The sequence below is a fragment of the Lactuca virosa genome, chromosome 7, assembly GCF_052849685.1.
Source record: "Lactuca virosa cultivar CGN04683 chromosome 7, Lactuca_virosa_CGN04683_v6, whole genome shotgun sequence".
Classification (NCBI taxonomy): domain Eukaryota; kingdom Viridiplantae; phylum Streptophyta; class Magnoliopsida; order Asterales; family Asteraceae; genus Lactuca; species Lactuca virosa.
The window spans coordinates 245141406-245213494 of record NC_136432.1 but is presented as its reverse complement, the minus strand read 5'-3'; the positions used below and the strand labels follow the sequence as shown (position 1 = coordinate 245213494).

The 72089-nt window shown below is 36.4% G+C and overlaps 1 protein-coding gene across 1 annotated transcript; it reads right to left on the bottom strand.

Moving 5' to 3' along the window:
- Window positions 1–24692: 24692 nt before the first annotated feature.
- On the bottom strand, window positions 24693–25921 carry LOC145127680 (protein FAR1-RELATED SEQUENCE 5-like). Its single transcript, XM_079062830.1, has 3 exons — window positions 25901–25921; window positions 25214–25722; window positions 24693–24873 (listed from the first exon to the last, which is right to left on the bottom strand). Exons 1-3 carry the CDS (start codon window positions 25919–25921, stop codon window positions 24693–24695), a joined length of 711 nt encoding a protein of 236 aa, XP_078918956.1.
- Between the last annotated feature and the right edge of the window lie 46168 nt (window positions 25922–72089).

The following is a 72089-nucleotide window of genomic DNA, read 5'->3' as shown; positions in this document are numbered from 1 at the left end:
CCTGAGTCATATAGTGAGTTCATTAAGGACTACTATGTGACAGACCACGACATGACCCTTGTTGATCTTACCTATTTTCTTGTTGTTGCTGAATCAGCAATGATGTTGCGCACCGGAATAGCAAATTTGATGGGAAGATCTACTCCCCAAACTTCCATGGACATTGACAATGGAAACATTGGAAGTCCAGAAAAGATTTGTCTTTCCAAGGGAAAGAGAAAGGCTAAGTCTGAGATTGTCCCGTGTACCATTCCCAAAGAGTCTATATGTTTCTATTGCCAAGAGAAGGGGCATTGGTTGCGAAGCTGCCCTGACTACCTGAAAGATCTGAGAAAAGGTAGAATAAAATTTTTTGACTCTGCTTCCGGTAAGTCTACTATCCAACTCTATTAAGTTCCTAATTGTTGATTCTTAATACATGATGTGACTAGGTCGCATCTTGATGTTTTATAGAATCGAAGCAAAGAGAAGGAAGCTTAAAGGATGAGTATGTTGAATCTGTTCGCGAAGATGGATTTCAATCGCATGGTTCGATGATCGGATTTTTGAGCTGCTTCTTAGGAGTTATGATAGATTGCTAGGAAATATGTAATAACATAGTTTTCATTTGTAATTGCATTGTAAGGAAAAGTTTTTTCCGCATTTTCTAAATAAATATTATTTTGTTTTATTTTATAATATCTCCTTGCAATGACATTAGTGAAAATTGATGTTTGTGTATTTCTATGTTAGCAATATGAATTTGATTCTTTCGTTTGTGGTAATGTCGAGTATTTTCCAAATAAGGAAAGATTCTCATCACCCAAGTTTCAATTAGACAGAAACTTGGAATCATGCAAGTTGTATTGTATGATGAATGAGAATTTTCATCTTTGGTACTAATTCCTTGTTCACATGTACATGTGAGTCAAGTGAAGGACTAGGGGATCGGGTACACTGGGTGTGCGCTGATCAAGATCCACCACAAAGAACGATAAGACTATTCGTCATGATTTACTAAAGTTTAGTAAATATGGTTAAGCTTACAAGTTTAAGAATAATTCTGAACATTGGAAAAGTTTCAATGTATGGTAGGACGAATAAGAAGAATCAAATTAGGTAGAAAGATAAAAGTTTCTCCAATCTGAAAAGATGGGAGAATACTTTAGTATCGTGTTTTATGATCATCTTAATGATTATGGAAAACCATATCACAATTGATCCTCTAAAGACATCTTAGTGCATTTGTATGGCTAAGAAGAGGAATCGTGAATTGTTGAAATAGTTTAAATCAAGAAGATGAGTCATACTTCGTTCCCAAACCAAGTCTTCGAGTCATACTCCAAGATTGTAACCCTGAGTGACATAATCTTAAGAAAGGTTTAAAACACTTTTCAAATGTAGAGCAAAATTTTTCTACTCTTGTACATTTGAAATTGGTAAGTTGTGATGTTTTGGATGAAACAAAGACCAACTAAGACCAATTGTGTGAAGTGTTTATCTTGATAAGAGTCTGCACTGACTCTTGAATATTTGATTTGTCAAGGAATGATTCATGACAAGAGAATCTTATATGTCAAGAGGGCGGTGGAAGTCTTAAAGATCTTGGAAAAGCATCAAGAACTAGTCAAGAATAAAACCTATTATTTATCACTAGCACACGACTTGAGGTTTATAACCTATCGTGTTGACATATTCTTGTTTCTGTGCCCATTTCAGTTAAAGTTAACTATGCATGTGAGTTCTATGAGTTCTCAGTTGTTTGCATAACTACTTGGAAGCAATGGTAGGCCCTTGTGCTGCTAGGTGGCAAGAAATTAAGATTGAACAAGTTCAGTCCATATGAGTTTGGATTTGTCACTAACCTTGTCTTGTGATTATGGTTATGACAAATTCACATGGATAGGAACACATACACCATAAAATCTAAGTGTCATATGGTTTCTCTTCGATTCATGAAAATGATGGTGAGGAAACGCTTTCACTAAGTAGATTTTAAGGAGATAGCAGTTGTGGTATTTGCATTCTTAAATTTGATTATGATTACGACATCCCTTTTTATAATTCGAATTGTGAGAAATGGCAAAAAAGGTCTAAACATTTTATACTTATTGTTGTAAGTTCTTAAATTGTTTAGACATACATGTGAACTGTCTAAGGAAATGTGTATGAGTTTGAGAAGCCTAGATAAAGTCTTATCGAAGCATCTCATATCAAAAATTTGAACATTGTGTTGGATTAGTGTCTAAGCCCGTAACTATATTTGGTAAGTACTTGACCCGGTTGTGCATGGTCCTTTTGGATTGCCTTCACCATAGCAACTTGACAGGGTGATTTATGAAGAGAGAGAGAATATTATGATTTATTAATATATTATGAGAATAATATATTAAAGGAATAATCATATTATTTAATTAATATTGGTCATAGATTAATTAAGAATTAATTTGGTGACTAAAAGAGATTAATTGAATAAAGGGGCTTAAACTGTCAAATGTGTGATAGTTGTATTTTGGGCTAAGAAACCCCCATGGATAAGGGGTGGACGAAATTGTGGGAAGGATCCCATCAAGATTTCGTCCAAGGCCTTACTCCAGAAGGTTCCATGGGCTGCTTGGTGATTAAGTTGTCCATTAGGGTTTTGGCTGAAACCTAGAAGCTCATAGTATAAATAGATCCCTTGGGTTTTAGAAATCGGCTACACTTGATTCCTTGGAACCCTAGGGCCGATTTCTATACCTCTCTCCTCTCTCCAAATCATCCTCTTGCTAGTTGGTGTTTGTAAGCCATTAGAGGAGTGACAATTGTGACTCTAAGCTCCAAGAACAAGAAAAATCAAGCAAGCTACAAGAGGTAATCATCTAGATCTAAATTTCTTATATCAAATTTGAATTGTATACACTAGATCTAGGATTTGCAAGACTTGGATAAATTACATGTTCAATTAGAGAAACCTAGATCCAAGCATTAGGGTTTGCATGTGCATATAGGAAAGTTCTTATGGCTCAAACCCATCAGTGGTATCAGAGCTTTGATTGATTTCTATTGAATTGATGCCTTGTTTATTTGTTCATGCTTTGGAAAAATCGTTTTTCTGCCCCGTGACTGACAGACTCGGCGAGTCCCATTGTGGACTCGACGAGTAGGATGAACTCGACGAGTCCATAAGGGGACTCGGCGAGTCGAAGCGTCTGTCAGAGTGATTTTCGGGATTTCTTGCTGTTTTGCTTGAGGATACTTACCTAAATCGTTTTGGTTCAATAAAATCCAAATTTTATCATCTTTTTGTCAATATCCTCAACAAAACAAAAGATATTTTCCAATTGGTTAAATAATAATTTCCTTATTTGATAATAATTGATTATTTGAATTAATTGTTGAATTATCTTGCAAGTAATATTGACTAGGTCAAATTTAGATAATCATTAAATTAATTGGTTAATTTATATTATTTGCTATTTGATCCTTTATGTTTTGAAAAAGTTCAAAACTTGTCCTCAAGTTTTGAAATTTAAGTTTTGTGATTAAAATTTTTAATTTGAACTATTTAAATTTCAAACCTTAGAATTTTACAAGTTTTAAAATTCAACCTTATACTTATAATATTATAAGATTAATATATATATGTATAACTTAAATGTTAGTCTTACCGTTAGTAGGCCTCATTCACGAAGCCGATCTATAAGGGGGGTATAAGGTTATGGCCTATAAAATGGCCGTTTAATGGGTGTCCATTCTCACCCACCGCTTCCTTGATTGGTGGAGGGTTGTTAGCCGAACGGGTAGGATAGGGCAAACTTTCCTCATTTAAAAGTATAATGAATCCATATAAAGTAACTAAATGCTTTTACAAAATTCCCAATCTTAGTTACTTTAGGCAAAAGTGAATTTGATGCAATTCCATGAAATTACACTTTCAACCCTTGCTAAGACGTTAATGGAGCGTGTGTGGTTAACCGACACATTAATTGGGTTCTAAGCAAAGGTGGCAAAGGGTGACTCATTGTTTGTCATAGTTCGATGGAGCGTGTGTGGTTAACCGGCACATCGAATAGGTGACTGTAACAATGAGGGCACCATGTACATTTGCATGGTTATTCACACCCGCTTTGTGATCCTCGGCATCCCAGTCACAAACTAGAGGGGTATATCGAGATTTAAACATGCCATTGAAAATTTCAATGAATCTCAAAAGATCTAGGAGTTTTTCAATACATTTAAAACTTAATCTCTTTTTCGTTTTTCATGGTGGAGAATTAGTGAATCGACATTCACTTGCCTTCAAATTGTTTACTTGTTAGATTACGGCATCCCTTTTCTAATTTGTGAATAATGTTGTTGGTTCCTAGCCCTAGTTTTTCATTTGGGTGATTAATTGGGGAAATTCGTTTCTAATCAACTTTGTTCTTTTTCTTTTTCAGATGTCGAACGCAAACAACAACGCTTCTGGTTCAAACTCCTCTGGTTCGTTCTCATTCATGAACTTGTGTGGGAAAGTGATCTTTGATGGGACCAATTTCAGCAATTGGATCCACAACATTTACATGGTCACTCGCTACGAGGACAAAGAATATGTCCTCGATGAGAAGCTAAAGGAGATTGACATCGACACTACCACCGCTGAAGAGATCGCGGCCTATGAGGCCCACGAGCGTGATGCCACGAAAGTCCATTGTATCATGCTAGCGACTATGACTGCAGAACTCCAAAACTCCTATGAGGACAAGTACCCCTATGAGATGCATCAAGATCTGCTGGAACGCTACCACCAGAGCGCTAGGCAAGAAAGGTATGAGATCATCACTTCGATGATCACTACCAAAATGGGTAATGGAGAGTCCCTTACCGATCATCTGCAAAAGATGCAGAGATATGTCGATCGCCTGCTGAAGTTGAATGTGAACTTCGATGAAGAGCTGGCAATTGACATCATCCTTCACACATTGCCTTCCTGCTATAGCCAGTTCCGCATGACCTACCACATGAATAAGGAAGAGGTCTCCTTGAGCAAGCTTCAGGGCTTGTTGAGGACTGCTGAGAGCAACCTCAAGGATAAATCTGTTGCATCAACTCCAACTCCTGCTGCTCCCCCTGTCTTGGCAATAGGGCAAGGGAAGGGTAAGAAGAGGAAGGCTCCCTCAAGGGGCCACCACAAGGTAAAGTCCCAAGATGGCACATCTTCTAGTGGAACCAAAGTTGGTTCTGCTAAACCCAACTCTAACCCTAAGGAGGCAGAGTGCCACTACTGCCACAAGATAGGGCATTGGAAGAGAAGCTGCCCAGAATATCTGCAGGCCATCAAGGATGGGAAGATCAAGCCATCTTTTGCAGGTATTTACACAATTAAATCTCATGGTTTATCACATGCTACTTCTTGGGTTCTTGATACAGGATGGGGTTTTCACATTTGTTCTAATTTGTAGGGACTAAGAAGAAATAGGGATGTGGAGCATGGAAGGATGAATCTGATCAAGGGAAACAGAAGAATGTCATCTGTCACCAAGATTGGAGTATACTCCTTAGTGCTTACTAATGGATTAGATTTAGAATTGAATAATTGTTGCTATTCGCCAGATATGGCTAGAAACATCATTTCATTTCATGGTTTATATAGACAAGGTTTTAGATATTCATTTGATAATGAAAAGGGTTCTATTTATGCTTATCTTAATAATGTTTTATATTTTGAAGCATTGCCTTGTAATGGAATATATGAAACTATGATGGTTGTAGATAACTTAGGAAATGATGTGTTGTGTGTGGATTCTTCCAATAGTATGGATAAAGCATGCTTGTGGAATTGTCGTCTTGGACATGTCAACAAGAAACGCATAGCCCAACTCCAAAAGGATGGAGTGTTGGAGTCATTCGACCTTAGGGACGATGACGTGTGTGAGTCTTGTTTACTTGGAAAGATGTCCAAGTCACCCTTCACTTGCACTTGTGCGAGGGGTGAGGGTTTATTGGATCTCATACATACAGATGTATGTGGACCCTTTAGATCCACCACAAGGGATGCAAATCGCTTCTATGTGACTTTCACAGACGATTATAGCAGATATGGGTATATCTACTTAATCAAGCACAAGTTAGAAACCTTTAAAAAGTTCAAAGAGTTTAAACAAGAAGTGGAGAATCAGTTGGGCAGGAAAATAAAGATGCTTCGATCTGATCGAGGTGGAGAATTCCTAAGTCTTGAATTCCACGACTATCTCAAGGAATGCGGAATTGTTTCGCAATTGACGCCACCTAAAACACCATAGTTGAATGGTGTCGCTGAGAGGCGTAATCGAACCTTGCTAGACATGGTTCGTTCCATGATGAATCGTGCTTCACTACCTATCTCATTCTGGGGGTATGCCTTAGAGACTGCCGCCCATATCCTTAACTTAGTCCCTACGAAGAAGGTTGTCAAAACACCTCACGAAATGTGGACAGGGAAGGCTCCCTCATTGGCACATATCAAGGTTTGGGGTTGCGAGGTTTTTGTAAGACGAGAGACTCACGACAAGCTCGAACCTCGTAGTGAGCGATGTATTTTCATCGGCTACCCGCATAAATCCTTTGGATATCTCTTCTACAGACCGAGTGACAATGTTGTCTTCGTTGCGAGGATAGGGGTTTTCCGAGAGCGAGAACTCATAAGCCAAGGAGACAGTGGGAGGCAAATCGATCTTGAAGAGCTTCAAGAGTCGAGCAATGAAGGAACCACTAACACTGGCACTCAACCCGAGGAGGAAACTCCGGTTGAACCGATTGACGAGTTCTTACCTCTTAGACATTCCGAAAGGGTTAGTGTTCCACCCCAGTTTTATGGTTTTCATATTACTACAGAAGGGGATACGTTCATTAGTGATAGTACACTAGTGAATCTGGATGAACCTAACAGCTATAAGGAAGCCATGGCAGGCCCGGAGTCTGCGAAATGGAAAAAGGCTATGGACAACGAGATTCAGTCCATGTATGACAACCAAGTTTGGAATTTGGTTGACAATGTACCAGGTCGTAAGACGGTCGGGTGCAAGTGGATCTTCAAGAAGAAGACTGGCGTGGATGGGAATGCGCACACTTATAAAGCATGATTGGTTGCGAAGGGTTTTACTCAAACTCCTGGAGTTGACTACGACGAAACCTTCTCACCAGTTGCGAAGATAAAGTCTATCAGGGTGATGCTGGCCATTGCTGCATATCATGACTATGAAATATGGCAGATGGATGTCAAAACCGCTTTCCTTAATGGGAAGTTGGCTGAGGATGTTTACATGGCTCAGCCAGAGGGTTTTGTCAATGCGAAGCATCCTAATAGAGTGTGTAAGCTTGAGAAGTCCATTTATGGACTTAAGCAAGCGTCTCGCAGGTGGAATCTTTGTTTTGATGAGAAGGTCAAAGAGTTTGGTTTTCTGCGAAGCGAGGATGAATCATGTGTATATGTCAAAGCCAGTGGGAGTATAGTAAGCTTCCTCATATTATATGTCGACGACATACTGCTCATAGGAAACGACGTCCCGACACTGCAGGAGGTTAAGTCCTGGCTCGGGAAGTGCTTCGCTATGAAGGACCTCGGAGAGGCTTCCTATATTTTGGGAATAAGGATAGTGAGAAACAGAAGTAAGAGACTAATAGGACTTAGTCAGAACACTTACTTGGACAAAGTACTAAAATGTTTTAGTATGGAGAATTCAAAGAAAGGGGAGTTACCAATCCAAAGTAATGCCAAATTGAGTAAGACTCAAAGTCCGAGTACTGAAGTCGAGATAGCAGAGATGAGCCGAGTACCTTACGTTTCCGCAGTCGGCTCGATCATGTATGCTATGACTTGTACTCGCCCTGATGTGGCCTTCGCTTTGAGCATGGTCAGCAGATATCAAGGGAACCCTGGCAGAGCGCATTGGATCGCAGTCAAGAATATTCTTAAGTACCTTCGGAGGACCAAGGAATGGTTTCTAGTCTTCGGTGGGAGTGATGAATTAAAGGTGCGAGGGTACAGTGATGCCAGTTTTCAGACCGACAGGGACAACTAACGTTCGCAGTAGGGCTGGGTCTTTACCCTTAATGGAGGAGCAGTGACTTGGAAAAGTTCGAAACAAGAAACCGTAGCTGATTCAACGTGCGAATCAGAGTATATAGCGGCAAGCGAAGCATCAAAGGAGGCAATATGGTTGAAGAACTTCATTGGAGACCTTGGAGTTGTGTCGGCCATACAAGAGCCTATGGAAATTTTATGTGATAATGAAGGAGCGGTTGCCTTGACCAAGGAACCAAGGGATCACGGTAGATCTTGACATATCGACAGAAAATATCACTTTATTCGACATCGGGTGGAAGAAGGGCTCCTCGTAGTGAAGAGGGTATCGTCAGAGGATAACCCAGCAGATCCGCTTACGAAGGTACTGAGCAGGGTTAAGCACTTGCAGCACGCTAGGAGCATCAGGCTGAAGGACGATATTAGTTTAGATTAGATAATTTAGAAACGTGTAATAGATAAATTTTAATTAACATTCGATGATTAAATAAAAGAGTATTATTTATTAGTAATGTTACTGTCTTATGTTAATCATTTACCTATTGTTTCATTTTGCATGTTTTGACTTCCTGAATAATTGAATTATTTGATAATGATCAAATTATTCGAACGGTCCACAGTCGTTCATATGTTGGAAGTAGATATGAATGAAGACTATCATGAATTGGTGTGTAGAATGTCTAAAATGTATTAGACATAGCAAAGGTTTGCTACAACGTTCATGAGTGCTTATGAACTTGATTTGAGCATTGGAATAAACCCACGCTTGCTGGAATCGCTTCATGGAATTCATCACGAGCGATCGCAAGATGGTAATATCATATGGTCTTAAAACCTAGATATATGGTTTGTTGTTTGCTAATTGGTTGTGCATTGATAATGTGTAAACGCATCAGTAACTTGATGTTATAAAACGCATTGTTGTGTATGATTTGATTAGTGGCTAATAAATGCATATAAGTCGAAGTTTATCTGTTCCTTTTATCCTAAGAGGGTAAAAGCGATATCAGGGCCCCTCGATGATTTGATTTGACTTATGTGCCAGGCCCGGTCAGGACTGAATTGATGTGTTCAATTAAGTTCTATGTCAAATGAATCTGAGATCGAGAAACTACTGATGGACAATAAGTATGACTATGTTCCATGTAATTGTCCACATGATATCTAGAACAAAGGATTATATGATCCCTTATCTAAAGGACAGGTTACTGATGAGATCAGAGTTCGACAGCGTCTTTGAGAGCTACGATTGCTAATCGGATTGTGCTTGCATTTGTAGTTACTAGACTTATCCAAGTGGGAGACTTTTGGATTAGTGTCTAAGTCCGTAACTATATTTGGTAAGTACTTGACCCGGTTGTGCATGGTCCTTTTGGATTGCCTTCACCATAGCAACTTGACAGGGTGATTTATGAAGAGAGAGAGAATATTATGATTTATTAATATATTATGAGAATAATATATTAAAGGAATAATCATATTATTTAATTAATATTGGTCATAGATTAATTAAGAATTAATTTGGTGACTAAAAGAGATTAATTGAATAAAGGGGCTTAAACTGTCAAATGTGTGATAGTTGTATTTTGGGCTAGGAAACCCTCATGGATCAGGGGTGGACGAAATTTTGGGAAGGATCCCATCAAGATTTCGTCCAAGGCCTTACTCCAGAAGGTTCCATGGGTTGCTTGGTGATTAAGTTGTCCATTAGAGTTTTGGCTGAAACCTAGAAGCTCATAGTATAAATAGATCCCTTGGGTTGTAGAAATCGGCTACACTTGATTCCTTGGAACCCTAGGGCCGATTTCTATACCTCTCTCCTCTCTCCAAATCATCCTCTTGCTAATTGGTGTTTGTAAGCCATTAGAGGAGTGACAATTGTGACTCTAAGCTCCAAGAACAAGAAGAATCAAGCAAGCTACAAGAGGTAATCATCTAGATCTGAATTTCTTATATCAAATTTGAATTGTATACACTAGATCTAGGATTTGCAAGACTTGGATAAATTGCATGTTCAATTAGAGAAACCTGGATCCAAGCATTTGGGTTTTCATGTGCACATAAGAAAGTTCTTATGGCTCAAACCCATCACTTTGGTAATGAAAGTCAATAAGGATTGATTTCTAGAAGTCCAGCTGATTTCCGAATACATGCCAAAGCTAGTGGGAGTATAAGTGTTATGCTCATAAGCATGTAATTATTTTGCTAGTGGGAGCATAATCAATTATGGTAAGTGTTACAAGTTAGCAATGTTAATTATAGAAAACAAAAGTTTCAATTCGCAAAGTCGTGGGTTTGAAAAGTTGTTTTGCTATAATTAAGGGAGAGGAAATTAAACTTCATTTCAATTTTAAAAGCTTAGATTGAGACTTTAATCACATTTAGTCAAATATATATATATGAATGTTATGTTGGAATGGTTCAACATAAGGAAATTCTATGTATGAAACTGTTAATTGCATTCTCAAAATTTGGTTATGATTACGGCATCCCTCTTCATAATCTAAATTATGAGAACATGGCAAACAGAAATATTATAGCAGAAGGCTGATCAAGTATCATGTCTTTATGTTAGACATTATGAATTGCATCCCATATGCTTTGGGTATAGGATCGATTGCATATGCTATAATATTCCCGTGTTCTAATTTTTCAAAAGCCTAGGGCATTTAGAAGGAAAAGTATAGAACCGAATATGACTAAAGTAGTTAAACAACTGTTAAGGACAATCTAAGGTTCGTCAATGATTGGTCGCTTAAGGACAGTTGGAAGTATAGTAATGGAAGGACCATATTGACGTTATTATAGACAAGAGTCTATTAATAATGAGTTGTCGTATGGCAAATATGGAATGTTTCCATATTGGGAGTTGAAGAATAGATGGAAAAGTTAGAAACTTTTATGCAAAAAAGATGTTCAAAGGAATGTACTTTGAATTTGAGACTTCATTTCCATGGAATTGTCCTGTAACAATCTCCAAAGGAATATTTTGTAATATCATTGGTCAAGTCTCTATGACTTTTGGCACCTAGACATTACAAAAGAATCATTGCAAGATAGTTTAGAATCTAACACTTTCTAGCAGTGACAAGAATTTGGAATTCTTACACTTGCAATAAGGATTTGGAATTTTGAAATGAGCATCATTGAAATGTTTTTCAATTGATTTATTTTTACAAAGTAAGGACCATAGACAAACATAGTGTGCATGCTGGGTGCATGGCATAACTATCGTTTAGAAAACATAGTGTGCATGCTTTGAGCATGGGAAAATTATTTTTTTAATTCAAGTATTCAGTTGATTATTTGAAGCATTATACAATGAATAATGAGTAATCAATATGACTCAAAACTTTTTGGGCCATATAGGATTAGTATTATTCTTGTGTTTCACTTTGCATGTTTTGACTTCCCGAATAACTAGGTTATTCAAATCATCCACAGTCAATCATACTTTGGAAGTAGGTATTGAGGCAAGACTGTCATGAATGGGTTTGTAGTTTGTCTAGGACAAGGTGGCTGCAGTGTTCATGAGTACTACTGGAATAAGATTCGAGTATTGGATTCAACCCACGCTCATCTAAATCGCTTCATGGATTTTATCACGAGTGATCATGAGACGATCATATCTTATATTCTTCAAACGGAGACGTATGAGTTGTAGTTGCGAGTCGGTTTCACATTGACATATGTAAACGCACGAGTAACTTGGATATTATAAAACATATCGTTGTGTGTAATTTTATGAGTGAGTACAAGCGAGCATGTGGGTCGAAGTTTATCCGTTCCTTTTACCCCATGTGGATAAAAGCGATATCTGTGGGCCCCTCGATCATTTAGTGATGACATCAGGCCTGGACTGATTTGATTTGTTCAATTAGTCGGTCGTCATAAATCGAAAATCGGGAAACAACAGATGGACAGAGAGAATGATTATAATCCATGTCTCAGTCCATATGATATTTAGAATGGAGGAATATATGATCCCTTATCTAATGGACACGTCATTGACTAGGTCAGAGTTCAACAACGGCTTTTAAGAGCTACGATTGCTAGTTGGGTTGGAGTCATACTTGCAATAATAGTTATTAGACTTATCCAAGTGGGAGACTGTTGGATTAGGTGTCTAAGCCCATAACTATTATTGGTATGTACTTGACCCAAGAGTAGCATGGTCCATTTGGGTTGCATGGCATCGGAACAATTTGGATACACTTTTGTGAGAAGAGGATATTTATGATTTATTAATATATTATAGGTTCTAATATATTAATATGAAATCATGTTATTTAATTAGTATTGATCAAGAATTAGTTTGGAATTAATTTTGTGATCAAAAGAGACTAATTAAATAAATAGGGATTGATTTGGTAAATCATTCATTCTTATAAAGTGGGCTTATGATCCATAATTCTTCATGTTGGGCTAAACCCATGTGGTGACCCATGGATACTCCATGGAGGTTAAAACCCATGGATCATGAGGAATGTGGAAAGTCATGAGTTACATGGTGTAACCCTAATGTGCACACTATATAAGAAGCCTCATAGCTCTTGAAATGACACCTTTAAGTGACAAGAAGTGAGGGGTAGCTAATTTGTGAAGCAAGTGTTCTTCTCTCAAGTTATTCCAATTGTTGGTGGTGTTGTGTGATTCCATTTGAGGTACAACACTTGGGGCACTAAGTTCTTAAAGGTACAAGGCTTCCAACTATAACAAAATGTATGTCTTCTAACTTGTATTCCATGTTGTTTATACTCCATTGTATGCTAGTTAGGGTAATAACTTGGAAAGTTCAAGTTTGCATGTATAATAGAGAAAACATAGATCCAAGGTATTTAGGGTTGCATGCACACTTTAGGAGTGTTAGAATGCTCAAAACCCAACACAATAGACATAAACATAGCGATCGCTCAATCCTCACTCCTAGAGGAATGCTAAATATCTCATAACTGGCCTCCCGACCTCTCACAACCCATCCATGAAACTTCCACCAACCCTGCAGCACTCATGTATGCTAGCCATACATAACGCTGGACTCTATAGACTTTCGAATACCTGATCCTACCCTAAGCCCTTCATCAAACAAGAACAGGAAATAAGGCCAAACCAAACATTCTCTAGCTATAAGATCTTAATTATGTACAACTATGATGCATACACTAAGCAACTACAATAATGATGTCAATTTAATATATGGAAAAACCCTAGGCTATCAGGCATCATATAATCAGGCAATTCTATCATGCAACTCCTGAAGATCCCTAGGCTAGTACTAGCATGCTGTTCTAACATATCACATAAATCAAATAATCCGTAAGGTATTTTGGGGTCTATCCGCAAGCACTGGCTGATCGTACACTTGCATCCTCCTTAAAATTCAAAGTTAAGTCAAGGTCCACGTTCCCAATCCCAAGCCAACAATCAAACAAGAACATGACAAGAGATCGAGCCCATGTCCTTAACCCAACTCTTTTATTATAATTTCTTTTTCAAAAACATTTTGCAAAAACTCTCAGATCCTAGTTTGAGACTAGATTCACACAAGTGTTTATCCAATTCACTCAAACCAGGGCTCTGATACCAATTTGTAACATCCCAAAAAAATTCAAGCAAATTTAAAACAATTTAAAACATTTAAAACCATTAAGTTATTACAATTTGTTTTCAAAATAGTTTAAGCATCAAAGTATCCCCAGAATCAAATCATGAAAATATAAGGAGGTGCACTATCACGCTATCGACTTCCCGCGATCATCAGAAGTACCTGAAACATAATCAACAACTGTAAGCCCGAAGCTTAGTTAGTCCCCCCCCCCCCCACAAAAAAAATTAAAGCCATACCAATATAACCATATCATATAACAAATACCATACAACATGCATATAGAGTCTACAGTAAGACTGAATTGCCCCTACCGGGCCGTAGTATCACTGGCCCACTCTCAGAACCTTCAACATGTCTGGTCCGTCCACCCGGGCATTCAGTCCGTCTGGACCGTTCTCCAGGCCTTCGGCCTGACTAATATGCCCCTAGGGCCTGCAGTCTATCCGGTCCGCCCTGGGTATGTTGGCCTTCAGCACAAAGCAGGACCGCCTCAACCCAACCAAACACAATATGTCGACATATAACACAATCATGATCAAGTAGGCACATAATACAGGCAACAACAATCATACAACTCACTACTGCCTACTAATCCTCAAACCATATACAGTCCCGCTACCAGCTAACCCCCATAAAATGTGTAACCATAAGTAACCAGAGGTGAGATAGCCACCCGAACAGATAGTCCTACTCTAGAGCCACGATCAAACAAGGAACATGCAAGAGAGCCTAGACCACGAGTTCTTAGGCTATCCTACGTGACCACCGACAGTCCGTAAGGGCACTCCATGGATGCTAACCATCAAGCACAGATAACATATAGATCCAAAGATCACTAACATAGCAACCATCCTATAACCAGGATACTGATCTAACCGATCTATAACATAGAAACCATCCTATAACCAATCACTAGCATAGCAACCATCTTATAACCAGGATACATATCATAAAGCATAACGTGCAATGAACTCGGATACAAATCCGAAAAGGGCCGGCATTGGTGCCTTCGACCCTATTAGTATAGTGAGGATAACTCACCTGGCACTGCTGAAGTCCCACGGATGAAACTCCAGCTGCTGGCTGACAGATTCCCGAACTGCCAAAATCAAACAATACCCAATTAATAATTGGGTTCCAAGCCCAGGGTCCAACTCACACTCCAAAGGCCCAATAGTCAAGTAATGGGCCAAAGCCCAACATATGGCCAAATTTTCCAAATTGGGCCCAGACCTCTACATGGACTTTCCTTAAGGCCCATTCATTATTTCTACTCCAAACTATTGGTATACCAATGTCCTAATATCTCATAATCATCAAGGCCAAGTTATGGCCCATCTATGGCCCAAATTTCCAAATTGGGCCCAAGTCCTTCACATGGGCCTTATCCTAAAGCCCATCGAATTATTTTAGTCCATTTACTTGTTCTTGGATAGCCCATCAATAACCCAATCACCAAGGCCCAAAAGAAAGGCCCAACTCAAGGCCCAAGTGATATTAGGGTTTTCACATGAAATGACGATTAGGGTTAAGTGTTCCTACTTAACCCATTAAGGACTTAATCCATTAAGTCCAATATTGCCTTAGGTTAATTTGCCAATGATTATTAATGAATATTTTAAGTTTATTAAATAATTCTAGTGCGTGTCCCGATCAATCCCCAAAATTAGGGTTTCATGACATTAGGGTTATCCAAACCCTAATTAGGGTTTCCAACCCACATACTAGCCCATTAGTCAAATGGTTGTGCTTTAAGTCAATTAGGGCTTCATTGGGCCCATTAGGGTTTCATTAAGCCCACTAGGGTTTCATTTGTCGGGCACCACCCATTACCACCTCAGGTAGTGGTGGTCAATGGCGGCTCACGGCGGCGGCCACCACCTCGTGGTGGTGGTTAGGGGTCTCGTCCAATCATGTCCAAGCATTCCAAAAGCAATCCAAACACATGCAAAGCACACCGCCACCCAACACGGCGGCCGGTGGCGGCAGCCACCACCCTACGGTGGTGGTTTTTGAGTTTTCCTTGATTATTCCTACCCTATTACAGTTTTACAATGCAAATCTCAAATAAAACACACACACACACACACTAAGAGAAATACACACACACAACTACCTTGTGGTGGTCGACGGTGGTAGATGGTGGCAGCCACCACCTCACGGTGGTGGTGGTGGCCTTCTTGGTTTTCCAGCCACACAAAACACCATACACGATGTTGGTTGGAACACACCCAAAGATACACACACGAGCCCGAAACAGTAACACCACCACCCACCTAGTTGTTCATGGTGACGACAGCAGCAACTCTAGCGGCAAAACGATGCCTAATGGCGGTGTTGAAGGCAACAACCACCATGACTGGCTGCCATGGTGGTTCTTCACGACTTTACTTGACAGAAAACCCATGTACACGAGCCTCCGCATCACAAACCACGAACGATGCCACCATCTTGTTGGAACAATCCAGCAACGCCAGCACAGCGGCATTATGACCGACAGTCTTTGTCTTCAACTGTGGTGATCGCACCTCCACCAGAAAAACGACCACAACGGCTATTTCCTGGTTCGCCCGTTATTCCTCGTTGGTCTTCAGTATCTCCGATCATGGAGGTTGTCGTCAGCAGTCTTGGTTGGTCGGATAAGCAAGGGAGTCGAGTGGTGGTGTTTGGACGATGGAGGAAAGAGAAGAGCGGCGAACTTCCAGGTGGTTTCCGGCTTTAACAGCGGTGGCGGAGGGAGGTTGGCATAAGGTAGCGGCGCCGGAGGCTTGGAGGTATAAGGGTGGCAGCTGATATCTCACTTAGGGTTAGGGTTTCAGGGTGAACAACTATATACCCGACTCCCATACAAACATTGTTCTATAATGACATTTTTAGTCATTCCTTCTCCTTTTTCTGTCAAATTAAATCCCAAAAGTTACCATTCAGCCCTCGTCTTCTAAAATCTTTACAATCCAGCTCCAGATGTTACCCCTTTAGCCCTTGCCTTCAAAAATCCTTTCATAATAAGTCCGTATTTTACCAAACACACCCCGACTTCTGAAATCCTTTTCAAAATAAATCTCGAAATTATACTTTAACCCCCGGAGATTCAAATATCGTCATTTGGCTTCCCGAAACCAACACCCCACTAATTATCATTTGATTTTGGACTATAATAACATAAAAAAATAATAAAAATTACTTCTCGGGGTTTCGGGTTTATTATTTAATTATTCTATTTAAAAGGGATGTTACAAAGGAAATGATGGAGATGGAGATAAACAAAGATAAGTTGAGAAAGGAAATGCACATGATAGAGGTAAATGGTTGATTCACTAATAAATGAATATAATAAGATTGATTATTCTCAAATTAATAAGACAATATAAGAATAAATAAAAAATATACTATTAGTTATTCATAAGTAATGATATGCATTACTTATTCATAAACTAAATATATTACTTATTCACAAGTGAATAAGACAATGTAAGTAATGCTTACATTGATTTTTGAATAACACACTTTTAATTTATTAATAAGTAAAATATAGAATTACTTATTCATAAGTATGTAGTGGTGTTAATTATGATGATAAATGCGGAATATGAAAGATCTAGTGAATCATCATACGAATCATGAACACATGGAGTAGATAAATCTGGGTTTAAGCTCTGATATAAAGAGTACAAATGAGTGCTATTTCTCCCTCTAAAACTAAAACTCCAAAATGATCATTACATAAATGAGTGTCACTCACTTCCTATTTATAGGAAAGGAAACTCATTACACAATACAATAGGGTAATCACAAAATACATCCAAGTGTGACTTTACACCCTAACATTCTCCCCCTTAAAGTTAGGAATGGATGTCTCGGCTTCAATATCCAACGAGCTCGCGCGATCAAGACCAACTCCCCTTCGAAATGATATTAGTCTTCAAATCCGCAAATGAATACCCGAAGCTTCGAATACCCACTCTTCATTCTCCCCCTTTTTATAATCAAAAAATGATTATAAAACCCATTAAGGGTGAGAAGCACCTGAGGAATAATCATCACATAACTCCCCCTTGACATGTGCCAAAAATGAAACAGCAAAAAACTTGCATGGAAAAACAATCATGAAAAAGTTATGAAAAATTTCCAATTTTGTGAAAATTTTCAACTTTTAGGTGAGAGTTGCAAAAATTTCCAAAATCCGGTTAAAAACTGCCATTTCAGAATTCTGCAGGGCCCGTTGCGCCAAAAACAGTCTAAGATGCGAAACACTCCCCCAATTGCGAAATTGGGTATAAAGCGTTAAGTGGCATTAACTGCAGGGGATGAACTGTTAATTTCTTCAATTTCTTGTTAGTCCAATTTCAAGGTGGGGTATTTTCTGCCAAGTCTACGAAACAGCAGGGACTAAATGAGAAGTTGGACCATTTTTGCCAAATCTGTAAAAGAAGAGGGACCAAACCGAAAATAATTGTTTTCTTCCCCAATTCACTTCGTTACCAGTCAACTGTTCGCTTTTCCTCTATATCCCTCAATAACGAAGCACGATTGATCAACCCAAAATTCAATCCTTCCCTTTTCAATTAACCCTTCATTAACGAATCGTGTTTGGTCATCGATAACGAAGTATATCCGGTTTCTCGATAACGAACCACCGACCATTGACCTCTCGTTAACGAACTACCCATACAACCTATTCGTCATCAGAAAAGTGAAGTCTTCAAAATCGAACAACCAAGTTAGTTGCAAATAGTCGAACTCTTCCATTCGATTGCCAATCCAATAACCCATTTCATTTTCAACCAAACAATCATCGACATCAACCATCATCAATCGAACCATGTTCGTCCCCAAGTCCCCAACCATCGACCATTTAATCCAAGTCTTCGTCAACGAATCCTTGGATATCAATCATCAACATCAGTCGATCTTTCCCAACCAAACCATTCCAAATCGACATTAACTCCAAGTCGACTCCAACTCCTTTATTAACGAAGCATAAATGACCCTTCAAAAACAACTTGCTATCAGCGACATCAAAGACCATCTACTAGGGGTGTCAATTTCTGACACGACACGAAACAAAATCGGGACGAAATCAAAATTCGAATTCGTTTTCGTGTCGTGTTCGTGTCAAGTTTAAAAAACACGATGTCGTGTCGTATCGAGTTCGTGTTTACAAATCCACACAAAATTGACACGATTGAGCATGTGTTTATCGTGTTTGTCGTTTTTATCGTGTTATATATGATTAAATATGAATTAAATAAAATAATAGTGATGTAATATTATCTTTGTCGTGTCGTGTTGTCGTTTTTTAATTTGTTCGTTTTCGTGTTTGTGAAAAAAACACGACATCGTGTCATGTCGTGTTCGTGTTACAAAAAACTTTGTCGTGTCGTGTCGTGTCAGATAAAAACACGACACGATGACCCGATTTGACAGGCCTACCATCTACCATCTATAGCTCTTCCCAGTTCGTTCCCAAATCGACATAAACACTGCCCAAAACAAATCAAAATAATTTTGACTTGGACTCCACCATGACCACTGTCGAAATCAAGAGACTCGACTCATCAGATCGATACCAAATCATCGACCTTCGAAATCAAAATCAATTTCCCAGTCGATATCGAAAACAAAACTCACAAACACAGTCGATGGGAAACTCGACCCCAAACCAATGATTTTCGACTAAAATCAAATTCACAAAGCTGATTTTAGTTGCAATCTACTCCAATCAAACAAACAAGATCGATTTTAAACATCAAACATCAGTCTAAATCGAAATACTTTGGATTCAGACTTGAAATTAATTTCGACCACAATCAATTCAATTCGACTCCAAGACTTCAATATCTCAAGTCGTTCGATTCGAAATACATTCACTATCTGATTTCGACTCAAACTCTACAATCTACAACAATTTCGATTCCAAAACAACTCAAATTGACATTTGATTCGATCAATTTTGACTTTTTCACAGTTTGACTTTTCGTTTGAATCTGAATCCCATTCAATCATCGAAATTACTTTCGCTTTGGTTCATTTTCATCACTTCGATAGTCAGATACTCAGATGCTATCGTGATTCAGATACAAGTACAAAGTGGAACCAATGTGAATATTGAATTCAATATGAAGATATGAACGTGAAGTACGACCTGGATAGAAATCTTGGGTTCAATAAATGGATTATGAATAGGAGTGGATCTAATGTTTAAGATTGGGCTTAAAGAGATGGATCGATGAACAAACAAAGTTTCGAAGTATGGGCTTAATGAACAGTGGAGTAATTTGGAATTTTGGGCTTCGAAAGCAAAATTCGGATGAACAATGACAAATCAAAAATAATATTTGATTTTAATTTTGATGCTGATCTAAAAAAAATAATTGGATCAATCGATGCGGTAGAAACGGATTTGATCCAATGAGACAAATCAATCAAAAATGAAAAACGCAAAATACGAATCGACATCATGGACGTCTTGGAATCCATTTGAGAATTCGTGATACCTTTTTGACGATCCGAGTTCCATTTGCAACCAACGAATCAAATTTTGAAGATCTTGGTTCTTTTGTTGGAACGACAAAATCTCCAATTTGAACACTGTACCACCCACAATGTGTGTTGTACAACTCGTTCTTCGTGTTCTTCAACGATCTAAAAACATCTTGATAAGAACCATCAACACTTTTGGGTTTTGACTTCAAATTCAATGCAACATTTGGAGATTGTTGCTTTGGAACCCAAATTTGCTTCATGGATTTCGGCTTCACAACAACATTTAACGATTTTTGTGAATAAATCCGCTTGTTTTTACGTTTGATATTCTTCTTCTTTTTCGTTTTCATCTTCTCAGAACTTGAAGATTTGAATTCATGAACAAACCCATTTTCCACAACTTCAACTTGACAACTTTGATTCAAATTTTTTGGAGTTTGATATTTGTGAATTTCTTGGATTAACGGCTTTCCATAAGGAATCATTTCTTCAAACGAATCACAAGAACACAAAATATCATCGGTTTGAACTCCAATTGAGCAAAAAACTTTTTCATCTTCATGAGAATCAACTTGAATCTTCTTGTCATGAACTTCAAGAACATCACATTGAACTCCATAGTCTTGAACTTCAACATACTTAAGAGCATGAAGATCACTTGGCTTTCAATAAAAGAAATGTATTTCTTATTAAACAAATCTATTTCTTCTCCTTCCTTTTGATTTTCACTCCAAGATACCGTAATCAAGGAGATTTCAACCAAGCATCCAATCTTCGAAGTGGTTGAAAAATCAATCTTCTATTATCATCCTTCAAACGTCCATAAGAAACCATAGTAACCCATGAAATCAACCCACCTTTCAACAATAATCCATAGAATTGATTTTTGTTGACTTTGTATTTGACATCTTTAATGATCACATCCCAAGAATCATAAGCCAAATACAACATGATCACAAAAACTTGAAAATTTTCTAGAGAGAGAAAGTGATACAAACAAGTATTTTAGAGAGAGAAAATCGAATTATGGATCAAATCAAGGATAAATTCAATTTCTAGAACACATACTAAGATCAATAAGAGCATGAAGAATCGCCAAATCTATAATGTCATCATGGATCAATTTTTGATCAAATCAAGAACACTCGCTCTGATACCAATTGTAGTTGTGTTGATTATGATGACAAATGCGGAATATGAAAGATCTAGTGAATCATCATACAAATCATGAACACATGGAGTAAATAAATCTGGGTTCAAGCTCTCATTAGTTTTTGATAGAAAGAGTACAAATGGGTTTGCTATTTCTCTCTCTAAAACTAATACTCCTAAATGATCATTACATAAATGAGTGTCACTCACTTCCTATTTATAGGAAAGACAACTCATTACACAATACAAGAGGTTAAGCACAAAATACATCCAAGCGTGATTTTGCACCCTAACAAAGTAATGCTATGCATTACTTATTCATAAATTAACATATTAAAATATTTATATTCATTTATGAATAAGTAATGTAATATTTTGAATATAGATAAAATATTCATATATGTTGTATATCTTTCAGGCAAGGGAAAGTCTAAAAATGAAAATAAAAAAGGAGGAGAAGCTGACAAGACAAAAGGAAATGAAGGAGGTAACAATTTAGAAAAGCATTTCAAAAATCATATATGATTGGAATGATTAATAATCACATATGAATAAAATATAAAACAAATAATATAACTAACATATACTTATTTATATGATAAATCTTCTGGCAGGTAAAAAACCAGAAAATGAAGATAGTACTCATCCAAGCTTTAGTCTAGGTCTCAGTCAAGATTCAGATCAAACTTCAAGTAAAAAATACAATGAATATTCACCAATAAAAACACTTACAAAGAAACAAATCAAAGAAGACCATCAGAGGGTTGTGATCAGATTAGTAAACAAAAATGTTCTTAATCCAAATCCAATCTCTGTAGCAATTCCTACATAAGTAGGACCATCAAAGCATGATTTGGGTGAATCAAGAGAGAAGAAGCCTGCTGATGTTTTCAAATCACCTTACAAATGCAGGAAAATAGACAAAAAACCTAAGCCAACACATCAGGAGAGTATTGTCTGTGAGTGGTTGTTCAAGTTGCAAGGGAATACATCGTAGGTAACTTTATTTTATAGACATATTCATATATGATTATTATATAAATAATAATGTATGACAATTTGATTATATATTTGCAGAGATGTGGTTGTCCAGACAAAATATTGTCAGGTAACAGAAAGATCAATTATGGAAACACAGAGATTTTTGTAGAAGTTTTACACACTTGGGGTGATTTACTTAACACCAAGAACTGGGAAGAGATGTTGGAAATTCACCATACAGACTTTTCTTGAAAGTTGAAGTGTCTGTAAGTTCGTGTTCTTTATTGATAAATGAATATACAAATATTATGTATTCATTTATGAATATTATATTTATTTACTATCATTTAAGATAATTATGTATAAGCAACTGAAATTTACATATGATTGTAACAAAATGATGTATTCATTTATGAATATAAAACTCAAAAATAAATATATTTAGTATTCACTTATGATTAATATACCAACATGATGTATTCATTTATGATTAAAAACTTACTAATCCTTTAAAATTATTTTGGTTATAGAATGTTTATGTATCTTCAACATTGTCTGATGAAAGAAAGTATGAAAATTCAAGGAGAACTTTCATGACAACACTGATGGGTACAAAAAAAAATCTTGAACATAAAAGATATTGACATGACATGTTAATTAAACTTGTTATATATATATATATATATATATATATATATATATATATATATATATATATATATATATAATCAACAAAATACTTACCATTATATACATAAAAACAAGTAGTCTTTCCAGTTGTTAGAATTGCTCACATTTTGTGATTGTCTTCAAATTAAAGAAACCATCAATTGCAATTCTGGACAACAATGCATTGAGGGGGATTATGAAGGGAAATATGGACCACTATTAAAACTTTTGGTAAGTACCCAATTCACAATAACGTATAAGAACCACTTTATTACATATCTAACTTTTATTTTTTTTTAATGATCATAAAAATTTGTTTGTGAGATACTTTAAAGAAATAAACCATCCAAGAGCCAATGCCATCTCAAAAGAAAGTATCATACTCCAACGACTTGAAATGCCATGGAGAACAGTTAAAAACAAAGTTGATTATGGGGTCTTTGTAATGAGACATATGGAGATCTATATGGGACAACCAATCTCAAAGTGGAAACCAGGTCTACATAAATAAAGCGCAATTCAACAAACTACTTTAGAGAATCTCAGGCAAAGGTATGCGCACCAAATGCTAACTTATGAAATTAACATGTTGAAGGCTAAGGTGTTGGATCTTGCCGAAAAATATCAAAATGTGGAATTCAAAGTGTGTACCACTCATGCATACAAGGATATGCAAACAATTCAAAAAAGGTTAAACGAATATTGGTGATTGTTTGTGATGAAGTGTGATGGTATAGGAGAACAGTTTGTGTTAAAGTTGAATGCCTTTGGAGGACATGTAAGATGGTTTTGTGAAAAAAGTTTGTGAACTAGTTTTAGATGGTTTGTTAAGTGTTATTGAACATCGTTTAAATAGTTTGTGAAATGCTTGTAAACAGGTTTTATTATATTGTGTTGAATGATTGTATAATAGAAACAAGTTTGCTTATTTCTGCTAGTTTTTTATATTCAAATATTTTCAAAATTTATGATAATGATTTATGAACAAGTGTGATTGTTTTTGATAGTTTTCGATTTTGTTTCTGTTTATTCATAAATGAATACCAATATGATATATTCATTTACATTTAATATGTACATAATAACGTCTTCAATCATAAATGAATACAAATATGATGTATTCATTTATGATTAAGTCAGATATATATTAGTAAATTAATAAACAAATATCATGAATACATTATATTTGTATACATTTATGATGTATTCATTTTTGCTAGTTTTCAATTTTATTTATGTTTATTCATAAATGAATACCAATATGATATATTCAATTACCTTTAATATGTAAATAATAACGTCTTCAATCATAAATGAATACAAATTCGATGTATTCATTTATGAATAATTTAGAATAATATGTGTATTTCACATATCAATTTACCATATCTGTATAACTTATTTATTAGTAAATTAAAAAACAAATATGATATATTCATTTATAATTAACATGTATTTCACATATCAATTTACCATATCCACATAAATGTGTTAAGTAGTAGCTTCTGATAAATCCATAATGACCCAATAATATTGTATTATTCATACATGAATATTATTATTTATGATTATTATCTACATATATTCATAAATGAATTGAACCAAAAAACATTAAAAAAAACCCTAAATGTTTTTTGTTGATTGAGCAGCTGCAATTCTTACTGGACATGCACGTAAATTGTGAGGAAACCATTCTCCACATCCTGAGCACATTCTATGTTCTTTTTTAGAATTAACATATGATGTTTCACCTGCACTTGGAATTCTTTTCTTGATTCCAAAACCTTTATTGTTTTAAACTTGAGGAACATGAATATTAATCTCTTTTGGAATAGGAATAGAAACACCTATAAGCTTGCATACGACTTCACCATCCGTCTTGTTTTTCAATCCACCAGATGTATAATCACTCTCAAATTCCTTCAACAACATCTGTTGTTTCTCAACAAACAAAGCCAATTTCTTTTTGTTATCTCTTACAATATCCAAACATGAATACTCATATATAAACAACCATATATGAACAACCATATATAATTATTCATATAGCTAATCATATACAATAATTCATATTCATATATGAATAATCATATATAAATATTCATATATGAATAATAACATTGTAAATATTCATATAAGAAATTAAATTCATATATGAACATGTTCTCATTTTAAAATGATCAGAATATTGATATATGAATATTCTCATATTCATATATAAACATTAAATTATTCATAAAAAACTATTAAATTACCTTAAATTCATTTTTAATTCGCTTTTACTGTTGTTGCGTTGTACAATGTAAACTTCTCACCCATCTTCAATACCAACATATGAGTATGTACAGAAAAAACTTGTTTTATATATTTCCTTTTGCACCTCAAAAAATAATGAACTTGTATAAAATTTTGATGATTGTAGTTCTATTTCTCGAGGTGTTTCCGTTTTATATGATGCTTTCTTTGATGCCTTATCAAGCTCTCGTTGAGTATTCCTTTGCTTTTGAACAACAGTGTCGTAATTCATCATGAAATTCAAAAGTAAGTTACCACTTTCTAAGTAGGTATTAAAGAATGAATTCATACTCTCTGACCTCGATGTAGTCTTCATCAACCCACACATTAGAATATCATCAATATATCTAGGTATCCATGAATCACATTTTGTAAACATGTCGTTAAACCATCTTGTGTCTTTAATATTGAATTCCTTCATAAGCAAACCCCACATCACCTCAAATACATCAGGGTTCATATTCATGTCCCAAACAATCTTCGAGAATCTTTTTCTAAAGTCTGTGTTCCTAAATAAATCATCTGATATCTGTATTAAGACAAAAATAAAATAAACTTCTATATTTATTCAAAAATGAATAAACATAAATAAGTAAAATAATAATAAATATTCATAAATGAATATACTAATATTTGAAAAAAAATACTATATTCATCTATGAATAACTAATACTATGTAACATATTTGAAATATATTAAAATAATACCTTGTTTTTCAACTTCTTCATTATATGCCACATAGATAATCGGTGCTTTGTATTAGGAAACACATTCTCAATAGCTTATTTTATTGCAGCATCTTGATCGGTTAAAACAAGTGTTGGTTCTTTCCCATGAGTTTAAGAAACGCCTTAAGCAACCAAGAGTAGGACTCAATGCTTTCATTTCTTAGCAACCCCGCTCCAACAGTAGCTGATTTTTTATGATGATCAATAGCAGTAAATGGAACAAAAACCATTCGATACTTATAACACAAAAAAAAGTGTTCAATAAAGTCAGTTTTTTAGGTATTCATAAGTGAATATAAAAATATTCATGCATGAATACAATTATAGTATATTATTAAAATAATTTCAATATTAAAAACTGAACATTAAACATACAGTTAAAATATCCATATATGAATAAGCTATAAAAAATAGATAGAATAACTTACTTGTTTGTTCGGAAAGTCGCACCAAATGAGATAACATCACCAAATTCACCATAATATTCCTTCTCCATTTCATCAGCCCAAAACATAGGGTCCAAAACATCATCTTGACAATTAAACTCAAATGAGTAATTTGGATAGTGAGCTTGACGGTCATTCATTGTGTTTACTATCATTTGGGCATCTTTATAACCTATAACCATGTTGATATCTCTCCTCAAATTTTTATAGTCAACTACTTTGGGCTTTACAAACTCATACTGAAACATCCCAAAAATACGGTCCAAAAATTTCGTTTTAAATCATTTAAGAAAAACCATATTTGTCAAACATCATAATAACAAAACCACGAGTATCAAAATGTAATAAATCGTGTATCTCAAAAATCTCATATCATCTATCAATGCATCAAAATCATATGTCAAATATCAGAGTGAATCCTCCCAGGCTAATAGCTATGGTGTGTGCCATGCAGTCATCCCGAGCTCTTCCCATTGCTAGTGGAAGTACCTGAAACCAAAATTGAAAACTGTAAGCACGAAGCTTAGTGAGTCTCCCCAACTACCACATACCATACACTTATCACATAAACATATATTGGGCCCCACCCCTGCTACATCGAGTTAGGCTCGGCATCGGCTTTCCCGGCATCGGCCCCGCCCGGCATCGAACCCTATTCGGCATCGGGCCCGGCCGACATCGAGCCTCGCCCAACATCGAGCACATCTCGGAATACATGTGAACACAATCAAATAATACACATAACCTAAGAATATACCATTAACATTTAAACATTCCTTGGGCCCCGCCCGACATCAATCTGTAGTCCGGAAACATACTAACATTCCTCGGGACCGCCCCATCATCGAACCGAAGTCTGGAAACATACAAGTACAAACACATGAAAGAATCACAAAGACATCAAGCATATAAACATTCCTCGGGACCGCCCCGACATCGGATCGAAATCTGGAAAAGCATATAAACCTACATCGGGCCCCGCCCGACATCAGACCGTAGTCCGGAACTACTACTAAGTAAACGGGCCGGCCTTGGTGCCTTAGACCCGTTCCTACTGGAGGAAACTCACCTCGTATGCTAGCTGTGAAATCTCATGTGAGGAATCCCCGACGGCTGCTCCAACGACTCCCCGACTATCAATTTCACAATAACACTTAATCAAAATATGATAATCCTTCTAAGGGTAAAATGTGCATTTTACCCTTGGTCAAAGTCAACGTCATGGTCAAAGTCAAAGTCAAGGTCAACTCCCGGTCGACTCAACTCGTCGAGTTACCTCCTGACTCGATGAGTTCCTATACTATTCAGACTCGTGATCAACCGAGTCAACTCGTCAAGTCCCTTTATAGACTCGTCGAGTTCTACCTGACATAGAATCGGGACAACCCGACTCAACTCGTCGAGTCCCTTTCTGGCTCGCCGAGTTCCCCTATCTGTTTAGGCTATCTTAATGGATTAAGCCCCTACACTTCAGATCCAAGCTTCACACCTTAGAAAAACCCTTTCAATGCCCTTTTAAGGGTAAAGTTTCTAACTTTACCCATTAGTACCTCTTCTTAAAGGGTTTAGCTCAAACCCTAATTCCTTGGGACCTAGAACTTGGTCCTTATGCCATCCTTACACCCAAATAAAGCTTACAACCTCAGATCTACACTCCTAACACTAAATGGACACGTAAAGTTACCACATTTTCCACATGCATGGCCTTTTGGGGCTAAAAAGGCCAATATGACACTCTAAGGCTTGCATGGGGGCTCCAATGGCATAAAGTTTGCACCTTTATGTCATATCAGTCCCTCTAGGTCCTAGATCTGGAAGAATACTGACTTGGGTCGATCAATCTCCAAAAGCTATAAATCTTGGATCAAAAACCCTCATAAAGATGGACATAAAGAGATCTAATGAACTAATAGCCAAGATAGAAAATTGATTACCATAAAATGTAGTAAATGGCGTGTAGTTTTTGGATCTACTCTTCTCTTCTTGAGCCCTCTATCTTCTTCTTCTTCCACAAGCTTCAAAAGTACACAAAGATCACTAAAAATGGCTCACACTCTCAAATAACACTCTAGGGTTTCATGGATTAGGGTTTGGGATAGAGAGGCTGGAAATGAGGCCAAGAGGTAGGGGTTAAGGAGCTTAAATATTATGCAAAACCCAGAAATTAGGGTTTCACTCTGGCCGATCTACTCGCCGAGTCGAGGGCTCTTGACTCGTTGAGTAGGTGGCTTAAACCCCGCGTACAATCTGTCCTCTACTCGACGAGTTAGTTCCATCAACTCATGGAGTTCTTCTTTCAAAATAATTACATTAAAGAGTTAAATGCATACCAGAAACCAGGCGTTACACATACCCACCTCTCATACTTGCCCTCAACTTATGAGCCATAGTTGGGTCTATTTTTGGTGTGGAAGCACACACTATAAACTCTTTTTCTGAATATGACATTTACCTCGTTTTTTTAAATCACTTCTCTTCTCAAGTGGATGGTTGTGAAGTTCATCAAACTGAAAAACTTTATAATCTGGAGTTCCATACACAGATTCAAATATAATCTTTTCTTGACAACCAATAACTCTTGAATTTGAATTTCGTTTCCTCCTAACGCCACTTGTATCCAATGTTTCACAAGATTTCTTTTTTTGTTTGCCACCACGATTACATATAACATGTTTTTTTTATAATCTTATTATCAAACCTTGACTATGTGCTCAGTCTCACATCAAAACCACTAATTTCAGCATACTCATAATACATTTTTTGATGGCTAACTTTAATGATTTGAAGATTAAACCTTTAAATGGAATAAATTGAACATGTAGATCTGGCTTATAGACATGTTCTCCAATTACATTACTACAATATTGCGCATCATATACTGAACTCGAAGATTCACCTGATAAAAAATTATAAAATCTAAATTAATCTATTAATGCATGAATAAAACAATCATATATGAATAAAACAATCATATATAAATAAAATAATCAAATATGAATACATGAAATTCATATGAATAAATCGAAAAACAATGTTTATTAATGAATGAATAAAACATTCATATATGAATACATGAAATTCATTTGATTCAAAAAATATAAAATAAAACAGTACTTATTCATATATGAATAAAACGAAAATAATAATAAATTTGAAATTACAATTATCACATGTTTATTCATATATGAATAAGACAATAATTTATTCAGATTTACAGATTCATACGTAAATACATGATCATCAACAAAATTAAAAACATCATAATAATTCAATAAGTGATACCTTCAAAAAATAAGTTCTCAACATCTTCTTCTTCACTCTCACACATCGAAGAATACACATCACCATCAATAACAGTAGAATATGACATAATAAACCAATTGATCTATAATAAACAACAAAAACAATCTTAATATCGATGAAAATCATGATAAAATAAAATAGAAACTGAACGACAACAAAATTAACACAAAAAACACAAAAAAAGTCATAAATATGAAAACCTGATTAATTTCGAATATATCTCACCTCAGAGCGTACAAACGACCTGAAAGAAAATTAAATCAACTCCGATCAGATGATCCAGTTGCAATAAAGATCATATGAAAACCTGATCAATTTGCAATTTCTCTCACTTGAGAGTGTAAAAATGATTTGATTGAAAATTAAATGAGCTCCGATTAGATGATGCAATTGAAATAGAGATCTCAAACTACAGAACAAAAATCAAATGAAACAACTGCAATACAGATGCGAAACTTCACGATAAACGGAAAGAATATGTGTAATTCCTAACGAATTATATAAAGAAAGAATCTTGATAATGAATTCCGATATATCTGATTCAAACGAGATAAAGATCTGATGAAATCGGAAACTAAATACGAAGAAGAAAACTTCAATACAGATGCGAAACTTCATGATAAATGGGAAAAATACATGTAATTGCTAAAGAATTATATAAAGAAAAGAATCTTCATAATGAATTCCTCTATATCCGATTCAAATGAGATAAAGATATCATGAAATCGGAAACTGAAGATGAAGAACAAAGAAGTAAATCTAAAAAGTGGCTAGTTTACAAAGATACCCTTAACGAAAAATGATACGCATGTTTTTTAAGGTTTACATGTTAGATAAATGATTCACTGCGAATGGTTCTCCCATTCTCAACCTTTTTATTTTCTCAATTGAACTTATATATATATATATATATATATATATATATATATATATATATATATATATATATATATATATATATATATATATATATATATATATATATATATATATATCAGATTCAATACGAGAAAGGGTTGAGATCCAAACTAACTGAAGCAGAGAAGAAGGAGACAGAGATTACTGAAAATTCCCAAAAAGTTAAGGCTGCTTACCTTGGTTTAATCAAGGAGAAGAAATCACTTGAAAGAAAGGTGGATTCAGTCCTAAAAGAAAAAGGTTTGGTTGAAATGAATTTGGTTGAATCAAATCGTTTAGTTGATGTTTTGAAGATAGATATTGAAAAGATAATGAAAGAGAAGATGGAGATTGATGACGATAGAGATGTTCAAGAGAAAAAGAAAAATGAGCTACATGTTTTAGTTTATAAGCTGAATGAATTAGTCTATAAGCTTAAAAAGGGGGAAGAACAATTGCTTATGAAAGTTGTTGGTTTGGAGAACAAACATGCCATGGATTCTGAAAAGGAAGCCAAAATGAATATGGAGATCAATATCCTGGTGCAAGAAAAAACAAGAATTGGAGGCAAGTATTCAAAAACTAACTCAAGAAAAGTGTTTGGTTTCCAAAAATTTGCAGGAGGCTTTGAAGATGATAGAACACCAGAAACTTATAATCAACCAAATGTTAGAATAGAAAGCAAGGATCGAAGAATAGTATCACAAATTCAAGAACACAATCACAACACTTGACAACTCCAACAAGATGCAAATCGATAAAATCTAGAAACTAGAGTCTGAAATCAACAACCACAAAGCTGCATTCGATCGAGCCACAACATAATCGAAAAATACTCGAGCCAAGCTTGATGAAGAAAAACTCAAACTAAAGAATTCAAATGAAAAGATTTCCAAAATGGAAAAGGGTATCAAAGAAACACGCAAAAAACTTTCAAAGATAACAACAGAAACTGAAAAACTTGTTGCAGAAAAGAACGAGTTAGTAGAATCGCTTGCCAAAACCCAAAAGGAACATGATGATACAAAAGCCAAACTAAAACTATCCGAAAGTAAAAAAGAATCAAATCTTGAAGATCTTGAAAACCACCAATGTGATTCGTAGCTCAAAGGAAGATGACAACATAGGTATTGATCAAGCAATCAAGAATCATGTAACAAAAACTGAACCAATGAAGAAAACATTCAAGGACAAACAGACTAATGTGGAAGAATTGAAGAAGCAACTGGAATTGGTTAACAAGGGGAAGAGTTTCCAGACAATTGTGTCATCTGCAATCACTGTTCTAGCTGCCATTTCTTTAGCTTATGTTGCTCGAAGCTGTAGATCTGCCATTTCTCTCTCGTGTGTGTGTGTGTATATATATATATATATATATATATATATATATATATATATATATATATATATATATATATATATATATAGAAAGAGAGAGAGAGAGAGAGAGAGAGAGAGAGAGAAAGAGGGATGGAGGTAGGACCCACTGTATATTAAAATAATTATTTTTTCTTTTTTCTTTTTTTTAAATAACAAAAAACTCATAAATAGTCCCTGTAGTAGTGAAATGACAGAAATACCCTTCACTTAACGGACAAAACTTGACGGAGTTGGCAATAAGGACCTTTTGTTAAAAGTTTTGAAACCACAGGGACCATTCGCGAGGTTGTTTAAAGTTAGGGACAAAACTTTAGATTTTATGAAACCACAAGGACTATTTATGAACTTTTGTCTTTAATATTAATAACTCTTATTAAAAAGGTTTTTAGTACATAAAAAATCGTTGTGTATGTGTAGATTAATAATAAAACTATGATTTACTGAAAGTAAATATATAATTTAATAAAGTTCCAAATTTATCTACTCTAATCAATGAATGTTTTTTTTTGCACATGTTACACTTTCATTCAATTTGCCAAATGTTATTTTGTGGTTATTTTGAATTTTTTTTTTCACATGTCATTTTATGGGTTTTCCTATTTTATTAAATTCCACATATTATTTTAATGTAATACTTACAATAATTATTGTAATAAATGGATATCAATTTCATTAATGGACTTACCTTCTAATTTTAAAATTCATTAATTAAAGTTCATTAGTTTTTTTGTTTATTTATTTAAATTATTTTTTTTAATTTAAAAAATAAAAAAAATATTTCAATTTTAATAATGCATTATTTTTCTTAACTTTTTATAAATCTAAAGTTCTCAAATAGTTAGACCTTCATATTTATTTATTTTTTAAATTAACTTATATAATACATAAGTCTTACAACTAATAAACAATAAATACCGAATACATAAATGTGTGGGAGACATGTATCAATCAAAATTATGTATGTCTTATTGTTAAAAATCATGTAAAAGTATTAAAAAAATAGTATTTTTTTTTTGTTTTACACAAACATAAAAAACCAAATTAAAACAATACAATATTTATCAAACGTTGTAAGATTGCAAGTACAATTTTCTCTATGTGTAATAATGCGTTCCATAATTATCCTTGTTTTCTACGAAATTAAAGAAACATGACTGTATAATTTGCAAAAATTTTATAATTGAAGATATACCCACAATTAAATACATAGCAAAACAACAAATAAAATAAACCTAAACAATTGTAACACTTGAATATAAAATATAAATCGGGCGTTATAAAAATTTTGTTGGGTATTTATAAATTTTTACATTTAAATCCGTGAAGTTGAAAATATAAATTATAATGATAGGGATATTCATTAAACATTCTAACATATTTGATATTATTTATTATATATTAAACATAATAAATTAATACACAATCAAATTTATACATTCTATACATTCAATAAAAGAATGGAAAAGGAAGTGAAGTAAATACTATAAGACGATACATTCATAATCAGTGAAGGTTAAACCTTATATAAATATAAATAGGAACACATAAGTGGCCTAACTTAAACCTTAAAAGGCTTGGACCTAAACCCTAATCACTAACACCCCCTGCAGTTTGATCTGGATGAGATGATTAAACTGCAGTTTGCTCTGGATGAGATGATTAAACTGGAAAAAAGACTTAAGAACAAAAAACATAGATGTTAACAGCGGCAGCTGCGATGACAGCTAAAGCGGCTACTCATCAGAGAATAAGAGAGATGAAGCGATGCCTAGAGGCGGTTCTATTTTAGAAGAAGAAAAGAAACGGAGGCGGCGACTAGGGAATCCGGAGAAAGGCAGCGGGAAGAAAGAGAGCTCGAGCTGCGGTGGGCAGAACCAATGTCGGCAACTACAATGTTGATAGAGAAAGAAATAGAGATGATTACAGATCAGAGACTGCCCAACTAGAAAATGTAACACCCATAAAATTCAAGCCAATTTAAAACATTTTAACCCATTCAAAAACCATTAAGTTATTACAACTTGTTTTCAAAATAGTTTAAACATCAGAGTATCCCCAGAACCGAATCACAAAATCATGAAATATGATGAGCGGTACGATCACGCCTTTGCCTTGCCACGATCACCTGCTGTACCTGAAACAATAAACTGAAACCGTAAGCTCGAAATCTTAGTGAGTTTCCCCCAAAATACCCGTACACACATAACCATACAAATGCAGCAATGAACAGCATACTATGGGTCCAATCAACCGTCAGGTTGGAATACCCCAGGCCCTCAACCACCGGGTTGGAATGCCAACATACTACGAGTCCAATCATCCTCGGGATGGAATACTCTCGGCCCACAACCATCGGGTTGGAATGCCCACACACTTATACATACAATAACTACTATGGTTCCAATCATCCCTCGGGATGGAATACCCCAGGCCCTCAACCATCAGGTTGGAATGCCCACCTACTATGAGTCCAATCATCCTATCGGGATGGAATACTCCTGGCCCTCAACCATCAGGTTGGAATGCCCACCTACTATGAGTCCAATCATCCTACCGGGATGGAATACTCCTTGCCCACAAACATCGGGTTGGAATGCCCACATACTAGCAAATATGTGCACCTATCAAATAACCATATAACAGTCTATAAGACAAAATACTAGGGCCCTATCATCCTACCAGGATGGAATACCCTGTACTACTGCTCAACGCGTGCACATATAACAGGTAATCTCCTACCAGCATACAAACAGTCAGACCAACTACAGGTCACTAAGCGTAGCCACATCCAATCTACCAGAATACTGATCTAATAGAGCATACCATCATATAGCCATCCTATCTACCAGGATACTGATCTAACAGAGCATACCATCATATAGCCATCCTATCTACCATGATACTGATCTAACAGAGCATACCATCATATAGCCATCCTATCTACCAGGATGCCAACTAACATATCACAGCAGTAACTATCACAAATAACAATCAAAGGGCCGACCTTGGTGCCTTAGACTCTTGGGTATAGTGAGGATAACTAACCTAGCAACTGCCGAACCGAACCACGAAAGCACAATCCCGAAGCACTGCCCCAAACTCCAACACCTATAGCCATAAATGATCCATTGACATGAATATCCAAATTACCATAATACCCTTGAAGGTCAAACTGGTCAAAGTCAAAGTCCTGGCCAAAGTCAACCTTCCTGATTGACCCTACTCGCCGAGTCAACCCACTGACTCGCCGAGTTCCTAAACTCAGAAAACTCCCATATCACGACTCGACTCGCCGAGTCACCCCATGACTCGTCGAGTTCAACAATCTCTGAGTCCTATCATGACCAACTCACTGAGTCACCGCTCAACTCACTGATCTGAGTCTTAACCAGAAGAGGTTGGGGTTTTGCGTCCTAACTCGCTGCGTCCACGACAATCTTCAACAGACTCGCCGAGTTGTTCTTCCAACTCGTCGAGTTCATGCCTATCTTCATATGACTCGCCGAGTCCACCCAAGTGACTCGTCGAGTCTCTTCAGTCCTTTATTCATACAGAGGCTTTTCGAGTCATGTAGGGGCTCCAAAGTGTAGATCCACTCTTCTAGGGCATGACTCTCACGTAAAGTTGCAAACTTTACGTGGAAACAAAGAGCTATAGGCCCAAATCAATCTAGGGCTAAGGTTTAAGACAAGGATGCTTCACCAACAAACCAAGGGATGATACTTTGTGAGTTTCTGGACCAAGACAAGTCTAGATCTGAAGTAGCAACCTCAGATCTTGACCCTTAACCCGAAATAGATCCTTAACATGCCAAAATGGCCCCAAATCTCATACTTGAATAGATATAAATGCAATAGAGTCAAGGTAACAGCTTGTTACCTCCAAAATGTGCCCAAGCTGAAGTAGATTCTGGATCTACACCAATCCCTTGATGCTAGCCTCTTGATCTTCAAGCTCCCTTCTCAATATTCCTCCTCCAAAGCTCAAATCTCTTTAACAATGGAAGCTTACACGATTTTAGGGTTACTGACTCTCAGGGGCAATAAGGAGGCTGAAGGGAGGACATATGGTCCTTTAAATAGGGTGCAACCCTTAAGCTTAGGATTTTCTCTTTTCAGCACCAACTCGTCGAGTCCAGCTGCCGACTCGGCGAGTCGGTCACATAACTCGCGACCAGAACCCGCTCCGACTCGATGAGTAAGCATACCTACTCGTCGAGTACCTTCTTCAATTTACACTTAAGTCCTTCAATCATACTTCTAAATTTTGGGATGTTACAACTCTCCCCCACTTGAATTAGGCTTCGTCCTCGAAGCCTACTGCAGTATACTATTCTGAATATACCTCTTGCACTGTAGACTCCGATTTCCCAATCAACTCAGGTCCTTCCAGACCCTACCACTGTACCCCTTTTAAAATAACTTCTTCTTCTATGGTATCGTTGCCAATACTCCCGGCCGACCACCGGCATTTTCCACTTAAATGTCAGAACACATCAATCCAGTATCACTCGATTATACTGCCACCTTCCTGACATGATCACACCTTCGAGAATTGCAAAAGTTAAACACCACAATAATCCACTGAGCTCTGTTGTAATACTAATCCAGCTTTCCTCCGCCCAAAATCGGCGATAACCCGGATAACCTGCAATAGGGAACGAATCTTGTTCCCATCCCAAATCTATCCCCTTTTACAATGACAGGATACTGCATCCTTCAGCTTCTAGCAACTCCCATGAATCAACCAGCTATATCACATAACCATTCGTACCTAGCTCAATCAGCCTCGGGCTGGAATACCAGGTACACCTATAACGGGTGCAGTCATCCCAAGGATGGTATACCCTCACATTCTCACGCATGTTTGGCCCAATCAACCCTTGGGTTGGAATACCAAACACACCAGGTCCAATCAATCATAGGGTCCGGTCATCCTCATGATGGAATACCCTAGATTGGAATACCACTACTCACATAACCCATGTCTACAACCATACTTGAAGCCCAAGGATCCAACCTTGCAGCTCCCTCAATCTACCATGATTCGACACAACCGAGTGTAACTCACCCAAATCTCGACGTCAAGTCTACTCCAAAGTACCATGATAGGGAACATTACTCTCGTGATCTCTAGGTCCACGACCTACGATTGGAATATCCTCACACGGTTCTCAGCGTCGGTCTAGACCGCTCCCGAGTCTATCAACTCCGCTATCTCTAGCTTCTCTGGCCAAATCTCCAATCTGGAGCTACTCACCTTCTACTCTTCCAAGGGGACCTGAACCATGGCTTCGCATCATCAGTCGGTGCCGAAATGTCAGAACCTCACTCTACATCGTCCACTTGTGGAGCACGTCGCTATCCCATAACATGTATATATACTCAGAAACTAATTGCATAATCTACAATCCATAAAGAGTCTTCCGCATGCCCCTCAACATTTTCGACACTTGGGAACAACCCCATTGATTGTCGTAGCATAGCAGTATCCTCACTGCTCGCTCAAAGATCCACCATACATACAAGGTTCTTACCATAACTGGAATGCCTCATCGCACCACTTCCCGTAACCGACATCCAAACTGCGTCAGGCGACTTCCTCCCAAACCACGCCCCATCCAAGAATTTCCAATTCTCCCTCACTTAGAGCACTAACTACTGTCTACCGGCGGCGAAGCTGGTACGCGACTCAATCGTCCCAATCCGAGACAACGAACTTCAAGGGATCCGAGTTCCCGCTGATGGTTCTGAATTTCTGGATCATGTCCTTCCTCTCTCTTGGATGCATCACCAGATACTATCCCTCTATAATTCTAAATAATAACTTCTCGCTATCATCTATTATGCTCTAATAACTTATGCAGGAAACAAACAACTCATAATAACATGAACAAGATATAAAAGAAAACACATACCGGCTGTCACCTCTGGCGCTGTCCCGATCTCCTCGGCCATAAGCTGATAAGCACGCCCTGGAGCCTTTGGAGGCTCTGCTCGACCCTGACCCCCGTCAGTAAGTCTTAAAGTGGCTGGTGCTGGGACCTGCACTGGCCTGGCAGTCAAGAGAGGACACTGGGCCTTCATATGGCCCACCTGATCACAATGATAACAAAGTCGGACTCCGGCAGCTGGAGCCTGCTGCCTGCAATCCCTGGCTATGTGGCCCTCCTTGCCACACTTGTGGCACCCAGAAGAAGATCGACAAACTCCATCATGTACCTTACCGCACTTCCCACAAGTGCGACTCCTCTGACTTTCCTGACGATAATCAGTGGCCCTCATCCATTTCGGCGCAGGCTGCGACTGCACCGGGGCCTGCCTCTGCTCCCTCAGCTAGAGCTCAATATCTAACTCGCGCCGCCTGGCCGCCTCCTGCAACTCCAACAAAGTATCACATCTCTGTGTGGACAGAAACTGTCTAATGTCCCTCTTGAGCATGCTCAGATACCGGGGACCAACTCCCTTCTAAACCCTAGGGGTTGTGACTTCCTTGCTATGCGTCTGGGTCATGTGCTTTCAGTAGTACGGGCCCATACTACCTTCCACACCTACCCATATTTGTCTCAAGTATCATCACAACGCCCTAACAATATACATAAACATAGCGAACACTCAATCCTTACTCCTAGAGAAATGCTAAATATCTCTTAACTGGCCTCCCGGCCTCACACAACCCACCCATCCATGAAACTTCCACCAACCCTGCAGCACTAGTGTATGCTAGCCATACATAACGCTGGACCCCATAGACTTTTGAATATTCGATCCTACCCTAAGCCTTAATCAATAAGAATAGAACATAAGACCAAATCAAACATTCTCAGGCTATAAGATCTTAATTATATACAGCCGTCATGCATACACAAGTAACTACAGTAATGATGTCAATCTCATATAAGGAAAACCCTAGGCTAGCTGGCATCATGTAATCAGACAATTCTATCATGCAATTGCTGAAGATCCTTAGCCTAGTACTAGCATGATGTTCTAACATATCACATAATCAAATAACTGTATGGTATTTTAGGGTCTACTTACTGGCTCCAACTGATCGTACACCCTGCATCCTCCTTTACTTATTATCAAAACCATTTTAGAAATCATTTTGAAAACCTTTCCTTGATTTGAGACTGGATTCACACGAATGTTCCTCTAGTTCACTCAAACCAAGGCTCTGATACCAACTTGTAACACCCATAAAATTCAAGCCAATTTAAAACATTTTAACCCATTCAAAAACCATTAAGTTATTACAACTTGTTTTCAAAATAGTTTAAACATCAGAGTATCCCCAGAACCGAATCACAAAATCATGAAATATGAGGAGCGGTACGATCACGCCTTTGCCTTGCCACAATCACCTGATGTACCTGAAACAATAAACTGAAACCGTAAGCTCGAAAGCTTAGTGAGTTTCCCCCAAAATACCCGTACACACATAACCATACAAATGCAGCAATGAACAACATACTATGGGTCCAATCAACCGTCAGGTTGGAATACCCCAGGCCCTCAACCACCGGGTTGGAATGCCAACATACTACGAGTCCAATCATCCTCGGGATGGAATACTCTCGGCCCACAACCATCGGGTTGGAATGCCCACACACTTATACATACAATAACTACTATGGTTCCAATCATCCCTCGGGATGGAATACCCCAGGCCCTCAACCATCAGGTTGGAATGCCCACCTACTATGAGTCCAATCATCCTACCAGGATGGAATACTCTTGGCCCTCAACCATCAGGTTGGAATGCCCACCTACTATGAGTCCAATCATCCTACCGGGATGGAATACTCCTTGCCCACAAACATCGGGTTGGAATGCCCACATACTAGCAAACATGTGCACCTATCAAATAACCATATAACAGTCTATAAGACAAAATACTAGGGCCCTATCATCCTACCAGGATGGAATACCCTGTACTACTGCTCAACGCGTGCACATATAACAGGTAATCTCCTACCAGCATACAAACAGTCAGACCAACTACAGGTCACTAAGCGTAGCCACATCCAATCTACCAGAATACTGATCTAACAGAGCATACCATCATATAGCCATCCTATCTACCAGGATACTGATCTAACAGAGCATACCATCATATAGCCATCCTATCTACCATGATACTAATCTAACAAAGCATACCATCATATAGCCATCCTATCTACCAGGATGCCAACTAACATATCACAGCAGTAACTATCACAAATAACAATCAAAGGGCCGACCTTGGTGCCTTAGACTCTTGGGTATAGTGAGGATAACTAACCTAGCAACTGCCGAACCGAACCACGAAAGCACAATCCCGAAGCACTGCCCCAAACTCCAACACCTATAGCCATCAATGATCCATTGACATGAATATCCAAATTACCATAATACCCTTGAAGGTCAAACTGGTCAAAGTCAAAGTCCTGGCCAAAGTCAACCTTCCTGATTGACCCTACTCGCCGAGTCAACCCACTGACTCGCCGAGTTCCTAAACTCAGAAAACTCCCATATCACGACTCGACTCGCCGAGTCACCCCATGACTCGTCGAGTTCAACAATCTCTGAGTCCTATCATGACCAACTCACTGAGTCACCGCTCAACTCACTGATCTGAGTCTTAACCAGAAGAGGTTGGGGTTTTGCGTCCTAACTCGCCGCGTCCACGACAATCTTCAACAGACTCGCCGAGTTGTTCTTCCAACTCGTCGAGTTCATGCCTATCTTCATATGACTCGCCGAGTCCACCCAAGTGACTCGTCGAGTCTCTTCAGTCCTTTATTCATACAGAGGCTTTTCGAGTCATGTAGGGGCTCCAAAGTGTAGATCCACTCTTCTAGGGCATGACTCTCACGTAAAGTTGCAAACTTTACGTGGAAACAAAGAGCTATAGGCCCAAATCAATCTAGGGCTAAGGTTTAAGACAAGGATGCTTCACCAACAAACCAAGGGCTGATACTTTGTGAGTTTCTGGACCAAGACAAGTCTAGATCTGAAGTAGCAACCTCAGATCTAGACCCCTAACCCGAAATAGATCCTTAACATGCCAAAATGGCCCCAAATCTCATTCTTGAATAGATTTAAATGCAATAGAGTCAAGGTAACAGCTTGTTACCTCCAAAATGTGCCCAAGCTGAAGTAGATTCTGGATCTACGCCAATCCCTTGATGCTAGCCTCTTGATCTTCAAGCTCCCTTGTCAATATTCCTCCTCCAAAGCTCAAATCTCTTTAACAATGGAAGCTCACACGATTTTAGTGTTTACTGACTCTCAGGGGCAATAAGGAGGCTGAAGGGAGGACATATGGTCCTTTAAATAGGGTGCAACCCTTAATCTTAGGGTTTTCTCTTTTCAGCACCAACTCGTCGAGTCCAGCTGCCGACTCGGCGAGTCGGTCACTTAACTCGCGACCAGAACCCGCTCCGACTCGACGAGTAAGCATACCTACTCGTCGAGTACCTTCTTCAATTTACACTTAAGTCCTTCAATCATACTTCTAAATTTTGAGATGTTACAGAAAAGGTGTCGTTGGATGGAGGCAACATCAGTATCGAAAGAGGTGTCATCCGACGAGGATGCAGTAGAAGAAGCCAATGAAGGAGCTCTGGGTTGTGGCCGACGTGTAACAATTGGTAAAAATAGGTCAATGTTCGTCAGTCAAACCACCGCAAACACTACCATAAAAGGACTCATTGTTTAGTAATCCTTGTGTTTTAGTGCAGTTGAAGTTATTATACTTGAAATTACATATGGAATACCTTAAAATTTCTCAAAGTTGATAGTCGTTAACAATCGGAAAACAATTCACAAAATAAGTATTAATTAATACCCTAAAAATAAAATTTCCGCATTAATTATACTAAGAGCTATATATAAGAAATTTGAACATATTATATTCACCTGACTCAGTAGATATTAAGAACGCCCAAAACGGAGATTATATGAGGAAGTTACGCCTCTTTTAAGTTATAAAATTAGTATTTATCTGATTTTCCTGAAATGAACTTTGCATTGCTTCGTTTGGAATAACTATGAACTTCATAAATTGATTTTGAGCATGTTTTTGAACTCAGACTATGATTTATTATTTGATTTCATTTTTATGACATTTTTAATCACGAGCAAAATCAAATTCGTAAAAACTGTTGAATTGAAATCAATTAATAGTGAAACTTTAAACACCATTTCTTGGAGTTCCATGTATTGGAAATGAATTTCGTTTGCTTTTTTGAAACAGTCGTGACCGAGACAATCAACATGCACTTTCGTAAAAATTATTAGGTCTCGAGATTGCTTGGCACGTAGATCGAGAAAACTAAAAAATAACACCCTTCTTGATGCTGCATATGTGACATCATCAAATGGTACACAAGGACATGCAATCCTCCATAAAAGTCACCAGAAATATCTTGATCTATCTTGCACTCTTCCTTCACAAGTAATCACTCTTGTCTCTCCTCCTTCATTCCTCTTGTTCTCAGCCAAAATTCCTCCATCGGAGGTGGAGTTTTTCCGATGACATCGAGGCAACAACTACTCTGCTACCTCGTCTCTCCCTCACTTCGAACAAGCATCTCAAACACACCCTGGATCATCGTCCATTGCTGATGGAGATTATTGCTCATAGCCATAACAAGTCTGGTAATATTACAATAAATAACAATGTCCTTTTGGGTTACACGCAAGAACAAAAGAACGAAGCAAATATGAAAATATATTTATTTGATGGTCTTATTTTGTCAATTAATTAATATTTTAATTAATTAATAGTAAATAAATGAAATATGAAATATTCCAGAATGATTTGAATTCATTAGATAATTATTATTATATTTGGTAATTATCTCTAGGGTTTCCAATCACCTCCCTATAAATAGAGGGTTCTAGATCCGGTTTTTACACTTGTGAAATTTACCTCTCAGGCACAAAAGTTTAGATTCCTCAAAACCCTAAAGATCTGAATTGTTATTCCCACATCGTGGCCTATTGATCTCCACGTCGTGGTCGAAAAACAAAATCACATTTTTTATCCTGTTTGAAGCTCTTAGTTTGAGGGTTGCTTGGATCTATTTCTTCTTTGTCTCTTGAGTGCAATTTTAGAAGAGGAACTCTCATTTGGGTCTCTATCCAACCAACTGGATCGTCAACAGAAGAAACCTACGAAGAAATCAATGGTATTTTTTCCATCTATTGAGTTTTATAAGTTGCATAGATTGTTTGAGTTTAGATCTGTTTGTTTCGAGTTAGATCAAATTTGTTTCTGTTTCCGTTGCCATTTACTTGATCTAATAAGGCTTGAAACTCATTAGTGGTATCAGAGCATGGCTAACTCAAGTCTATTTCACTTAGACTGTGTCCTTTGAGTATGTTAGGGTTTGTATGTGCAGGCTTTCAGTTTTAAATCGTTTGAAAAGTCTAGAAATTTTCCATGATTGAAATTAAATCTGTTTATGCCTGAAAAATAACGTTTTAGTCATTCTGCCTGTTCGCCACGGCATAGCTAGTCCTCAACCACGTCATGATATATACATGGATCGCGAATGTATTCGTCACCACGTCGTGGTCGCCTTATGACCACGTCGTGGTTTGCAGCTGAGAACCTAAATTAATTATTTGATTAAATCATGCATTTTTATGAGCCACAACGTGGTGGCTCTTTCCCCACGTCGTGGAACCTGAAGTTCCAAATTCTTCTAAATTCATTTTTATTTTTGGTTGCTCATCTTTTTCAATTTCAGTCTTATACAAACTAGCATTTATACAAAAAGATAAAGTTGAATTTGCTTTAATTATAAGCTTAATTAAAAGACAAAAGATTAGAACTCTTATAATTTAATTGTTGACTTTGAGTCAATAGAATTAAAAGATATATAAACCTTAATTATGTTATATTGTAAAATAATACTTATATGTATAACACTAAAATAAACATTTCATTCTCGCATGTTTCTTAATGTGCATTGTTAGTCTTACCTCGACTAGGCTCATCCAATTTATTGCAATAAGGGAAGTTTAAGGTAGGTCTCTTTGATTCCTAATGAGGTTGGCTTTTAAGTCGCATTCATTACTCGCCACCCTCACCGCCTTCTTGCGTTTAAAGTGGAGATACAGAAAGGGTTTGATAGGATAATTGTACGAAGTTAAAAGTATTAACTTAATAAAATTATAAAAAAATCCCGTTTTTTATATATAATGTGAACCTTTTGCTTCCCATGTAAATTACGCATTGTGGTATGTTCTTGTTGACGTAAGCATGGTTTACTGTCTCGTCAAAAAAAGAACATTGTCAAAGAAAGGTATATGTTGATCGCGATTCTCAAGTGTTACTTGAGTTGAATCTCATTGTAACTTCGCATGATCGACTCACCATTTGGATTCATGATCATTGGCTAATCCAGTCATGAATGCTAAATGAGCATTAGAATAGATTAACATGCTATTGACATAAGTTAATAAATCTTGTTTTCTAGGAATCTCATATAGATTGAGAACGACAATAGTTTGTCCACCTAAATAACTTCATCTTGTAATTTTCAACTAATCCACTTTACATTGTGAAGCCAAATATGGATCCTAGGCTTTTGATTAACAATTTGTTGGGTAATTATAATAAAAGGATTCTTGATCAAACTAATTGTGTTTCTTTTCATGGTCCTTGACTAATCCGGTCATGAATGCTAAATGAGCATTAGAATATATTAACATGCTATTGACATAAGTCAATAAATCTTGTTTTCTAGGAATCTCATATAGATTGAGATCGACAATAGTTTGTCCACCTAAATTGTTGGATTAGTGTCTAATTCCATAACTATAATTGTTATGTACTTGACCCGATTTGGCATGGTCCATTTGGGTTGCACTTCACCGGAACAATTTATATGGATAGTCTTTTGAGAATAATATGTTTATGATTTATATTAATATATTATAAGTTCTAATATATTAATATGGAATCATATTATTTAATTAGTATTGATCAAGAATTAATTTAATGATAAAAAAGGAACTAATTAAATATGGATTCTTTTATATATATATATATATATATATATATATATATATATATATATATATATATATATATATATATATATATATATATATATATGGAATGGGCCAAGTTCATTTAGGTTGGGCTAAGCTTTCATGGATAGTCTATGGAGTGTTTAACCCATGGATCCTATGGAAATGAAAGGTCATGGGTATTAGGGTATACATGAATGTAACCCTAATCCTCCATACTATATAAAGAGGTCTTTGGCACATGAAATGGCACTAGTGTGTGAGTACAAAGGGTGGGCCAATTTCTAGGAGTGCAAGCTATTCTCTCAAGTTTTCCAAGGTGTTTTTAGTGATTTGTGATTCCACTTGAGGCTTCCACGCTATTGGGGCTAAGCTCTTAAAGTTCAAGACTTCAAGCCACATCACAAGGTATGTTATCTAAGTAGGCCTTTGTAGTATAGTTGGTTCATATTATGCTAGTTAGGATAAAACCTTGGAATATTGAATATTTGCATGTATAATAGAGAAAACATAGATCCAAGGTTTATAGGGTTGCATGTACACCATATGAGTGTTAGAATGCTCAAAACCCATCAGTGGTATCAGAGCCTAGGCATGTTTTCTTTTATACTTGATGCAAATTGCTGAAAATCGAAGTTTATATGTTGTCTGGTCAGCTGAATTGCTGAGTCCATTAAGGGACTCGACGAGTCCATGCCTAAATTCATCCAACTCGTTGAGTTGGTTCATGCACTCGACGAGTTGGACCCCCTGACAACATATCTTCGAGTTTTAAGGCTGGAATTGGTCTAAAATCATTACCTTAAACTGTTTTGGACTTTTAAAACCTGTTTTTGATGTGGTAATGATTATGGTAAACCAATTTCAAGGTTGTTATCAAATTTCAAGTCTTATGTGTGTTTATGTAATTCTTGAAATTGTTGATATGATTGTTCATACACTTATGAGTTTTGGTAGATCATAGGAATTATTTGCAAAATTGTTTGTTAGTTAATTCTTGATCTAAATGTGTTTTAATGGAGTCCATAATTTTTCCTCAAGTTATGGATTACCAAAAGTCATGTCTTTTAAAGATACATTAAAATGCATAAGTTACAAAAGTTGAAGAGTCTTTTTGTTTTATGAACTCCATAACTTGTCATCAAGTTATGGATGTTCAAGAGTCTCTTCTTTAAAGTTTTTAAAACCTTAATTAAACTCATAAGTTATGAAAATCCAAAAGTTTTTGAATAGTTCAAAATTTGCCCTCAAGTTTTGGAATTTGTAAAGTCTCACACACACTTTAATTTCAAACCCTAGGGTTTTAAAAGTTAAAATTCAACCCTTATACTTTATAGTATTATAAGTTTATATATATATATATATATATATATATATATATATATATATATATATATATATATGTATGTATGTATAAGAGCAAGTGAGTCTTACTGTTAGTAGGCCTCATTCATGAAGTCGGTCTATAAGGGGGTATAAGGTTGTTGCCTATAAAAAGGCAACTTAATGGGTGTCCGCTCTCACCCACCGCTTCCTTGACGGGTGGAGGGTCGTTAGCCGAACGGGTAGGACAAAGACTATAATTCTCCCTTCATTAAAAGTATTAATGATAGATACTAAGTAACTAAACTCTTATAAATTCCCAATCTTAGTTACTTAGGAAAATGTGAATTTGGTGCTAACCCATGAAATTACACTTTGCCCTTTGCTTAAGTAGTTAGTTGAGCGTGTGTGGTTAACCGGCACACTAACCTAGATTTAACAAGGTAGGCAAAGGGTAATTTAATGTTTATCATAGGATCGGTGGAGCGCGTATGGTTAACTGGCACATCGATTAAGTGATAAATGTTAAGGGTACCAAGTATATTTGCATGGTTATTCACACCTTGTTTTGTGATCCTCGGCATCCCAGTCACAAAACTTGAGAGGGCACAGTCGAGATTGAAACATGCCATTGAAAAGTTCAATGAATCTCAAAAGATCTAGGAGTTTCAAATCCAATTAAAACCTAATATTTCTATTTCGTTTTTCATGGTGGAAACTGGTGAATCGTCATTCGCCTACCTTCAAATATTTTATAGCTTGGATTACGGCATCCCTCTTCCAACTTATAAAAATATTATGTTGGGTCCTAGCCTTAATATTTCATATTGGGTGTTGTATTAAGGACTTAAATCAACTAACTTGAATATCTCCCATTGTAGATGTCTGGTTCAGACAACTATGATCTTCCCAAATCACTAGGAACAAGCCTTCCTAATAAAGATGATGTCCCATGGTTGGTTCATGGAAATCATACTTCACTTCATCCACCTCCTCCAATTATTCTCCCTAACCCACAAGTTCTTGAATAGTTCAAGGTCACTCAAGCCCTATTAGCAAGCAAGGTCTATGTGTGCTCACATCTTGGAGATAAAGTCACACATTGACAAGCCAGGAGAGTTGGGTGTCAAAGTCTTGAGGAAGTTGGATGTTCAATCACTTCCTAAGTCACATAGTGAGTTCTTTAAGGACTACTATGTAACAGACTATGACATGACCCTTAATGATCTTATCTATTTGCTTGGTGCTGCTGAATCAGCAATGATTTGGAGCACTGGTAAAGCAAATTTGATTAGAATATCAACTTCCCAAACTTCCATGGACATTGACAATGGTAACATTGAAAATCCAGAAAAGCTTTCTCTTCCCAATGGAAAGGGATCGGCCATAGTCAACTCGGTTGACCAAATGGTAAAGAGAAAGGCTAAGTCTGAGACAGTCTCGTGTACCATTCCCAAAGAGTCCATATGCTTATATTTCCAAAGTAATGGGCATTGGTTGCGAAGCTGCCATATTTACCTGAAAGATCATAAGGTTGGTCAAGTCAAAAAGTTTGAGTCTACTTCTCGTAAGTCCACTATCTAAATCTATTTAGTTCCTATTTTGAGATTCTTATTACATGATGTGACTGGGTCACATGTTGAATTTTTAAGAATCAAAGAAAAGAGAGGAAGCTTAAAGAAGAGTAAGTTGGTTCTGATCGCGAAGATGGATTTAGATCGCATGGTTCGGTGATCAGAATTTTTGAGCTGCTGCTTAAGAGTTGTGATAGATTGCTTAGGAATAGATAACAACATAGTTTTCATATGCATTTGCATTGTAAGGATAAGTTTTCCGCAAGTTTTAAAATAAAAGAAAATTTTTGATTTTATTTATTTTAAGTATCCTTACAATGGCATTTGTGGAAAATTGTTGTTTATATGTTTCCATTGATAGCAATATTGGAAAATGGATTTGATTCTTTCATTTGTGCTAGTGTCTAAATTTACCAAATAAGGAAAGATTCTCATCACCCAAGTTTCAGTTGGATAGAAACTTGGAATCATGCAAGTCGTATGATGAATGAGAATTTTCATATTTGGAAAAAATTAAGACTAATTCCTTGTTCACATGTATATGTGAGTCAAGTGAAGGACTAAGGGATCAAGTACACATTCTTGTGCACTGGTCAAGTCCACCACAAAATATCGATAAGACTATTCGTCATGATTTACTAAAGCTTAGTAAATATGGTTATACTTACAAGTTTAAGTATAATTCCGAAACATTGGAAAAGTTTCAATGTAAGGCAGAACGAATAAGAAGAATCAAATTTGGCAGAAAGATAAAAGTTTCTCAAATCTGAAAAGATGGGAGAGTACTTTAGTATCATGTTTTATGATCATCTTAATGATTATGAGACCATATCACAATTCATCCTCTAGGGACATCTTAATGCATTCCTATGGCTAAGAAGAGGAGTGATGAATTATTGAAATGGTTAAATCAAGAAGGTGATACATACTTCGTTCCAAAACAATTCTTAGAGTCATACTCCAAGATTGTAACTTGAGTGACATATCTTAAAGAAGGTTTATAACACTTGTCAAATGTAAGAGTAAAATGTGTTCTACTCTTGGACATTTGAAATTTGTAAGTTATGATATTTTGGATAAAACAAGACCAACTAAGGCCAATTGTGTGAAGTGTATGTCTTGATAAGAATCCACACTATCTCTTGAATATTTGTTTTGTGAAGGAATGGTTCTTGGCAAGAGAGTCTTATATGTCAAGAGGACAGTGGGAGTCTTAAAGATCTTGAAAAAGCTTCAAGATCTAATCAAGAATAAAACCTGTAGTTTATCACTAGCACACGACTTGAGGTTTATAACCTTTCATGTTGACATATTCCTATTTCTGTGCCCATTCTAGTTAAAGTTGGCTTTGCATATGAGTTCTGAGAGTTATCAATTGGTTGCATAACAACTTGGAAGCAATGGCAGACCCTTGTGCTTCCAGGCGGCAAGAAGTTAAGATTGCACAAGTTCGGTCCATATGAGTTTGGATTTGTCACTAACCTCCCCTTGTGGTTATGACAAATTCACATGGATAGGAACACATACACCATAAAATCTAAGTGTCATACGATTTCTCTCTGACTCATGAAAATGATGGTGAGGAAACGCTTTCACTAAGTAGAATTTAAGTAGATAGAAATTATGATATTTGTAGTCTCAAAGTCGTTAGTGGAGCGTGTGTGGTTAACCGGCACACTAACATTGACTTGTGAGAAATGGAAAAGGTCTAAACAATTGAGACTATGATTACAACATCCCTTTTCATAGTTCTAAAACTGTTTAGACACACATATGAGCTATCTAAGGAAAGGTGTATGATTTTGATAAAGTTTTATCAAAGCATCTCGTATCAGAAATCTGAACTTTGGTAAGAAAGTCAATAAAGTATTGATTTCTAGAAGTCCAGCGGATTTCTGAGTACATGTCAAAGCTAGTGGGAGCATAAGTATTATGCTAATAATCATCATGCAAGTGGGAGTATGATAATAAGTGTCGCAAGTTAGCAATATTAATTATAGAAAACAAATGTTTCAATTAGGAAAAGTTGTTTTGCTATAATTAAGGGAGAGGAAATTATACTTCATTTCAAATCTAAAAGCTTAGATCATGAGATTTTAATCAAATTTAGTCAAGTATATATATGAATGTTATGTTGGAATGGTTCAACATAAGGACATTCTATATATGGGAACATTATTTGTGTTCTAAAATTCGATTTTGATTACGGCATCCCTTTTCATAATCTGAATTTTGAGAACATGGCACATAGAAATAGAAATATTATAGCAAAAGACTGATCTAGTATCATGTCTTTATGTGAGACATCATGAATCATGTCCCATATGCTTCAGATATAGGATCGATTGCATGTGCAATAATATTCATCTGTTCTAAATTTTTCCAAATGCCTATGACATTAAGAGGGAAGTACTAGAACTGGATATGACTAATTTGATTAAGCAATTGTCGAGAACAATCTAAGGTTTACCAAATATTGGTTGCTCAGGGACAGTTGGAAGTATGGTGTAAATTTTTGGAAAGGACCATATTGACATATTCTGAAAAGAAGAAACTCTTGTTCATAAGTGATAGTCAAAATGGGAATGTGGAAAATGTTTCCATAGGTGGAAGTTGTTCAATCTGTGTAAGATTAGAAAACTTAATGCAATAAGGATGTTCAAAGCAATGCACTTTGAATTTGAGACTTCGTTTCCATGAAATGATCTCCATTGTAATACTCTGTAATGACTGTTGACAAGTCTTTGTGACTTTATGCATAATCATTACAAGATGATCAGTGCATATAAGTTTAAAATCTAACAAGATTTCGGTAAATGGAAGGAATTTTGAATTCTTGCATTTGCGGCAAGGATTTGGGATTGTGAAATGAGAATCATTGGAATTATGTTCAATCGATCTATTCCACGAAGTAAAGATCATAGACAAACTTAGTGTGCATACTTTGTGTATGGCATAACTAATGTTTGAAAAAAAAACATAGTGTGCATACTTGGTGTATGGCATGACTAGTGTTTAGAAAACATAGTGTACATGCTTGGAGCATGGGACAACTATTGTTTTAATTCAAGTATAAAGTTGATAATTTGAAACACTATGCAATGAATAATGTGTAATCAATATGGTGATAAATAAAAGATGTTCTATTTATATTCATAAGTTCTGAGACCATATTGGATTCGATTATTCTTGTCTTTCACTTTGCATGTTTTGACTTCCAGAATAACTAGGTCCGCCTTCCTGAATGACTAAGTTATTGAAACCATCCACAGTCGATAATACGTTGGAAGTAGATATTAAGGCAAGACTGTCATGAAGCTGGTTTGTAGAGGTCCAAGGTAGTGGACATAGCAAGAGTTGCTACAACATTCATGAGTGCTCATAAGTTCTGAGTATTGGATTAAACCCACACTCATTTGACTCACTTCATGGATTTTATCACGAGTGATCATGACACGATAATATCTTATATTCTTCAAACCTAGAGATATGAGTTGTTGCCTATGAGTTGGTTATACATTGATTGTACGAAAACGCATTGGTAACTCGATGTTATAAAACGTGCCTTTGTGTATGATTCAAAAAGTAGTAGAACAAGCATATGAGTCGAAGTTTATCCATTCCTTTTACCCTTGGATGGATAAAAGCGATATCTGTGGGCCCCTCGATGATTTAGTGATGACACCCTGAAGTGCTTGGCTAAGCCTGGACTAATTTGATTTGTTCAATTAGTCGGTCGTCATAAATCGGAAATCGGGAAACAACAAATGGACAGAGAGAATGATTATAATCCATGTCTCAGTCCATATGATATCTAGAACGGAGGAATATATGATCCTTTATCTAATGGACAAGTCATTGACTAAGGTCAGAGTTGGACAACGACTTTAAGAGCTACGATTGCTAGTAAGGTTTTGGAGTCATACGCAATAATATTTTTAGACTTATCTAAGTGGGAGACTGTTGGATTAGTGTCTAAGTCCATAACTACAATTGGTATGTACTTGACCCGATTTGGCATGGTCCATTTGGCCTGCACTTCACCGGAACAATTTATATGGATAGTCTTTTGAGAATAGTATGTTTATAATTTATATTAATATATTATAATTCTAATATATTAATATGGAATCATATTATGTAATTAGTATTGATCAAGAATTAATTTAGTGATCAAAAAGGAACTAATTAAATATGGACTCCTATATATATATATATATATATATATATATATATATATATATATATATATATATATATATATATATATATATATATATATATGGAATGGGCCAAGTTCATTTAGGTTGGGCTAAGCTTTCATGGATAGTCCATGGAGTGTTTAACCCATGGATCCTATGGAAATGAAAGGTCATGGGTATTAGGGTTTACATGAATGTAACCCTAATCCTCCATACTATATAAAGAGGTCTTTGGCACATGAAATGACACTAGTGTGTGAGTACAAAGGGTGGACCGATTTCTAGGAGTGCAAGCTATTCTCTCAAGTTTTCCAAGGTGTTTTTGGTGATTTGTGATTCCACTTGAGGCTTCCACACTATTAGGGCTAAGCTCTTAAAGTTCAAGACTTCAAGCCACATCACAAGGTATGTTATCTAACTAGGCTTTTGTAGTATAGTTGCTTCATATTATGCTAGTTAGGATAAAACCTTGGAATATTGAATATTTGCATGTATAATAGAGAAAACATAGATCCAAGGTTTATAGGGTTGCATGTATACCATAGGAGTGTTAGAATGCTCAAAACCCATCATAAATAACATCATCTTGTAACTTTCAACCAATCCAATTTACATTGTGAAGCCAAATATGGATCCTAGACTTTTGATTAATAATTTGTGGGGTAATTATAATAAAAGGATTATTGATCAAACTAATTGTGTTTCTTTTCTTAATAAATGTCAAATGGCTCGGGTACTACTCCTCCTCAACCACTTTGTCAAACTTCTCTCTATTCCAACTCCTCTCACGAGATAAGCCCACTGGTCTAAACTACCTAGATTGGATTCATAACCTAAGGATGACTTTGAGGTATGAAAATAAGGATTATGTCTTGGACGAGTATCTTGAAGAGGAGCTTCCTGGCGACGTTATTGAGGAAGACGCATCCAGACATGAAAAGCATCGTTATCACTCGATTGAAGTCCCGTGTCTAATATTGGCAACCATGTCTTCTGAACTCCAAAAGAGTTGTGAGAACCTTGGGGTGTATGATATGAATGAGCAGCTCAAGGACATGTTTCAAGAGCAAGCTCGAACTAAGAGATTCAAAATTATGCAATCAATTCTAGGTTTCAAGTAACAGGAGAGTGGTTCTATGAGTACCCATGTGTTATAACTAAAAGGTTATTTTTACAAACTTGATCGTCTTGGATTCGTATTTACTCAATAATTAGCTATTGATGTCATTCTTAACTCTCTTACTAGTGTATACAAGCAGTTCACTATGAATTACTATATGAATGGTTTAGAGAAGAGTATCATGGAGCTTCATGGGATGCTCAAGACAGCTGAAGAAAGCATTGTTCCACCTTGAAACACAAACTTAACCACTCTTGTGAATTGGTAATCTCAATTCAAACCCTTAGAAGGAAATTCCTGACATAGCACCTATGAATGACCCTAAAGAGGTCGTATGTTACTACTTCCAAGAAAAGGGCCATTAGAAACGTAGATGCCCTAAGTATGTGGAGGATCTTAAGAAAAACAAGGCCAAGGGTGCTAGCACTTAAGGTATGTTTACTATTGAATTACACTCGGCTTCCACCTCTAACAATTGGATTCTTGACACGAGATGTGGAACCTATATTCGTTCTGATGTACAGGGTCTAAAGCAAAAGTAGGTAGCTAAGGCATGAAGAGCTTGATTTGATCATTGGGAATAAGAACAAGATGGCTATTATCAAGATTGGAGATTACAAGCTTTCATTAACTTCTAGTTTTTCAATTAGTTTAAAAGATTGTTATTATTTGCCTTACATGGCAAGAAACATTATTTCTTTTTATGCATTTGTGGTGTGATGGATTTATATTTGGATTTGATAATAATAATGGTAGTATTTTTGTTTATAAAGATAATACTCTTTATTTTAGAGCAAATCCTTGCAATGACATATATGAATATGTGATTGGTGTAAGTATAAACTATAACTTAATCTTAAATGTTGGCTCATGTACTTTGGATAAATCATGTCTATGGCATTGTCGTCTTGCCCATATAAACAATAAGAGAATCGCCAAGCTTAAATCGGATGGAATCTTGGAACCATTTAACCTACAGTTTAATGGAGATTGAAAATTTGTTTAATTGGGAAGATGACAAAGTCTCCTTTCATAGGTAAATGTGAGAGGGGGACATATCTTTTGGATGTCATGCATTCGGATGTATGTGGTCCATTCAGACATATCACCAGACATGGTGCAAGATACTTTGTCACATTTATTGATGATTTCAGCAGATATGTATATGTTTATTTGATTAAAAATAAGTCGGAGACATTTGAAGTATTCAAGAAATTCAAAAGAGAAGTAGAGAACCAACCAGGCAAGAAAATCATGATACTTCGTTCCGATTGGGGCGGAGATTATGTTAGTGGGATAGTCTCACAACTAGCTCCACCAAGAATACCACAACATAATGGTGTGTCTGAAAGGAAAAATCGAACCTTGCCTGACATGGTTCGTTCTATGATGACTCGTGATACACTTCTAATCAGTTTATGGGGTTATGCTCTTGAAATGGTTGCTTATATTCTAAACCTCGTACCAACTAAGAAGGTTAAGAAAACATCATCTGAAATGTATAAAAGGGACCGATCCTCTCTTGCACGAATCAAGTTTTGGGTTGTGAGGCTTTTGTTTATCGAGAAGCACTCGAAAAACTTGAACCCAAATCTGAAAGGTGTTACTTCATTGGATATCCCATAATCTCTTTTGGATACTTGTTTTACAAGCCTACTAAGAATACGATCTTTGTTGTTCGTATGGAAGTCTTTCATGAGAGAGCTGATATCTCAAGAAACTAGTGGGAGCCAGATTGATCTAGATGAAATTCAAGAAACAACCAATGAAGAACTTGAAGTTTACACTAGACCTCAACAAGAGGTTGAACAACCTGTTGCAAAATATAATGTACCTCCACCTCCACCTTGACCTTGTAGATCTGATAGAGAACGTCATCAACCTGAGTTTTATGGATTCCATATTACTCCAGAGCATGATAACCTGTTGGGCGATAATGAGCCGTGCAGTTATCAAGAAGCCATGGCGAGCCCAAAGGCCGCTAAACAAAAAGAGGCGTTGGATAGCGAGATTCAGTCCATGTATGATAACCAAGTATGGAACTTCGTTGATCCTACACCTGGTCTAAAAACCATTAGATATAGATGGATCTTCAAGAAGAAGACTAGCATAGATGGGAACATACATACTTATAAAGCTCAACTGGGCACAAAAAGTTATAGTCAGAGTTAAGGAATTGATTATAAGGATACCTTCTCACTAGTAGCTTTGATTAATTCTATCAGGATACTACTTGCCATAGCTTCATTTCATGATTATGAAATATGGCAAATGGATGTAAAAATTGCTTTCCTTAATAAAAAACTGACTGAGAATTTTTACATGGCTCATCCATAAGGTTTTGTATAGTCCAAGTCTCCTAATATGGTATGCAAGCTTGAGAAGTCCATCTATGGACTTAAACAAGAACCTCGTAGGTGGAACATTTGTTTCGATGATAAAATCAAGGAATTTGGTTTCTCACGAAATGAGATGAACATTATATGTATGTTAGATCTAGTGTTTGAGTAGTTATCTTTCTTGTCTTGTATGTCCATGACATTCTACTCACTAGAAATGACATCCCAATACTAAATAGTGTAAAAACATGGTTTTGGAAATCTTCGGGCTTTCGGTCATAGTTTCGGGCATATGATGTGGAAATAACTCGAGTAAGAAGTTGTTGGTATGGAAAGATCCCTCGAGGGGATTTCGGAGGGGGTAGTTACAAGGTGATTAGTAAGGGCAGATTTTGAGTTTGAAATCTAATTTAAGTAGGGGAGAATTGTAACACCTGTTTCCTGGATTAGATCGGTTTAGGGCTTTAAGGAGTCAGAAACTTGGTTTTTGGGGAAAACCGAGTGTCACGACGTAACCAGAGTGGTCACGACGTGACAAGAAGAGTTGAAGAATACGCGCATTGGAGGAGTGGTCATGACGTAACGCATAGCTGGTCACGATGTGAAAAGGGTTGTAGCCCAAGCCTATGATCTTTTAGGGTTTGCTTTGTATTTAAGCACCCTAAACTCGAATTTAGGGTTTATTTCTCAGCCCCCATCTCCCTTAAACCCCCAGAACCCTAACCCTAGTTCTTCTTGGTGGTTTTGGCTCATTTTTGGTGGTTTTGAGTCTCCTTGTGGAAGAAGATGGTACTTTTGGTGCATTATTTCAACAATCAAGCCTCTTCCTCACCACCTTGTATTGTTTCTCACTTAGGCATGCTAGATCTAAGCTTTATGCACATTTCTTCATTATTGGGTTGGGTAGCATGCATGGGATCCATAAAGTTAGTAACTTTATGGATCATTGAGGTATTTTATTTAGCATATGTATCAGATCTGAGGATTGGTGGTGGTTTGGACTCCACGCATGGGTTTTGGCCTCATTTTCCTTAATTTTGACCTTATTAGCGTTCAATTCATGCATTGGACATGCTTGACTAAAAAGTTATGATTTTTATGGTCCCTTGGGTTAGGGAAGCCTTCTGGAAGGTTGGAAGGTTTGGCTTAAACAATTAAGGACTCAAACCATTAAGATTTTTTTTAGACAGCGGTCATTTTGTGACCAGGAGAGTATCACGACGTGACGATAGGAGGTCCCTCGACTAATTTGTTTGGATGTGTTCACAACGTGACCATGGGAGGCTCACGTCATGACGTCAGCTGTTGGGGTTGTCTGTGACTGGGTTAGCTGAGTTGGAACGAGGTGGAATCAGGCTGAGTGCATTCTCACGACATGACCAAGGGTTGGCCATGATTTGAGGGTTATCTGTTAGTGTTATTGGGTGTTGACTTTGAATTTGACCATTGACTTTTGGCATGGGTTGAATTTTAGTCAAATTAAAGGTTTTGGAGTGTATACTGAGAGGGTACTCTTTATTGTTGTTAGGTGCCATGTAGGATTAGTCTTTGCTGGGTGAGATATGTGATGTTTAGCTAATACTTGAAAGGTGAGTCTTCTCATTGTTCTTGCCTATGTGGTATTATATGCTAGTTGACTAGTTGGGTCTTCTTTTTTTTATTGTTATTATATATAAACCGAGTTGCTAATAACTCCTAGACTACTGTGATTCTATGGGGCTGATAATAGTCCCTAGGGTTGCTAATAACCCGTGAGGTGTACTGTTAATCCACAGGGCATGTTGTTAGCCCACTAGGATAGCTGATATTCCCCAGGTTTGTTGATAACCCATAGTTGAATGTTATGTTGTGTTGTATGTAATATTCAGGGAACTCACTAAGCTTTGTGCTTGTAGTTGTGGATTAAATATTTTGCAGGATCTCATCAGATTGTTAAGGCGTGTTGTACACACACATCAACATATTTATGATTTGAGATTCCACGTTGTCTTCTTATTAATTCTTATTTATTATTAATGGTTCATGAATAAATGGATGCCTTGAATGTAAATGTTTTTATTATTTTAAAAATGAAAATTTAGCCTGGGATTTTGGGATGTTAGAAGTTGGTATCAGAGCCTTGATTTGAGGGATTTGGATGAACACTCGTGGGATTCCAAACTCAAACTATGGAACTGAGAGTTTTACTAAACATTTTTTGGAAAAGATTTATTTCAAGAGAAGAAGGGGAAGATGCGATGTGTACAATGTTGGAGGTCGGAGAGTGATTTCCCAAAATATCCATACTTGCTTTATATGTTGTAATTGTCGTGCTATTATATGTGTTATAGTATGATGTATATGCTATAAGATAGGCTAAGGATCTACTCAGGGTTGCATGCTAGAGTGCATGCTAAGGAGAAATGCCTTGTGTGTGATATATGAGCTGTTAGAGATACAAGATAGTGTGTAGGCTAAGAATCCTCAGGAATTACATGTTAGAATTACCTGATCCTTATGATTCCTTTTTGACTATTGGTTTTCTGCTTGAGTGCTACTTCCTTTGTGCTATGTGAAACTTATATTGATGTTAGTTAGCTTTTAAGAAAATATGTTAAGTTACATGCCATAATTATTAAATAGTTGTAGAATGTTTGATTTGGCCTATTGTGCAGCTCTGGTTTGAGTCCAACCATTGCAGTGCAGGATCTTTCAATCGAACGACTGTTTAATCCTTGCTGCTTGTAATTGTGTTCGTAAGATAGTTAGTTGACATTGGTAGAAGTTTATTTAGCAACTGATAGCCGGGTGGGGGTGAGTATTCCTAGTGATCTTGGGGAGTGCAAGAGTGTGCTGGTGTGAGCACTTACGTATGAGGAAGTCTAAGCCAGGAATCTAAGCAGTTGGTGGTGGATTTTCTAAGCGTTTGGGTCTACTGATACACCTAGCGGTGGTAGAGTTCCTATAAAAGCATTCTAGTGTGTGCTCATGTGTGAGAAGAATCCTAAAGAGAGTTTAGGATGAGCGGCAGTGGTTGCCTGTGGTGGCACGAGTATCTGAGACTGATAGTGGTCTGGTGTAGTGACTTAAGGATTTTGAGACAATTCTTGGGGCACGTATGGATTGGTGTGGAAGGTAGTATGGACCCGTACTACGGAAAGCATAGGATCTGTATGGGAATCGATTCGGTTTCTAAGGTGGTAATAGAGGGTAGATAGTGTGGTCTATTTTTATATTTTTTAATTTTTATAGAAAAATATTTTTATTTTTATGTCATCGTGGACCATTTTGGTTAATTAATATTAACCATTAACCATAACCATTAACCGACTAAAATCGTTAACTAAAACCAATATTAATCGCTACCTGTTAGATGCCATTTTATGCATGTTTTAGGATAGTTTTTGTTAGAATTTAGCATCATATTTTGTGCATTTGGGTGTTGTTTGTTTAAATAATGTTCAACTCATGTTTTTTATGAGAATTCTCGTACTACAGGCATTTTTTGTGTCAATTTCAGATAGTTCGAGTGAAGCAGTACTTTGGGAGCAGTTGGATGCATATTTGGAGCATAAATGAAGTTGGAACTAAAGGAGGATGTTGAGGAATGCTTGGAAGATGTTTTGGTTAAGAAAAATTTGATCGAACTGATCATACGAAGATATATTACTACAATCTGAAGCCTAAAGTATGTTGCTGACAGCTTTGACCCCCTATTAGTATTTTGACCATATCTCAGGACTCGTAACTCTGATTGACGAGATTCAAAATATTCTGAAAACTAGACAGAATTTAGAACGACTTTCATGTTTGTGAAAAAGGCCAAAAATTCGATCACATAGGCCAAAAATGCGATCGCATAAGTGATAGCATTTTTTTTCTGCGATCGCATTTTTGTCACGAAGTTTCCCAATGTCAAAATAAGTCATCTGGAGTCATCTGAAGTAAAAAACCAAAATATGCAATCGCATTTTCACTCCTGTGATCGCATGAATGGCCCGAAGTTCCAAAAACGTTGTAAATATCATCCTGTATTTTTTAGGGGTAAATCTGGAAAAAAAATTGGAAAATATGCGATTGCATATAACCAACCTGCGATCACATTTTTCGGTTTCTTTCTCCGGAAGTTTCCGTCTGGCATATAAATACGACCCTCATTATCATATTCAAGAAAAAGCTGGTTCCAGACGACAGAATACCCTTCTGAAGAAGATTTCTGACACTTTTCAGCGATTTTGGAGATCTGAAGGTTGCGAATGATCTCATTCGTTTAATTTAGAATATTATTCAATTAATGTTTCTTTTATCTAGTTTAGTTTCTTTTTTAGGCATGTCTGGCTAAACCTTAGTTTTCAGTTCTGCATAGACTAGTACTTTTCATGTGATTAGTTTTTAGATCTAGTTTTCTTTTTGTGTTTCTATCTAGATTTTTCAGTTTTGAGCTTAATGAACGTTTGATTTTTAATTCTTGTTAGTCTGATCACCTAGTTAGGGTTTTATCATTCTAGTTAATCAGTTAATAGAATCCATAATTGTTCTTGTTAACTGGTAATAAGTAACAAATATTACATTGGTTCCGTGTTAGGATTAAACTCTGATATAAACTGAAAAAACCATATCTTTAAGCTTCCAAGCTTGTGAGAAGTATTGGGTATTGCTGGGAATTTTACATAGATCATAAAATTGCTTTTCTGATTTAATTAAGAGCTTGTTTAATTGAACAGTAAAACGTTAGGGTTAATTCAAAGAGTTTTTTTTGGTTAACTAATTAAGGTAAAAGAGATTATACTAGAGCTTGTTAGTTTTTCTCAGTACCAGCTTAGATAAACGCATTCTGAATAACCAGATCTGAACTGATTGCATGATTAGGAAAGTCGCAACAAAACTAAAATCTTTTTTATTATTGATTTCCGGTTAGTTTATTTTCACTGCAATTTTAGTTATTTAGTTAATTCAAAGTCCCCCTTTTATAATTTTTGTTTTGCCTAGAATGTGGCTGATGCAAAAAGGCATTGACCGTTAGGCTGTGTCCCTGAGGATTCGACCCTGCTTGCCTGTGCTATACTTTTAGTGCAACCAGCAGTGATTATTTTATTTGTTTAAATCGGGTGCGACTACCGGTTTAACACTACCAAATAGCTATCGAAATACATTAACCAATTATAATGGTTATGGTTTGGTTTTGACCAATAACCAAGCCAAACCTCCATATACACACCCCTAATTTGTATCCTCCAAATTCCAAAATCATCACCTTAAAATTTGTCTATCTTAATCTTCCCGACTTCAGCCATAACTTTAATACTAGTTGTTAGGATTAAGAACAACTCGAAAAACACAAGATCACTAATAATGAAGATGATTATGCAACATCCCAAAAATCATAGAAATTTAAAATCTTCAAAAAACAACCGATTTCATCCATAAAGTGTTTACAAAACCATTGTTTCAAAAGTGTTATTCAAAATCAGAGTATCCCAAGATCCAATGTTATAAAATAGGAAGATGTGTACGATCATCCCTTTTCTTTCCCACGATCATCTGAAGTACCTGAAACAATAAACCGAAAATGTAAGCCTAAATCTTAGTGACTTCCCCCAAAGTACCACCACACAACACATAACATATACAATTTCAACATGCTAGGTCCACAACCTCCCGGTTGGATTACCCTGGCCCCCAACCTCTTGGTTGGATTACGTGTGACAACCGTCAAATTTCGGTCAAGTCAAAGTCAAACAAAGTCAACAAGTCAAACCGGTCAACTCCAATAACCCTTGTATGTTAGGGTTTACGTTATGTAATCACTGTACAATTCGCTATTTTAATGAGAAAACATCATTTCGAAAATTCATGTGTTTGATTTTCCTTAGCCTTAACAGTGCTAAACAACAAACCAAAGCGATAAAACACTATTGCACAATCATCGGAATTGTGTAGGACACTAAATCATGGCTTAACGGGGTTTACGAATCTTGCGTTTCAAAGCCAAACACTCAAAAAGGTCTCAAAAGAACTCTCTCTCAATCTCTTTCACTCAATCTCTCTCTATTAGAAATCTCTCCCAAATCTCTCTCAAAAGTTCCTTTAACTTTTTGTAATCATTCGGGTCATCACGACCCTTAATCGGGTCAAAAACCACTTGAAACGGGGTAAAAACGGGTAAAATAGCCTTAAGGACCCAAAACCGAAGCTTCAGGACCGAAGCCTCGCATCCGAAGTGCTCAGGACCGAAGCCTCGGACCGAAGCCTCAGGACCGAAGCCTCGGACCGAAGCCTCAGGACCGAAACGTCAGGTCCGAAGCCTCAGGTCCGAACCTCGGCCCAGGACCGAGCAACTTCGCAGATTCACCTTTTTCTCCCGGTTTTCGACTACGACTTCGTTTTAACTCCGTTTTTCATTATTTTAACGTGGGATTTTCACCCAAAACTTTATTTTATAAACTAAGGCCCCAAAATATATAAATCTCCAGGGTTTTTATAAAATATATTAAAATAATTAGTGGTTGAACTAATTATTGAGGGAATATTTGCTTTTCCTTAATTTATGGCAAAAGCAAACCACCACCACCTCACTCTATGATTAGCCACTCTTTCCCACTACCCCTTGTCTCCTTAGTGGACCTTTACACCCAATTTCCAGCTCTTCCCACGTTCTAAGAGCTGGAGGATTGATCCTCTCTCCTCATTCTCCATAAAATTCTTTCATTCTACACTTAGCAACCAAGAACACTCTCCAAAATTCTCTCATCTTTTCTCTCAACTTCAAGAACTTCAAGGCTTTCTCCAGGGATTTCTTTCTTCAATTAGTAAGTATCTTCATCATTCACATAATTATTAAACTCCATTCTACTCAAAACATTGATATCTTACACAAGTTCCATCTTATTCGGTGTTAGATTCTCGAATCATCAAGACATCTTCTTAGTGTTCTTGGGTTGAACACTTCCTCTCTCTCACTTTCATCTACTGAAACCACATAAGGTGAGTTCATACCCCTACATTTACATGTTTTCTTAAGTTTTTAAGGGGGGAATACAAGAAAAATCATCAAGAACACAATTAAACTTTTTCTAACAGATTACATCAGAAAAGATAGACTTCAATCACGGACTGTTTTGGTCAACTTAAATAATTTAGTTTTCAAAACTGTTCCAGGTGCAAGTAGTTCAAACTCTTAGCTTTAAAATGGCTACTTTAACATCCCCATATGATGTTTCTACAATTTATGGTGATTTTTACAAAACTGCCTACCATTTCAGAGGCAAACCCGGACCAGTCTGTGATTATGGACATTTTCACCTCTGTTAGAGATCACTAAAAATCTTGATAAAATTTACAAACAAACTAGACTCATATTCCAAACTCTCAAAATTTGCGGATTTAGATTTGGAGCTTTGATGATTTTTCTATAAATTTTCTAAAAACAGTAACAGAAACTGTTTTCAACAAAAAGTTGCTGTCAATTTCATGTCACCTTGTAACATGTTGAGCAAGGTGTATATCTTTATATGATTATATGTTATTGCAATATATGTCATTTTATCTTAATATATGGACACACATCAGTTTACAAATGGATTTGGACATATTGAATATAAAGAATAACAAGTGATTATAATCAAAGTACAACCGATATATTCAAACATTTAATCAACTATTTTAAATATAGTTTGCATACATTACTACGTACTACCCTTGGTTGATAAACTATAATAGGTATAGTTTATGATACATTACATAACACATACATTTAAAAATGGTACATTTATACAAAGGATATTTTCATTAAGCAAGGTACGGCCATACGGTACCAAGTTTTCATAACACTTATTTCCGTTAACGATACATTCAAACATTTAATAAACTATTTTAAATATAGTTTGCATACATTACCACGTACTACCCTTGGTTGATAAACTATATTAGGTATAGTTTATGATACATTACATAACACATACATTTAAAAATGGTACATTTATACAAAGGATATTTTCATTAAGCAAGGTACGGCCATACGGTACCAAGTTTTAATAACACGTATTTCCGTTAACGATACATTCAAACATTTAATAAACTATTTTAAATATAGTTTGCATACATTACTACGTACTACCCTTGGTTGATAAACTATAATAGGTATAGTTTATGATACATTACATAGCACATACATTGAAAAAGGGTACATTTATACAAAGGATATTTTCATTAAGCAAGGTACGGCCATACGGTACCAAGTTTTCATAACACGTAATTCCGTTAATTACTTTGTGAGACATTTACTTCAAATTACCATTAAGTCCTGTATTGTAACCAGAGTCTCCTTGAGGGAGAGCGTGATACTTGTGTATAGATCTATATTGGGTTTGACAAACCCACACCTAAGCTGCATGCAACAGCTAGACCAGCAGGTCTGGGGTGACAAATGTCATAACATTTCCGACGCCTGAAGAACGTCGTTTCAGGCCAACTAGGTCATAGCATGGTTATAATAACTCACATAAAGTATTAATAAACATTGGAATTTACGGGAACTTCATTAAAATTTAACGAGTTTATGTCGATTTAAACTTGCATTGTTTTACTATAAATATGACAAATTACTTGTACATTTCGGTCTTTGGGTTTTAAGACTACATTTACACATTAAGGAAAATATTGGATTTTCTAACACAAATACTACTTTCACAAACGAAAGGCTTTTAATAATACCAAACAAAAGCTTATGAACTCACCAACCTTTGTGTTGACACTTTTTCAAACAACTTGTATTCTCAGGAAATCATCAAACAGGTAATCAAGTGCTTTTGAGGATGGGACGCTAAGGCGTCTACTATTTCATATTTTGTCAATATATTGTAATTGATTCGTAAACATGTAATTCATACAATGATGTAACTTTTTTCAATTATATATATGTTGGTTGTGTTTGCTTGAATTACTATTACAATTGTTGTTATGATACTATACATGAAGTCCTCCACCCCCGGACGTTTCCGCCATCCTTGGTTTGGGGGTGTGACATTACGCTACATATCAAGTACTTGGTCCATAACCTCCAGGTTGGTTTACCCGGCATATCATGTACTGAGTCCACAACCTCCCGGTTCCCTGGCCCACAACCTCCCAGTTGGAATGCCTTGGCTCACAACTTCCCGGTTAGATTGCCTCGGTTTGTTGACTAACAGCACAAAGCAGTAGTCTTAACCCCAACATAACATATTGACATATAACAGATAACATACATATTTAGTAGACAGATAATCATATAGCTAGTAATCATAGGTAGTCCTACAAATCTACCAGTCTAACGCATATCAACAACTATTAGATAATCATACAAATCTATCGCATACACAACATATCATCAATCAGTATATAACAGGATATCAATCCATTGGGGTGGCCTTGGTTCCTTCGGCCCATAAGTACAATGAGTAAAACTCACCTCTCGGTCCGAACGATAGCTGAATAAATCTCTGCTCCGAATATCGGCTCTACTCGTCACCTATTCATCATATAGTGACCAATCTCAAATACCAATCAAAATACCTAAAATACCCTTAGATCAAACTTGGTCAAATCATGGTCAAAGTCCAAAAGTCAAACTTGGTCAACAGTGATGAGTACGCCTAGCATACTCAGCTTGTACGCTTAGCGTACACAGCTTGACCAGAAAACAAGTTGGTTGACCATGAACGCTAAGTATTCCTGGGCTACGCCCAGGAACACGAGGGCTTCATTCCTTTCTTATTAAGAGCTTAATCCTTAAGCTCTTTTGTCCATAATCCAGATACAACCCTAAAATAACATCCTTAACCATAAATTTTCCACCTTTATGGTTTTACATGGCCAATAAGTGCCCAAACACAAAAACCCTGACTACTTAACCCATTAAGACCATGCAACTCATACATGGAAGGAATCTAACAACCAAGATTACATTTTTATGCTTCTATATGCTCCAAAACGTCTGAAAGAACAACTTATATGGATTAGAGTAATCCATACTCATAATTCCAAGCTTATGGGACCAAAAGAACACCATTTCATAACTAACCAAGTTCTAAACGACTCTTAATCAAGTTTAGAGCTTTTTACCTCCGAATGATGCAAAATGATGTTGCTATTCTAGATCCAAAGAGTCCCACTCCTCCAAGATGATCTTCTCTTCTTCCTCTCTCTCCTTCAAGGTTACCAAAACACACACAAAAGCTCAATAATGCTCTATAAATGGATTAGGTTTTGTGTTAGGTGCATTTCATGCACCCATTTTGTAGCTTTATTGCATAAAAGTGCATTGCATATAGGCTTAAACTCATGAATTTTTCATGTTTTTCGAGATTTTTCATGAGGCTATTTCATTCATACACTTTTGTGATATTTCAGGGACTTTTTGAGTTAGGATCTTGCTTGAGGAGGTAAATAAGAGATGTGGACAAAATTTCGGGACTTGCGGAGCATCCGGGGATGAAGATATTGAAGAATTGAAGGTTTTGGCCATTCAGGGATTTACACGGCTGTATAAACGTAAGGAATGAGTTTACACGGGCCGCAGATTTGAATCTACAAAGGTAGTTTCATCGTTCTACTTTTTACGTTTACGCGGGCCGCGTAAACGACAGTGTTAATTTACGTGGGCCATGTAAACGTAAACGTGGGTTTTAAAGCAATTTTTCATCTTTCTTAAAAGGGGAAACAATTTCATACTTTGGGGGGTCGATTTTTGGAGCAGAGAAGGCGATTTTCTTGAGGATTTTGGAGTTTATTAACACTTTGGAACATTTGATTTCATTTTTTAAGAACTTTAATTTCATTTTCTAGAGTTGTGATCTTGTTCTAGTCATGAGTGGCTAGAACCCTAGTTTCTCCAACTTTATGTCTTGACTTCTTAGTTGTGATTTCAATCATGTGACTTAATGTTTGCTTTCAATTTCTATCTAGTGAATTTGATTTTTTTTCAATCGAATGTTTGATTCTAATTGTGATTCTTATTGGCCATTTAAATTAGGGTTAGGTCATTCAAGTTATCTAATTGCAAAATTCGTAATTGTTTTGTAAGTTGGACTAGGTAACAAGCACTAAACTGATTTCTATTAAATGAATTTTGCGTAAATCTTATTCACACATTATTATGCTCTCGAGCTTGTGAGGAGTATTGAATGTTGTTGGGAACATTCACATAAAGTTTAACGCAATCTTTCAACCTAACTCTAAGAGCTTGTTTAGATTAGTTTGGTAAGGTTAGGATTAATCAAAGAGCTTATTTTTGGTTAGTTAATGTGGTGAATGGGAAGTGCTAGAGCTTGTTAGCATTTCCAAGTACCAACTTAGATAGAATTGAACAAATATCATTTCATCCATGGAATCACATTGTTAAATTGTCTTACATAGAGTTGGAGTATTTACAAATCTTTAATTTAATTTACTTAAGAAATTGTTTACATATTGCTTCGTTCGTTTGCTTAAATCAATGCATACCAACCCCCCATTTATGTGACCACTATTGTACCTTCTGCAAAAAGGTATAAACATTTGTTTCGTGTCTCTATGGATCGACCCTGCTTACCTTGTATTACATTTTTAGTGCAAAGTAGTAGTGTTTTTGGAGTCATTTTGTACCCCTTTATTTGTTGGGTTTGACACGCCTAACAAATTGGCGCCGTTGTCGGGGACACGGAGTTGCTAATTGTTTATGCCAAGCATTATGTGAGTAGGTACATCTCCAAAAAAAACCAACAAAAAAAAAAACAAAAAAGTGTCTTGGAAATGAACACTCCTTACATTAAAGACCAACTTTCTGAGCTATCCCAGTTAGTTATGATGATCAAAAATGACCTAAGTGTGCATCCCCCACCTATTCCTTATGATTTTTACTCTCAAAATGGACCACATACCAACATGTGTCCATATTTACAAGGAGAATAAGAAGAAGTACAAGAAATGGGAAGCTACTACTGGCCAAACCAATGGAGTTATGATCAACCACAACATGATTAATGGTCGGACAAAAACCAAGCTTGGGGAAACAACCAATACCAAAACCCATACCAAGCTTGGGGAAATGACCAATACCAAAAAACTCCACAGTTCCAACAACCATATCCTCCACCTCCTCAACAACCTGAAATGTTGAGCATGTCCTTGGAAGACATTGTGAAATGCATTGCCACTACTACCCAAATCTTCCAAGAAACAACTAAATCTAGCCTCAAAATCTTTGAGCAACAAATTGCACAACTTACTCAATCTGTGTGTATAATGGAAGCTCAAGGAAAATTACCATCACAAACTGAAGAGGATCCTATCCATACCGTTTCTACCATTACATTGAACGATGGGAAAATTTTTGATGACCCAAGATTGCAATTTGAAGACGAGGAAGAAGAGGAGTAGTAGAAGTGGAGAAGGATGTCAAGGAAGCTATAGAGGAGGTGTTGGAGGTTGATAAAAGAGAGGTTGAGTCACCCATTACCAATGAGAAACTCATTTCACTGGTAGGCCAACCACAAGAGCCGGAAACGATAAATCTCCCAAACCCTTCAAAGTACATGTATCTCGAGAAGGAAGACACCCAAGCGGTTACCAACTCAACCATCCTATCAAATAAGGAAAAGTTGATGACCGTACTAGACAAGTACAAGGAAGGGGTCGGTTGGACGATTGTTGTCATTAAGGGTTTAAGTCCAGTATGGTTCCCACGCAAAAAGAAAGTCAAGTAAAAGATAAGTGTTCAATTGAAGGAAGTGGCGAGAACGTTGATGTATTGGAGAGCCCCACATACGTAGATTGATGCATATTCAGGGGCCATGTCTAGCCAACGAATTTAAAAAAGGGCAGCTAACTGGGAGGCAACCCGGGGGTATTTTTGTCTTTTCTTTTAAAACTTTTTAGTCATTGGTAAATTTCAAATTATTTTTTTATATCCCAAATGGTTTTATACTTTTTTTAATGCCTAGAAAATGAATCTCGGGCTCCAAAATATTTCACGAATAGCTTAGGAAGGATGAAGAGGAGGTTCTCACTATAATTGCAAGGCTCCAAGGACGATCTGGTAAATTCTTTCCATATCTTTAATCGTTCATATTTTTCTTAAAAATCCAACTGGTATTTGTGACTATTTAGGACCCATTCCCAACTCGGCTACCATCCTCCACCAACACCCGATAATTAGATGGCTTATCTCTCTCCAAGCATCGAGGGTGATGCTATATTTTAAGCTTGGGGAGGGGCGTCCATCCATACAAATAGATCTCGTTGCATGTAGGTTGCAGTTTTATACATATTGCATAATCTTTACTTTTTCATTTTATTTTTTTTATTTTGCTTTCGTTTTCTGCATCTTAAAAGAAAAATTCAAAACCAAAAAATTTTCTTTCTATTATGTTTTTAAGATTCTTTCATCTCAATTTTTGCATTGCATCCTTTATAAAAAAAAAACCTATGTTTGTTTTGATCCAATCCCAAGCAACCGAATCTTCTTAAAACAGTTGAGTTGGTTAGTGAGTCGTATGCCTTGAGATTAAACTTGCTCTTTTTATTGAAAATCTCAAAGCAAGCTAATCACACACGAACACAAATCCCGAAGCTCCTCATGCAAAACAGAAAATGAAAAGGTCTCCAACACCGGAGCATAACGATAGGTATGAGTCAAGCTTTGGGACATGTGACTGGTCTTATGAATAGTAAGTGCTAAATAGGAACCAAAATGCCAAATTCAAGAAATCATAAAAACAATATAAAATTTCAGTGACCCGAGCCTCCCAACACTCTAAAAAGTCCTTTCTGCCTATTCCCTTTTATACACCCTACTCGGGGACATAGTTTCCAACTATACTTACGGGTCTTTGCGTGTTGAGTTTAGTCCCCCGAAAAATATCTTAGAAGCTTCTCATGGTAATAGACCATGAGATGTCCCACAATAGAAAAGTCAAGGACGAAAATATAAAGAGTATTATGTGTTGTCTTGGCTTTTGTTTGCATATAAAAAAATAATATATATATATATATATATATATATATATATATATATATATATATATATATATATATATATATATTATTAAGTTAATATGTGACCTTTGGGACTCGAATAAGGAAACTCCAAGGGGTGTTCAACACTTAATCGCCTAAAGCTGAATCATTTGGGATTGATTGGGTTGAAAGTTCGCTACACGGGTTCCATAGAAAATCATGAACTTAATAATAACAAAAAAATATAGATATGTATAAGTATCCAAATAAAGCTAATATGTGGCCTTTGAGGTTCGGGCAAGTAAACCTGAGGGATCTCTTTAAATCTAGCACACTAAGGTCATCTGGTCTGGATGTGTTGGTTGGAAGCCCGTTACATGGATTTCAAAGAAAGCCATGAGCTTTATTTGTAGGAAAATATAATTAGATAGTTTGTATATATTTAGCCTGTATATATATTTATGTTTATAGTTTAATTGAATAATATGTTTAGGAAAAATGCTTGGCTGCCAAAAGATTCCTTTGGACTTGGACTTGAACTTATAACATAGGGACTGACTTTTAACTACTTTGACTGGTGTAAGTGGTTTGAAATTTGTAACCAATCTGGGTAAATTTTAAGGAATTTTTAGAAAAAGATTGTTGTTAATTAACAAATAGTTGGAGTCGGTCAATGTCATATTTTGTAAAGCAAAGATGATTGAACATATTTTTGTCACACACATTTTCACGAGAGTAAGACCATAATTTGTTCCATGAGTTGACTCGATGCTAGTAAGAGGGAACAGATTATGTGACTTTTGATTCTGTTGAGTTGCATTAGGGAATGGCCAAAAGTCTTGTCTTTTAATGTTATATAATATTGTGGGACTAATTCCAAGTTGACTAAAGGCGCAACAGGTACATTCTCAACTACACTACAAAAATGAGGTTAATTGGGATGGATCCGTTTCATGTTTGTTTTAGTTATTGCATTAAGTTTCAAAAGTTTGGATTTTGGTTTTTTGTTTCTTTTCTTTAATTTTCTTCGGTTTAAATTTTTCTTGTTCTTTCTTGGGGACAAGAAAGGTTCAAGCTTGGGGAGATTTGTTAGGTGCATTTCATGCACCCATTTTGTAGCTTTATCATAAAAGTGCATTGCATATAGCCTGAAACTCATGCATTTTGCATGTTTTTCGGGATTTTTCATGAGGATGTTTCATACACACACTTTTGTGATATTTAAGGGACTTTTTGAGGTAGGATCTTGCTTGAGGAGGTAAATAAGTGATGTGGACGAAATTTCGGGACTTGCGGATCACCGGGGATGAAGATATTGAAGATTTGAAGATTTTGGCCATTCAGGGATTTACACGGTCGTGTAAACGTAAGGCATGAGTTTACGCGGGCCGCAGATTTGAATCTACAAAGGCAGTTTCAGCGTTCTACTTTTTGCGTTTACGCGGACCGCGTAAACGACAGTGTTAATTTACGTGGGCCGTGTAAACGTAAACGTGAGTTTTAAAGCAGTTTTTCGTCTTTCTTAAAAGGGGAACCAATTTCATACTTTGGGGGGTCGATTTTTGGAGCAGAGAAGGCGATTTTCTTGAGGATTTTGGAGTTGATTAACACTTCGGAACATTTGATTTCATTTTTTAATAACTTTAATTTCATTTTCTAGATTTGTGATCTTGTTCTAGTCATGAGTGGCTAGAACCCTAGTTTCTCCAACTTTATGTCTTGACTTCTTAGTTGTGATTTCAATCATGTGAGTTGATGTTTGCTTTCAATTTATATCTAGTGGATTTTATTTTGTTTCAATCGAATGTTTGATTCTAATTGTGATTCTTATTGGCCATTTAAATTAGGGTTAGGTCATTCAAGTTATCTAAATGCAAGATCCGTAATTGTTTATAAATTGGACTAGGTAATAAGCACTAAATTGATTTCTATTAAATGAATTTTGCATAAATCTTATTCACACATTTTTACGCTCCCGAGCTTGTGAGCAGTATTGAATGTTGTTGGGAACATTCACATAAAGTTTAATGCAATCTTTCAACCTAACTCTAAGAGCTTGTTTAGATTAGATTGGTAAGATTATGATTAATCAAAGAGCTTATTTTGGTTAGTTAATGTGGTGAATGGGAAGTACTAGAGCTTTTTAGCATTTCCAAGTACCAACTTAGATAGAATTGAACAAATATCATTTCATCCATGGAATCACATTGTTAAATTGTCTTGCATAGAGTTGGAGTATTTACAAATCTTGAATTTAATTTACTTAATCAATTGTTTACTTATTACTTCAGTCGTTTGCTTAAATCAATGCATACAAACCCCCCATTTATGTGACCACTACTGTACCTTCTGCAAAAAGGTATAAACATTTGTTCCGTCTCTCTGTGGATAGACCCTGCTTACCTTGTATTACATTTTAAGTGCAAAGTAGTAGTGTTTTTGGAGTCATTTTGTACCCCTTTATTTGTTGGGTTGGACACGCCTAACAGTTTGCTTGGGGACGAAGGTAGGTTGGAGGCTGATGAAAGAAGGTAGGTTTGGGACTTAAGGATGCTTAAATAGGGTCCAAACCCTAACAATTAGGGTTTGCACTATGGCAACCT

Bases quoted from the DNA above. Each gene is read 5' to 3' on its own strand.
- LOC145127680 (XM_079062830.1), bottom strand. From the start codon at position 25,921: ATGAAGAAGTTGAAAAACAAG. The intron at 25,723-25,900 runs GTATTATTTTAA...GTCTTAATACAG, and splicing joins TGAAGAAGTTGAAAAACAAG to ATATCAGATGATTTATTTAG. The intron at 24,874-25,213 runs GTGAGAAGTTTA...GGATATTGTAAG, and splicing joins TATGTTGGTATTGAAGATGG to AGATAACAAAAAGAAATTGG.